The sequence below is a fragment of the Musa acuminata genome, chromosome BXJ2-2, assembly GCF_036884655.1.
Source record: "Musa acuminata AAA Group cultivar baxijiao chromosome BXJ2-2, Cavendish_Baxijiao_AAA, whole genome shotgun sequence".
NCBI lineage: Eukaryota > Viridiplantae > Streptophyta > Magnoliopsida > Zingiberales > Musaceae > Musa > Musa acuminata.
In genome coordinates this window covers 19,107,382-19,179,470 of record NC_088339.1, presented here as the reverse complement: position 1 = coordinate 19,179,470, position 72,089 = coordinate 19,107,382, and the positions used below count along the sequence as shown (strand labels likewise).

At 37.0% G+C, this 72,089-nt stretch overlaps 3 protein-coding genes across 5 annotated transcripts; 2 read left to right on the top strand and 1 right to left on the bottom strand.

Moving 5' to 3' along the window:
- The first annotated feature begins 14,772 nt into the window (after positions 1 to 14,772).
- On the top strand, positions 14,773 to 39,889 carry LOC135605226 (probable serine/threonine-protein kinase At1g54610). The gene is made up of 8 exons (XM_065095061.1): positions 14,773 to 16,267; positions 25,330 to 25,614; positions 25,712 to 26,029; positions 33,709 to 33,936; positions 34,678 to 34,778; positions 34,965 to 35,052; positions 38,094 to 38,537; positions 39,237 to 39,889. Exons 1-8 carry the CDS (start codon positions 15,755 to 15,757, stop codon positions 39,447 to 39,449), a joined length of 2,190 nt encoding a protein of 729 aa, XP_064951133.1. The 5' UTR covers positions 14,773 to 15,754; the 3' UTR covers positions 39,450 to 39,889.
- A 1,511-nt stretch (positions 39,890 to 41,400) lies between these two features.
- On the bottom strand, positions 41,401 to 60,871 carry LOC104000219 (probable tRNA N6-adenosine threonylcarbamoyltransferase, mitochondrial). Of its 3 annotated transcripts, XM_018819275.2 has the most exons (14): positions 60,484 to 60,871; positions 60,320 to 60,364; positions 56,626 to 56,700; positions 56,443 to 56,539; positions 55,887 to 55,977; positions 54,459 to 54,508; positions 53,619 to 53,809; positions 53,389 to 53,474; positions 44,752 to 44,830; positions 44,590 to 44,673; positions 44,386 to 44,500; positions 43,833 to 43,921; positions 41,816 to 41,961; positions 41,401 to 41,725 (listed from the first exon to the last, which is right to left on the bottom strand). In XM_018819275.2, the coding sequence occupies exons 1-13, from the start codon at positions 60,742 to 60,744 to the stop codon at positions 41,833 to 41,835; spliced, it is 1,392 nt and encodes a 463-aa protein (XP_018674820.2). In that variant the 5' UTR covers positions 60,745 to 60,871; the 3' UTR covers positions 41,401 to 41,725; positions 41,816 to 41,832. The 3 variants fall into 3 exon arrangements, with proteins under 3 accessions (XP_018674820.2, XP_009420480.2, XP_064951132.1); XM_009422205.3 differs by having other exon boundaries at positions 41,401 to 41,961; XM_065095060.1 differs by having other exon boundaries at positions 41,401 to 41,961; positions 56,626 to 56,696; positions 60,484 to 60,577.
- Positions 60,872 to 67,347: 6,476 nt separating this feature from the next.
- LOC104000218 (NAC domain-containing protein 35-like) lies at positions 67,348 to 69,663 on the top strand. Its single transcript, XM_009422203.3, has 3 exons — positions 67,348 to 67,742; positions 67,811 to 68,082; positions 69,009 to 69,663. The coding sequence occupies exons 1-3, from the start codon at positions 67,556 to 67,558 to the stop codon at positions 69,531 to 69,533; spliced, it is 984 nt and encodes a 327-aa protein (XP_009420478.2). The 5' UTR covers positions 67,348 to 67,555; the 3' UTR covers positions 69,534 to 69,663.
- Positions 69,664 to 72,089: the final 2,426 nt, after the last annotated feature.

The window sequence follows — 72,089 nt, the reverse complement described above, 5'->3', positions numbered from 1 at the left end:
CATGTGATATCGCCCCTAGAATTCCTTACACAATGGGCCCCTAATTGAATTAGCATGGTTACACCCCAAAACTAACTCAATTACAACCTAACTTCGATTAAGACACGATCGATTACAAGACAAGAATATTATGTTGTCTAGCATGTTATTGGTTCATCCGATACTTCGTCCGAACCTTCAGCGCATCGTCCTCTCCTTCGACATATTACCCGATCGGCATATTAACCTCCTGTAGCATCCGATCTCCTTGATACAATATCTGATCCTTCTATTCTAATGCTCAAACTCATGGCACGAAGTCCTTCTACCAACACACCAATCGATCCTCCAACCCGATGTCCAATCTTCTGACATGGTCTATTCCAACCCAATGTTTGATTCTCCTACTTCAATCAATTTGTCTTTCTATGATCGAAGTTAGTCTTGCATCACTCAAATACTTATTAGATTATAACTTTACCAATTGATTTCATCATCAAAATCTGAGATTCAACAATCTCCCCTTTTTTTATGAATATAACTAATTAATGATAGAGTTTAATTAAACTCTTCCTATCTTTATGTCATATTGAAATAAACTTTGAATGCAAAAAATGATAACCTTATAATTTCAATATCGAAATAATTTTAATGATTTTGCAAAGGTCATATGCAACACATTATAATTAAACTATCATTGTATGCATAATTTCAAATCATCATTAAAGTACATCATACCATATATGATTATCATAGCTTCTCCCCCTTTGTCATTAATAAAAAGAAGAAAAGTGCAACTAGTAAGTTTTTGAAATATGCAAGTTGGTAATTTTTTGAGATGTGCCGGTTTATAATTTTGCTTCTCTTAAGATAAGCAAGCTAGCAATTCTTACTTCTTCTTGAAATATACAAGTTAACAAATTTTGCTTCTCTTTTAAGATGTGCAAGCTAGCAAGTTTTGCTTCTCTTGAGATGTGCAAGCTAGCAATTATTGCTTCTCTTTTGAGATATATAAGTTTAGTAATTTTTGCTTCTTCTTGAAGTGTGCAAGCCGATAATTCTTTCTCCCCCTTTGTCATTGTCAAAAAGAAGGAAATACTATAATATTATAATTATTTTCCTTTTATATTAATTTTTAAATCATGATAAAGATAAATTTACATCAAGAGTGATCAATTTGATAATGGGGTATAAATATCATAAGCACAAAAGAGTCATACAAAATAAACAAATCTCAAGTTGTGAATATCGAAAAGTCAAGTATCATGATTTATTTGGATAAATTTTCTCTTTAGTAAATAGTAAAAAGAATCAAAGGAGAATAAATAATAAAAGATCTTAATTCATATAAAATAAATCTAAAGTTATAAATATCAAGATCATTGTTTGTTTGCATAAGTCTTCTTTTTAGTAAATGGTAAAAAAAAGAAATTATAGAAGATAAAAAAGATTTTGATTCCCATAAAAGATACCTCAAGTCGAGAAATCAAGAGAAAATTCATGATTTGGTTAGAAAAATCTTATTCGAATTAAATTTGTCAAATCCAAAGTCATCATCAAAATCACTTTTCTTATATTTAAAAAAGTCATTGAAAGCAACATAGATAAATTCCTATGAGATTAAAAATAGCTAAAATTCTATGTGATTGATTTTATACTAGTATGCTCTAATTTTTCATACAAAAGCCATGCATTATCGTTTAAAAATAAAAAATAATATTTATCATAAAAATCATCAAGATCAACCATAAACCATCTTCAATCAAAAGATTTATTACCGATAATTCTAATTCAAAAGATCTTTCCTTTATTATTATTGTTTCGGCTAGTGAGTTTTGTGAAGTATTTTGGATCTCTGGTCATATAATTTGAGCATCTATTATCAAGGTTTTATTTTTTCTCCTAGCTTTCGATTGTAAATATATTTCTAAGAATATAGATTTGTTTAAGATACGTATTTAACTTTGGGTCCCTCGTGGTTAGATCTATCGATCTTAATTTTTGGCATTAAGTCATTCATGGTTCTTTTAGAAACTCAAACTAATTTATATGAGTCATAAATTTTGAATAAATATTTATAAGTAAAATAATCATGTCTACCATAAAAATTACACTTAACCTTAGGGGGAACATGTAATGTTGGTCCTTTAACAAAAGTAGTTAGTTTTTGTTGAATGTTACTCACAAAGTTGACTCATTCCTTTCTACGTACGTGACCTTTATTTGTAAACGTGACCTTTATTTGTAAGAATTATATTTAATAACTTGCTATCAATTTTAAATTTTTTTAATATTCGTTGTAGTAATATATTTTCTTTCTTAAGTGAATCTAACTCTTCACACTTAATGCAAGGAGTTAATAAGTATTTATCATACTTATTTTTTAAAATTTTAAATTCATTAGAGAGAGATGCATGATCTTTTTTAACAATTTATATTTCTTACTAACTACTTTAAGCTCATCATACAAATTATGAAATGTATCAAGTAATTCATTATAAGATAAAAAATATCCGTTTGAGTCACTTACATTGTCATTGAGAGCCATTAAGGTATAGTTTGCTATCTTGCCTTCATTGGTTTGTTCTTCATCTTCTGGTGCACTTGATTCATCCCAAGTCATCTTAAGTACTTTCTTCTTCTTTTATGCGAGTATCTTCTTCTTCAATTGCAGACATTCGCTTTTGAAGTACACCGGCTTTTTGCATTCATAGCACATTATTGTGTCCTTTTCAAGTTTATTTTTGTTCTTAATTTCTTGTTTTATGATTTTTTTAAATTTTCTTATGAGGAGTTCAAAGTCATCATCATCACTTGAGCTTTTACTTGAGTGATCTTCTTTTGTTCTAAGTGTCATATCCTTCATATTCTTTGGAAGGTTGTTCTTATATTCGCCATGTGTCATATAATTCATTTCATAGGTTATTAATTACCCTATGAGTTCTTTAAGAGGAAAACATTTTAAGTCATTTGCTTCTTGAATAACAATTACTTTTGGATCCCAATTTTTAGGAAGATATCATAAAATTTTATTAATAAGTTTAAGTTTAGAAAAAATTTTATTAAGTGCTTTCAAACCAGTGACAACATCCATAAAACGGGTGTACATATCACCAATGGTTTTATTTGGTTTCATTCGAAACAATTCAAAACTATCCATCAAAATATTTATCTTAGATTTTTTTACTCTACTTGTATCTTCATGAGTAACTTCAAGTATGTGTCAAATTTTGTGTGTAGTTTCACAAGTTGAAATACGATTAAACTCATTTTTGTCCAAAGCACAAAACAAAGCATTCATAGTTTTAACATTTAATGAAAATAAATTTTTCTCAATCTCTCTTAAGTATTAAACTAATCGAGAAAAACTTGGTTCTGATACCAATTGTTAGGACCATAAACGACACTAAGAGGGGTTGGGGGGGTGGAATGGGGGGTGGGGTGAATTATTACTTTCGATAATATGTCGATTTGAAAATTTCAAACTATGAAGTCATATTGAAAATACGTTTAATTTAAAATATAAGTGAGAGTAGTAGATAATTAAAGTAATAAATAATGACAATAAATAGCATTACAAAAATGCAAATCGATTTTATAGTGGTTCGGTCATCCCAACCTACGTCTACTCCCGATTCCTTTTTACTAACGATTTTCTTTCAATGGGTGAAGATCAACTACTCTTTTACCATTCTTTCTCTTTTTTACAGGCTCGTGAGAGAATCTTTACACCTTTCTTTTAGAATGGACCTCACTCCTCCCTTAGAAAACTTCTAACTCTAGGAGAAAAAGAAACTTCTTTCCCCTTTCGACTCTTATTCTTGCTTACCCAAACAAGAATTAGTGGGGTATTTATAGACACTAAATGATTTAAAAAATAGAGTAAAAAAAAGTCTCATCTTAGGTTTTTGGGATACTAGTGGTACCACCACCTATGTTAGCAGTACTATCGCCTGTATCAATGACATTGGCGGTGCCACCACCTAGTTTGGGTAGTACCACCACATGACACTTGCAATACATCATCGGGTCTTCCGAAAGAAGTAAATTTCATACTTTTCTAGCTCACAAGTGGTTCCACCACCTATTCTAATAGTGTCATCGCTTGACCCAACTTTAAGTCACTGAATAAGTCCAACTCAGCCTAGACAGGCCCAAAGGGCTCCTAATTGAGTTAGCATAGTTACACACCCAAAACTTTCTCAATTATGACCTAACCTATTTTGATCAAGACACGACCGATTACAAGACAAGAATATTATGTTGTCTAGTATGTCATTGGTTTATCTGGTGCTTCGTTTGAACTTTTGGCATATTGCTCGATCAGTATGTTAACCTCCTCTAACATCCAATCTCCTTTGTGTAATATCTGATCTTTCTGGCCGAATGCCCGAACTCATGGCACGAAGTCCTTCTACTGGCACATCAATCGATCCTATGGCTCGATGTCCAATCTTCTGACATGATCCATTCCGGCCCAATGTCTGATTCTCCTGTTTCAATCGATTTATCTTTCTATGATCGAAGTTAGTCCTGCATCACTCAAACACTCATTAGATCATAACTGTTAGGACCGAAATTGGACAATAAGAGGGGGAGTGAATTAGTGCTTATAATAAAATCATATCAGTTTAAAAATTCTCATTTGATAAAAACCGATCAGAAAGATGTTAACTTGAAAATATGTATGAAAGAATAATAAGCATAGTGAGAGTAAAAAATCAGTTTGCAATATAAATGAAAAGCACAAAGTAAATACAAGCTAAATTTTATAGTGGTTTGGTCATCGTGACCTACATCCACTCTCGATTCCTCTTCACTTGAGGCTACCGGCTTCCATTACCAATCTTCTTTCAACGGACGGAGATCAACTACCCTTACAACTCTTTTCTCCTTTTCATAAGCTTAGGAGATAACATTTACACCTCTCTTTTGAACCTCATTCCTCCCTTAGAAACCTTCTAACTCTAGGAGGAAGAGACTCACTAATCTAGAGAGATTATAATTTTTACTCAAGTATTCTTTCCCCCTCATTTGCTCAAATTTGTGCTATACCAAGTAGGAAAGAGTTAGGTATTTATAGGCCACAAATTAATTCAAATTTAGAGCAAAAAAGTGGATCATCTCCAGTTTTTAGGGTACTATCAGTACCACCATCAATACTGGGTGATATTACCACCTAACACTTTGACACTGGGTGGTACCACCGCCTAGTCTGACGGTATTATTGTTTGATAGAGCCTTGGAGATTAGGCTTTAGCGGTACCACTACTTAACAAGACAGTACCACCACCTAGTAGCATTAATTATCAACGGTACCATTATCTAGTCTGGGCAGTACCACTATCTAATCTGGGCGATACCACCACCCAAACCTCCTAAGAGGCTGAGCCTCAGGCAGTTCCATCACCCACCTTTGGTGGTGCCACTGCCTAACATGGCTCCAAGTGGTCGAGTGGGCCATCCATTCGGCCCAACTCAGCCCTAACTTAGGCCAAATGGCTTAGCCTAATTCTAACCTAATTATAACTTAAAACTACTTCGATCTAGACAATTATTACAAAGCATTAATCATATGTTTTATGGCATGTTATTGGTTCATCGGTGTTTTGTCCAATCCGTCGGTGCATTGTCCTCTTTTGTAGCTTTTTGACTAATTGGTATGTTGACCTTTGCAACTCCGATCTCCTTAGCGCAATGTCCACTCTTCTAGGCCCGATGCTTGAATTCATGGCACGAAGCCTTCTATTGATATGTTGACCAATCCTTTGGCTCGACGTCCAATCTTTTGATATATTCCACTCTAGCCAAAACTGATTCTTCCTGCTTTAATTGTATCTTTTGATCGAAGCTAGTCCGTATCACTCAAAACACAGATTAAATCATAAACTCTATCAATTGATTTTATCATCAAAATCCGAGATTCAACCATCTCCCCTTTTTTTATGATGACAACTAATCGATGATGGAGTTTAAACCAAACTCCCCCTATCAATATGGTATAATTGAGATGAATCTTGAATTCAAATTGAATCTAAGTCAAAGCAATTTTAATTATGAATATTTCATTATTACATGCACCATTATCATAAGTTATAGTATTGTATCTATAATACCAAATCATTATGTATATTTTTAAAATATAAAATCATCATTACATACATAATTCTAAATCATAATTTATAATTTCAAATTACATCATACCATACATAATCATCATCATACCTTCTCCCCCTTTGTCATCAACAAAAAAGAGAAATGCAACTAATAAGTTTTTGAGGTATAATTTCAAATCATTGCATTTATTATTATGAAAGCTAGCAAGTTTTTCATATATGAAAGTTAGCAAAATTTTTGCATCTTTTGAGATATACAAGCTAGCACATTTTACCTATCTTTCAAATATGCAAGCTAACAAGTTTTACCTTCTTTTGCAATGTGCAAGCTAGCAAATTTAGCAAGTTTTACATCATTTTAGGATATGCAAGTTAGCAAATTTTACATCGTTTAGAACATGCAGGCTAGCAATTTTGCTTTTCTTTATGACATGCAAGCTAGCATAATTTGCTTCTTCTTGAATTGTGCAAGCTAGCAAATTTTGGTTGTCTTTTGAGATGTGCATTATAGCAATTCTTTCTCCCTTTTGTCAGTGACAAAACAAGGGGAATAATATAAAGGTATGAACATTCAAGTTATCACATGAAGAATATCAAGAAAAAATAATTTGTGATGAGGAATATAATTTATGAATATAAGAGAGTCTTTTGAAATAAATCTCGAAGTTGTGAATATCGAAAAAAAATTATAACTCATTTTAATAAGTGTCCTCTTTAGTAAAAAGAGAGAATTATATAAGAATAAATAATAAGATATGTTGATTCAAAAAAATTTTCTTAAGTTATACATATCGAGAAATCAAGATCATGATTAGGATAAAAACTACTCTATGGTAAATAACAAAATGAGGCATAGGAGAACAAATCAAAGATCTCGATTCGTACTTAAGAATTCTAATTCATTAAGATCATGATTCATAAATAAAATCTCAAGTTATAATTGAGAAATCAAAAGAAAATATGAAATAAAAGATCTTGATTCTTATAGAATAAATCTCAAGTTATAATTATCAAGGAATCAAGATCATAATTTGAATAAAAAATTATTCAAATTTAAATCACTTTCAAGAGATTCAAAATAGCATAAATAGAACTATCAATCTCTTATTAAAAAATTCGATAAGATAGAGAATGAGAAATTTTTAAGAAAAATAATGTATTATTTTATATGATTGATTTTATGCCATTGTTTTCTAAGCCAAAACCATAAATCATCGTTTAAACCCCGGAAAATAACATGTTAACCTCCTATAACATCCAATCTCCTTTGTGTAATATATGATCTTTCTGGCCAAATGCCCGAACTCATGGCACGAAGTCCTTTTACTGGCACATCAATCGATCCTATGGCTCGATGTCCAATCTTCTGACATGATCCATTTCGGCCCAATGTCTGATTCTCCTATTTCAATCGATTTATCTTTCTATGATCGAAGTTAGTCCTGCATCACTCAAACACTCATTAGATCATAACTGTTAGGACCGAAATTGGACAATAAGAGGGGGAGTGCATTAGTGCTTACAATAAAATCACATCAGTTTAAAAATTCTCATTTGATAAAAACCGATCGGAAAGATGTTAACTTGAAAATATATATGAAAGAATAATAAGCATAGTGAGAGTGAAAAATCAGTTTGCAATATAAATGAAAAGCATAAAGTAAATACAAGCTAAATTTTATAGTGGTTCGGTCGTCGTGACCTACATCCACTCTCGATTCCTCTTCACTTGAGGCCATCGGCTTCCATTACCAATCTTCTTTCAACGGACGGAGATCAACTACCCTTACAACTCTTTTCTCCTTTTCATAAGCTTAGGAGATAACATTTACACCTCTCTTTTGAACCTCATTCTTCCCTTAGAAACCTTCTAACTCTAGGAGGAAGAGACTCACTAATCTAGAGAGATTATAATTTTTACTCAAGTATTCTTTCCCCCTCATTTGCTCAAATTTGTGCTATACCAAGTAGGAAAGAGTTAGGTATTTATAGGCCACAAATTAATTCAAATTTAGAGCAAAAAAGTGGATCATCTCCCGTTTTTGGGGTACTATCAGTACCACCATCAATACTGGGTGATATTACCACCTAACACTTTGACACTGGGTGGTACCACCGCCCAGTCTGACGGTACTATTGTTTGATAGAGCCTTGGAGATTGGGCTTTAGCGGTATCACTACTTAACAATGCAGTACCACCACCTAGTAGCATTAATTATTAACGGTACCATTATCTAGTCTGGGCAGTATCACTATCTAATCTGGGCGATACCACCACCCAAACCTCCTAGGAGGCTGAGCCTCAGGCAGTTCCATCACCCACCTTTGGTGGTGCCACTGCCTAACATGGCTCCAAGTGGTCAAGTGGGCCATCCATTCGGCCCAACTCAACCCTAACTTAGGCCAAATGGCTTAGCCTAATTCTAACCTAATTATAACTTAAAACTACTTCGATCTAGACAATTATTACAAAGCATTAATCATATGTTTTATGGTATGTTATTGGTTCATCGGTGTTTTGTCCAATCCGTCGGTGCATTGTCCTCTTTTGTAGCTTTTTGACTAATTGGTATGTTGACCTTTGCAACTCTGATCTCCTTAGCGCAATATCCACTCTTCTAGGCATGATGCTTGAATTCATGGCACGAAGCCTTCTACTGATATGTTGACCAATCCTTTGGCTCGACGTCCAATCTTTTGATATATTCCACTCTGGCCAAAACTGATTCTTCCTGCTTTAATTGTATCTTTATGATCGAAGCTAGTCCGTATCACTCAAAACACAGATTAAATCATAAACTCTATCAATTGATTTTATCATTAAAATCCGAGATTTAACAATCTCCCCTTTTTTTATGATGACAACTAATCGATGATGGAGTTTAAACCAAACTCCCCTATCAATATGGTATAATTGAGATGAATCTTGAATTCAAATTGAATCTAAGTCAAAGCAATTTTAATTATGAATATTTTATTATTACATGCACCATTATCATAAGTTATAGTATTGTATCTATAATACCAAATCATTATGTATATTTTTAAAATATAAAATCATCATTACATACATAATTCTAAATCATAATTTATAATTTCAAATTACATCATACCATACATAATCATCATCATACCTTCTCCCCCTTTGTCATCAACAAAAAAGAGAAATGCAACTAATAAGTTTTTGAGGTATAATTTCAAATCATTGCATTTATTATTATGAAAGCTAGCAAGTTTTTCATATATGAAAGTTAGCAAAATTTTTGCATCTTTTGAGATATGTAAGCTAGCACATTTTACCTATCTTTCAAATATGCAAGCTAACAAGTTTTACCTTCTTTTGCAATGTGCAAGCTAGCAAATTTAGCAAGTTTTACATCATTTTAGGACATGCAAGTTAGCAAATTTTACATCGTTTAGAACATGCAGGCTAGCAATTTTGCTTTTCTTTATGACATGCAAGCTAGCATAATTTGCTTCTTCTTGAATTGTGCAAGCTAGCAAATTTTGGTTGTCTTTTGAGATGTGCATTATAGCAATTCTTTCTCCCTTTTGTCAGTGACAAAACAAGGGGAATAATATAAAGGTATGAACATTCAAGTTATCACATGAAGAATATCAAGAAAAAATAATTTGTGATGAGGAATATAATTTATGAATATAAGAGAGTCTTTTGAAATAAATCTCGAAGTTGTGAATATCGAAAAAAAATTATAACTCATTTTAATAAGTGTCCTCTTTAGTAAAAAGAGAGAATTATATAAGAATAAATAATAAGATATGTTGATTCAAAAAAATTTTCTTAAGTTATACATATCGAGAAATCAAGATCATGATTAGGATAAAAACTTCTCTATCGTAAATAACAAAATGAGGCATAGGAGAACAAATCAAAGATCTCGATTCGTACTTAAGAATTCTAATTCATTAAGATCATGATTCATAAATAAAATCTCAAGTTATAATTGAGAAATCAAAAGAAACATATGAGATAAACGATCTTGATTCTTATAGAATAAATCTCAAGTTATAATTATCAAGGAATCAAGATCATGATTTGAATAAAAATATATTCAAATTTAAATCACTTTCAAGAGATTCAAAATAGCATAAATAGAACTATCAATCTCTTATTAAAAAATTTGATAATATAGAGAATGAGAAATTTTTAAGAAAAATAATGTATTCTTTTATATGATTGATTTTATGTCATTGTTTTCTAAGCCAAAACCATACATCATCATTTAAACCCCGGAAAATAACCATCATTGTGAAAAATCATCATGATCAAAAGTGTAACATATAATTCTAAAACATAAGATTTTAAATCACCATTACTTTAAATCCTCATGTATAATATAAAATCATTAAGCATCATACCAAAACTTTTAATATTTTTATTACATCATTAAATCATCAAGCATGATTTCATTGAACATAAAGCACCTTTAATTAAAATCATTTTGTTTGTTATAGTAATACATTTTTCTTCTTAAGTGAATCAAACTCTTCATACTTAGTGTTAGGAGTTAACATGTAATTGTCATGCTCAAAATTTTTAATTTTTCAAAATCACTAGAAAGAGAAGCATGGTCCCCTTTTTTTTTATTTTATATACTAATTTAAAAACTACTCATGAAATGCATCATGTAATTTCATAGTAAAGTAAAGAGGTTTTGGTTGAGTCACTTACCTCATTGTCGAAAGCCACCAAAGCATAGTTCGCCACCTCTTCTTTGTCGGTTTGCTCCTCATCTTCGAATGCACTTGAATCATCCCAAGTTACCTTAAGTGCTTTCTTATTCTTTTTTTATAGCTTCTTCACTTGCATACAATTGCTTTTGAGGTGCCCCAGCCGATTACATTCGTAGCAAGTTATTTGTTCTTTTTTAAGTTCATTTTTGTTCTTAGTTTCTTATTTTATAAATTTTTTGAATTTTCTCGTCAAAAATTCTCTATCATCATCATCATCACTTGAGTAATCACTCAAGTGGTATTCTTTGGCTCTTAGTGTTATATCCTTCTTGTTCTTTGAAAGGTTGTTCTCATGTTTATCTTATATTATACAACTCATTTTATAGGTTATTAAAGACCCAATAAGTTCTTTAAATGAAAACTTATTTAAGTCTTTTGTCTCTTGTATTGCAGTTATTTTCGAATCCAAATTTTTAGAAAGAGATCGTAAAACTTTATTAACGAGTTCAATATTCGAAAATTATTTTTCAAGAGCTTCTAAACCATTGACGACATCCATAAAACGGGTGTACATATTTCCAATGCTTTCGCTTGGTTTCATATGAAACAACTCAAAATCATGCATCAAAAGATTTATCATAGAATCTTTAACTATACTAGTGCCTTCATATGTGATTTTAAGAGTGTGCCAAATATCATACACAGTTTCGCAAATAGAAACCCGATTAAATTCATTTTTATCTAGAGCACAAAACAAAGCGTTTATCGCTTTAGTGTTCAAAGAAAAAGTCTTTTTCCCCAAATCATTTCATTCGTTCATTGGTTTGAAAGACTTTTTAAAACCGCTTTCAGTAATATTCCATAAATCAAAATTCATAGAAAGCAAAAAAAAATTCATTCAAGTTTTCTAATATGTATAGTTCGTCACATTGAACATAGGAGGACGAATGATAGAGTGATCCTCTTGAAATCCAATAAAAGTCACTTCTCTTTAGTGTTAAATCAAACAAGAAAAACTAGCTCTGAAATCACCTGTTATAACCGAAATCGGATACTAAGAGGGGGAGTGAATTAGTGCTTACAATAAAATCATGTCGGTTTGAAAATTCGTGTTCAATGAAAACCGATCGAAAAGATGTTAACTTGAAAACACATACTATGTCGATCTATACGAAGAACTAGACTCGTTTTCTCATCTCTTTCGATTATTCACAAAACTATTATAGTTGAGAGCAAAGGATAGAACTGTAATCTTAATTACTAGTATTTCGTTATCTAAAATGGTAATTAAGAAAGTCGCTCTCGTTAAAATCATTTCATAAGGAATCTTATTATAATTAAATTTATTATTAATTATTAATTATAATTAGAATCTAATCAAATATATCATATATCTTATTTAGATAGAATCATATAATCTAATAATTGGATCACGACGAAATAAGTCCACGAGGTGATAAACGGCGAAATGATCGCCAAAACCTCACGCATCAAGCGAATCACCGGTCACCACCACCACTTTCTTGAACGCAAAGGTTAACAGCCAAAGATGGTGGAGAAGAGATGTGTGCTTGTGTTCGAGGAGCTCTTCTACCGTGTTCACTGCATGTGATTCCTAAGAATTGACTTCAGATACTTGTGATGCATTCTCACACAAAGAACTCAGTGGAGTAAACTCAACTCATGCCTTGTTTTCTTGAATGTATATCAGGATCATTGAGCTGAACCGAGATCAAAAGAGTAATATTACAACATTAGTTTAGATTAGCCTCATTTGTTAGTGAAAGGGAGTGTTTCAGTTAGCTTCAAGCAATCATGGAGACTTCTAGTTTGGGCAATCTAACATAGCATTATGTAGTTATTTATATAAAAAAAATAATGATTATGAATATTTTACTTTAATGATGCTCTAAAAAACACAAGTATAATGTGTTATTATTATCTAAAACTATAAAAAAATTGTTATATTGATTCTTGGCTATTGTATGTTTGTGCAAAATTTATGATGATTGTAAGACACGTTATTAAAGAAATAATGTATCAACCTGGTAAGTTAAATATTGGTTGCCGACTTAGGTGGCAATTTGGAGCTAACCGAAACCCTTTTCTAAGGAGGTCTAAGTTTAAGTTGACTTTTGAAAGTGCAAAACTGAAAGAATTATGTAATGTTGTTTTGATAAAAAATAAAGTTTTTTTTTTACGCTTAAGTTAGTTTGAGGTTTGGATGATGGAAAAAAAAATTAGTGAGAATTTTTGAGAAAAATTAGGTCCATATCTAAATCTCCAACTCCTCATTGCAGTATGAAGGACATGTATGAATTTGAAGGATGCGTTATCACTTGCATGCCTGGATTTTAGCTATCTTGTGTTACCATTTCCATTGTCGTTGAAGCTGATTGCTTCCTGGTTGGTATGTTTATATCTTATGAGTTCTACATTAGAGGAAAAAAAAGGAGCAGGAATAGTTTATTGATCTTAAATGCCCATTTGATCGCAGAAGAAAAAAAAGAAAATATAAATAGCTGCTTGGTTTGCCATCACATCAGAGTGCCTTCATTTTTGATGTAACGTTCCAAGAGAAAATAGTTATTGAGTTCACTTTTCTCTTAAATGGATTAAAGCTGAGTGTAATGTGAGTGTAGGCTTTATTTACCTTGTTATCTTTACTTTTGGGCTTTCCTTTCTTTTAAGGTGCATAAGAAAAATCTCTTCAATTTGGTACCTAAGCATAAGGAATTAGAATGACATGAATCACTTTTTGTATTTGTTCTTACTTTTTATCTTAACAATTCTTAACTTCTTCCCATTTTATGTTATTTCAGTATATTCTTGTTTTATCAAAAATTTATTATATTTTTTATACAATATTATATTGCAATGCATTATTAACTTACTTTTGGGTTTCAGGAAAATCTTTTTTTTCCTAAAAAGTAAAATTAAATGACCCTAAGAACTACCAACACAACTTTGACTAATCTCATAATAATAAATTTTAAAAAACACTGATAAGACCTGATGAAACACAACATAAGATAAACCAACATCAGTGTTTAAATATTTTGGGAATTCTTCCTATATATATAAGAAGAAAAGTCAAAATCAGTGACTTTTTTTTTGTTCGCTCCATTTCTTTATTTTCTTTATTTTTTTTCTCGCATAGCATATATGAAACCAACATTAATATTTCTTCTTATAGTTTATATTTGTCATTAATATTTTTTCATGCTCACACACACACATATATGTGTCAATGTATTAATTTTATAATTACTTTAAAGTTACCTGATATTTAATTAATTTTATAATCTTAAAAGTCAATCATTTCAGGTAATTCATTTTTTTGATAAATAAGCTATAATAAAATTGATATGGTAAATACCTAATTTTAGGCAATCCATGGAAGTGGAAGAATTAGTTAGGCTTTTCCACCTTTCTAATCTTGACATAATTTTATGTTTCCATATGTCTCGATTCCGCATGTTGATTTATGAGTTTGGAGGCCCAATCCCAAAGTAAAGTGTCTATTGATTCGGAACACTCGACCTAATTTCGACTCTTTCATTCATTTCTCTTTTGAATCTTCTTATGATTTTAATTAGTAGAATTTGATTAAGAATGACTTCAAGTTGTCTTCAAATTCTTGAGTGATCGACTAACAAGTGCTTGCCTTCAAGAACAAAATCTCAACACAATAGGTATGAGGTGCTACGTTACCAATTCGTTCCTTCGGGTCAAATAACAAGCATCCAATTCTGGGTATTATTATTAATTTAAATTTAAATATTTAAATATTGTTTTTTATTTATATATCTGTTTTTTTTCACGAGAATATTATTTTTTTCCATTTACATGTTGAATAATAGATGCTTTATTTCCACACAAAAAATATTAGGGTGAATCCGTTATTTTCAAACCTAGTAAGGGTAGATATGTCAAAATGCTTAAATATCTAGGTAGAACACCTACGGCCAGAAATAGTGGAAGCAGCGAATACGGCGTACGGGGAGACGCTGATGCGGTCGTGGCGATCGCATCTCCACCGTCGGTTCGCCGCCCTTCGGCGCTGCTCCCACGGGAATGCCGTGCTCGCTCCCTCGCCTTGACGCTTCTTTTACTCTCCCTCCCCACTCCGCGCCCCAATCCGTCACTTTCGCATCGATCTCCGTTTTAATCCCTCTCCCAAAACCGCGTCTTTTGATCCGTCTTATTCTGCCCTCCGTTTGATCTCCTTGTTCTCTTCGATCTCTGCGTATCTTGATCTTCAAGCTTCTCCCCTCGGTGTGCTTTCTGTGTTCTTCCCATTTGGATCCCTAAACCACTCTTTCTAACCCTTGGTTTCCTTTTTCTCTCCCTTATTTTTTATATCGTTCTTTTCGTGGAAGGAATATACTGATTGTTTCTCCTTTGCTTTGCGGGTTTTTGTTCGTCGTTTTCTGTTTTGTTTCTTCGTTTCGGTGGAGGAGAGAGAAGCCGAAGCAATTGGAGGTTTTGACGCGAAAATTTGTGTAAGAAGCGGGAGATCGCCGATTGGGGTTCTGATTTCGCGGAGTGCGGCGCCAAGATTGGATCTTGATCGGAGTTCCGGTGATTCTCCTTTCTGGAGTTCCTCTCCGCCTGCAGCTCGGCGGTTTGCTGGTCTCCGACTGCGTGGCGAAAGGAAATCAAGATTCGGGGACTGTTGATTTCTCGATACAATTGTCTTTTGGGGAGAATTTCTGGATTTGGGGATTTGATTCTGTCTTATTGGGTTTAAGTGACGGCAGTGACTTGTGATCCGATCTGGATTTGGTTCTTCGGTAGTTTGGAAGGAATATATTGGATATTTCGTTTTGTTTCTTTACCGTTCGTTAGTTTTTGGATCCCTAGTTGCCTCCAAGAAGGTCTCAGGAGGGTTTTCGGTGAGGTTTGATGCTTCAGTAGCTACGCACGTGTGCTTGTGGTGAGGGAAGGAGTCGAAGATTCTTATGGGCTGCGTTTCCTCCAAAGGAACCAATGAAGACGATGACGTGCAGTTTCAGCGCCCGCGCCCTAAGACCTCCAAAAAGTCTTTGAAGAGATTGGTTTCTTCTTCAAGAAGGGAGGAGGCAGGGGTGGCAGATACGGACGCAAGTGTTGGCAATGATGGGAGCACGGCGAGGCTTATATCGAAGACACGAGACAATATGGTCCCTTCACCACCTTCTTTGGTGCGTGACGCTGGGAAGAAAGTGTTACCAGAGGTTGAGAGGACTGGAAAGGGGGCTGGGCACCAGAGAAGGGCCACAGTTGATGCTCGGGCAAACGGAGTAGAGCCTACATCAATGGTTATTGGTGCAGGGACAGTGGAGGGAAACAGTAAGGTGATATCTCATGTACCAAATGGGTTCAAGTTGGAGCATGTCGCAGCAGGTTGGCCTTCTTGGCTTACAAATGTTGCTGGGGAAGCGGTAAAAGGGTGGCTGCCTCGAAGAGCAGATTCCTTTGAGAAATTACACAAGGTAGGTGTTGGTCTCAGCAGTATCATTTTCTTTTTCATGTCGTGATGATATGTTTATCGAGCAGTTTGGCTAGCATAGGTTACTTTTTTCTTGTTGAATGTTTGTTGTAATATGTTTGTATATTTTTTTAGATGCTATTTTATACTTTACAAATTTAGTGCCTCCTTTATTTGTTTGTTTATTTTCCTGTTATATTTATCTTTCTACAGAATATATTTGAAACATATAGTTAGACCTAGTACGAACACAAGCTGAATCTCTAACAGATACTCTAAGCCCCATGCTCATTCTTTTTAACTAATAACCATTTTTCTATATCTCTTAGCATGTTGGTATCATCATTAAGGAAAAAGAAGTGGTTTTTTTTACTTCATTTTGAACTAAACAATCCTCCAATTTGTAGTTTCCTGTAGAGTTAACAATTAGGGCTGGTACTGGTTGGGATGGCTGGTTTGGTGACAAAATCGACCCATTTAATATGAATCCAGTCCACAAACGATGGGAGTATGAGAGTTCAGTTTACTCCTTGCCCTTTGTTTTGTACTAGTGTTGGGAAATAGAAAGACATATTATTGTATTTTGAAGTTTTAATATTATTCCAAGTTTCCAACAAAGACTAAATCAATGATATTGAGATGTAGCATTGACTGCCCTGTCTTTGTTGCATGTACCAGCTGGCACATATATATATGCATGTGTATATATATGTATATATGTGTATATGTGTATATGTGTGTGTATGTGTGTGTGTGTGTGTGTGTGTGTGTGTGAAAGGAAAAGGTTTCTATTCGGCCTTAATTTAAACTTTTGCATGAGATAAGACACAGCATTGCATCAACGAGACTTTCAACAAAAAATATTTCTGACACTAGTGTTTTGAAGCATCACATAAATATACTTCATTTCTCTTTGAGCAATGATATTTCTATTGAGATCCCTTTAGGTAACTAGGGGTTGCATTTCTTCACCTAACCCGCAAACATATCCAAAATAAGTATGGTCTTCATGAAAGATTGAGGCTTGTGTTTGGTTTAAATTATCAAAGTTAGAATATCTTAATTCTGTATCTCAAGCTCTGTTGTCTATCGGTCTACTGTTTCAGTAACCTACATGTCTTTTCTTCTTTATATTTTTTGGGAGGGAAAATTTATTTCAGAACAAAATCTTTTGATGGCAATGGTTTATCGAAGGTTACATAAACAAAATTCAGTCATGTCAAATCTCTCTTTCATTGTCATTACCTGGATTATTCTTATTCTTCCATTAGTATCTTCTAGACCTGAGTAAACTACAATTGCTTTAACCACCTTCTTCTCTCCCGTCCCTTAATTACAACCCTTCCCTCAGTTTGATTTCATGCTAGAATTAACATGCATCCAGTCAATTTGCATTGATACACAAATTTACTTTCTGCAGTTGGCTTGTATCAGTTGCCCCTTAGGCCAATTTGGTATACCATCTGATATCCCTCCAATGAGGGAATTTTTTCTTTTAAATCTAGTATGCCTCCTTTGCGAGGAAAATGAACCATTATCTTTTCAGGGAAATGAAATAAAGAGATGGTAACCATAAATGATAAGAAAAAATTATACTAACTTATTACTTATTGTCTTCTTTTGTCTGACCCATTTTCTTCTTCCTCTGCCTTGACCTTTTATTTCTCTCGTGTTATTCTTTCTCCTGAGCGATGGCAAAAGGGTTTCTTTAATTAATACAAATTGAGAATCATGAAAAAAGATCCTAGCTAGAATATTTCAAGGCTATAATGGTGGACTATTTTTAAGTTACAACCTATTTGAAGCTTATTCTAAAGTAAATTTAACCAGTTTGACTCTAATATGAAGTCTCTTACAGTGATTTAAAAAGTGCTAGGCGTTAAAAGGCGTTAAGCTCAAAAAATGTCTGAGGCGCTCGATGCTCGCCCGAGCGAAGCGAGACACTAAAATATAAAAATATATAATATAAATAATAAATATAATTATTTAAATAAAAAATATGTTATTAAATTAAGAAAATCTAAAGTACAATGTCACATTAACAAAAAGTCTCAAAATTCAAAATAATAAAATTTTATATCAAAGTCATTTATCATAATCAATATTATCGTCATTTATAAACAAATAATCTTCATTGAATTCTTCCACTTCCTCGTGTCTTTCCTCTTTATCAAAATATGTTTCATTCTCTATGTCTTCAACAATAGCAGGAGTTAAGCTTGATATTGTTGCACTCATTTTTCTCTTCATCATCTATCTTGTATATATTTGTAATTCTTCAGCACCTGAAGCTTTTGCCACATCTCCCTATTGTCACGAACTTAGCTGGTTTTGCCTAAGTCGTGCGGCACCCTTGTATGTCCGTCCGCAAAGGTCAGCCTCCCCGAAACCTCCCATGGTCCCTTAGGACCTACAAAAGAGAAAACGGGTTAGAGAAAGCGTCTCACTCGGGATCCACAAGCAAACATTTTCGAAAACACTTCACAGACAATGCAAATTACAAACAAACTTTACAAGCTCTGAACGGTTGCACAACAAAGGGTCAAAATGGTCCACTACAAACCGAGTATCTCTCACAAGTGTCCACATGACACAACCTTTATTTACAAAGCCTAAGAAGGCCACCAAACCCAACTAAAATGGGGCTGTTAAGCCTTCGATCGTTCCTCTACATGCTGTGCAAAGCATGAACAAACAGAAAAACACGGACATACATAAGTATTACATTAAACATCCTATTTAGAACTTTGTCTATGACATTCTCCCCCACTTATTCCTTTGACGTTCTCGTCGAAGCCTTTGCCGACACTACAACTCCTCACCTTTGCTGAGTCTTCAATCTTCTGCTCCAACTGCAATACGCCACTTGGCTCCCAACTGCTCTCCGTTACTGTTTTTGAGTAATCGAACTTTTGATCCGCCATGCTGCTTCAACTCGCCAATGACTCTGACTCTAATGTGGGGTTGGCTGAGTTGTGTTGATCCTTGTTGGTTCCTGCGGATCCTCCAGATGAAGGAAAAGACCATCCTTACTATGCGTCAGTCTCTCAAATTCCTCATGCTACTTGAACTGGGTGGATGCTTGTTGGAGCTTTAACGAGCATCGCCTCACAAACTTCTGAAGTTTTAGGTCCTTCCTCCACAAAATTTTTTCATTAACTCTTCTTTCACTTAGTTGTCACTTCCAAGTAGATTCGTATCACTTCCGCTTTCGATTGACATTCTGTTGGGAAATGAAGTGGATAATCTATTCACAGTAGCACCGATCACCATTGGTGAGGATTTGACAACTATTGTCTTCTAATATCTTCGAAGGGTCTTTGAACCTATGCAGAGCTCCTCTGCTGGATAGATAAGAGAATTGGGGTACTCGGTTTCGCCCATTCTCTTAAGAGTTGAGAAGACAATGGTTACTTGACTTCGCCCACCTCTTCAAGAGTTGTACTCCATGCATCGAGTTGGTTACTGACCTTTGCCTACTCTTTGCTCATACTTCTGAAGCACTCAAAGTGTTTGCACTCGTTGCATTGAGTTAGCTACTGTGATTCACCTTCTCAATGCCATCGAACTTCTGGAATGCAGGAAGTTTTCACCCCAACTTGGAGTAAGTCTCTAATAGTTTTGGTCGCCTCTGGGATTGTACCGTCTTCTCCATCAACCCAGCCGCCTACTCCACTGAGTAGCAAAGGTACAACACCGCGTACTGCCTGCTTCGTTCCTTGGTTGTGTACTCTTGCATGATCCAAAGGCCTTCACTTTCGGCTATCTTAATGAGAAGCTCGTTGACACCGGTCTTACGAAGTTCCTTGGCCTCTGCCCTTCAGCCTTGTCTTGGTACTTGGAGTTTGTCTCTGCATGCTTTACCTCCTCGGTCCCTTTCACGACCAAGCACTTTCCCTCCATGAGAGCAAGGGATCAATGATTTTCATAGAAGTCCCGCCTCTGCGGTATCATGACTCTGCATGCCCATGGCCCTACTATCCGTCGCCTCGCATCTGCATCCCTTTTCTTCATGATTAGTAGATATGTCTTTGTGGCACTCCTCTGAGTCCACCTCCATTCTAATTGATGCTTGATTTTGGGTAGCTAAGTCCCTCTGGACTTGTCGTCGCTTCCTCGCCTCTTTCGACCCCCCTGCTTCAACACCTCTGTGTTCTCCAAGCAACTCCCTTTGGTCGATGGAAAGACAAACAGGCTGCAACTCCAATGCATGGCCAATGCCATCATGTTGTAGAATTTGCACCGCTTCTGTTCTCCTTAGCTTCCTTGGTAGCGACGTTCGCTTACTCGACCTTGTCCTCTGACTTGCCAGGCTCCCTTAAGCGAATATGGGCTCTAGAGCAGTCCAACTCTCCAGCTTCTTCGATCATATCTCTGCATGATCAAGTCCCTCCCATGGGACTCACTGGTACTTGCATTCGAACTTTTTCCTTGGTGGTACACAGCCCCTATATGCTGATGACCAAAGTTTTTATTCGATGCAAAATTCGATGCACGCACGGAAGACCCGCTTCTACGGTACCATGACCTTCACTCCATAAATCCATAGCCCATATTACCGTCGTTTTATTCACCGAAGTGGAGCTCCCAATAGCTCCCGATCATACCTCCGTATGATATAGTCCCGTAAGGGACTATGTCATGTGTATCGTATTGCCACGAACTGTTCCACCATAATCCGCTGCACCATGTCGCCTCCTGGTGACATCTCCATTGTATTCTGATCCTTGTGGGATGAACTTGAATTGTGATCCCTCCATGTGTGGCCTCGGCCAATACATCACATGATCTCTTCCACCTTAGATTTTGTTCTCTCCATTGACAATCGACCTTCATCCACCCGCTCTTGGGTCACACCTAGATGAAGCACCGCTCTAGGACAGTCCGTTGCCTAGTAGCTCCCGAAGTCCACCAACTTCGTTGAAAATGGTGCACTGTTGTCGGGATCCTGGGCCTCTACCCCTACCAGCATAATCTCCGCTGCGCACCGCTTCCTTCATGGCAACTTGAATGGAAACACTGTGACATATTCTTCAAGAGTACCCGCCTCCACGTCCTCTTGCCCCGTGCCAAGGCCTTCTGAACCCAACTTCGCCTCCGCAAGTTGAGTCGCCTTAGTTCCTCCATCAAATGCTTCTTCGAGATAATGTGCATGTGCCCAGAAGCTCCCTTCGTCTTTGGCATTATGCAAGATAAGTCCGCTCCATCAGAATGGACCCATGGAACAACATGATCCTGCTCTTGCCTCTGTAAGAGTTTATATCCTTGACCTCTGTCCAAGGAAAGCTCTGTGCCTCTGCTCCATGTTCCATCTTCTATGCTGGCTCCCTTCATGCGGCTTGGGTACTTCGCCAAGTTACACCCAAGTTGCTCCGCTCCTCTTTTTTGCATTAAGTTGATGGTGGCCCTCGTGCCCACCATTCCACGGGTCAGCCCTCTCTTGAGTCTGATCTCCATATCGACTCCAAGTGTGCCTTCAATTGTATTGCTTTGGGTCGCTCCCCCACTTGATCTCGCAATGCATCCACCAATGCATTCTCTCAAGCGAGATCTCGCCGCTCACTTGGTCCATTGAGCTTCATGGAGTTGTTGTTTTTGAGGTACTCCTCCTTAATGTGTGCGGTTTGTTGCACATGATTCTCCCTCTATAAAGCCGGGACTTATCCCTCCTGGATATCTATCCCGTTGGAGCAACATCTCTCTTCGTTTCGGAGACCACCATCCCCTTGGACTACTCCGATTTGCTGAACAAACTGTGCATTGTTCTGCCTTCTGCAAACGCACATGCTAGATTGCGACTCCACGTAAAGACAACCCCCATTGCATCACTCAAGGCCTAGCAACATGTTGAACTCGCTGCACACTTCAACCTCCTGCGGACGTATCCTTCTCATGTCGAAGAGAAAGTTCCAATGCTCCCTGACACCGAGTTCCGGTCGCCTTGGGATGGCCGCGAACATTCCATCGTCCACATACAAGCCCTTGCATGAGTATCGAATTCTTCGAGTTAGCAATTCCCCTCACCTTTGTGAGCTTTGCACAACTCTTTCGGTCGCTGAGCAACTCATTTCACATTGCATGGTCTCATCCTTTACGAAGCGCCTCGCTTGCCTTGAGCACCATCAAGTTTAATTGTCAACGTCAAGCCGTAGCTTGAACTCAGCCATCCCAACCTTTGTGCGCTACGCATTCTTCCAAGCTAGCTTGTTCTCGTGGTGCCTTTTGCGCGAAGGGTTGGCCATTCCTCTTAATGCCAATCTCAGATGCCCGCTCCTCCGAGCGACTCCTTCTCCCTGCATCTCTATGCCCGTTTTCCCCCAAACGGTCGTGCGTGCTGACTGCCATCAACGCAGCTCCGCTAGGTCTCCCACATTTGCATGTCAAGTGTTTCTATGAGTGCTTGTCCTGCTCTGATACCATCTGTCATGGACTTAGCTGGTTTTGCTTAAGTCGTGCGGCACCCTTACGTGTCCGTCCGCAAAGGTCAGCCTTCTCGAAACCTCCCATGGTCCCTTAGGACCTACAAAAGAGAAAACGGGTTAGAGAAAACGCCTCACTCGGGATCCACAAGCAAACATTTTCGAAAACACTTCATAGACAATGCAAATTACAAACATACTTTACAAGCTCTGAACGGTTACACAACAAAGGGTCAAAATGGTCCATTACAGATCGAGTATCTCTCACAAGTGTCCACATGACACAACCTTTATTTACAAGCCTAAGAAGGCCACCAAACCCAACTAAAATGGGGCTGTTAAGCCTTCGACTGTTCCTCTACATGCTGTGCAAAGCATGAATAAACAGAAAAACACGGGCATACATAAGTATTACATTAAACATCCTGTTTAGAACTTTGTCCGTGACACCATGTCAATCTATCATCTTCAAATACAAGCTCGTCTTCCGCATCTTGCAAGTTGGCACCCATGTCTCTCACCAACCAGTCATTTGAATCATCAATATCTTATAATGAGATTGAATCAATTCTATTTCGTAAATCATGACGAGTCTTTAAAATTTGATTATACTTTATGTAAATAAGATCATGTAATCGTTGATGTTCTAATCGATTTCTTCTCTTTGAGTGAATCTGTCATGTCATATAATTTAAAAATATATTAATACATCTATCTAAATAAATTAATTAATTGAAATAAAAATATTTAGTGATTCTTACATGCTCAAAACACTTCATCTTCGCTCACAACTCGAAGCACTACATGTCAAGCTAAGTATTTTGATTGCAAATTGCTGTAAGTTTAAGGTGGAATTTCTAAATAGACTCCACCATTCTACTATAAAATTTATATTATTATTAGCAATAATATAGTAATATACTATAGATGAAATTAATTATATCAAATTATTAATACCTGGAGATGTTGTTGTTGTGGATTGAACTGTCATTGAAATTCCAAAAAGACCTTTAACATTTTTATATAAAGATAATTCATAAATAATCTTATCTTGCACCTCAAGGCTTGGAACTAATCTTGCAATGTACTGATATAACCATTCAAAACTTCTGCATCAAATCCAACAGATTTAATTTTATAAAAAAATTCAGGGTTCAAATAATTTCCTGCTGCATGTAAGGGACGATGAAGTTGATAATTTTATCTTTCGTCAATGATTATAAAAATTTTCTCATATTTTTTATTTTTATTAAATTTTTTTTTAATTGTCTTCTTTGCTCTATCTATAGCCTCATAAATATATCCCATTGTAGGTTTATTTTCATTATTCACCAATCGAAGGACTCGAACAAAAGGGCCCATTACCTTTAATATATAAACTACATGATTCTAAAATGATGACACTAAGATGATATCAGTGGCCCACTTGCCTTTTGCTTCTTTTGTCAATTTGCTTGTCACTCATTTCTTAGAGGTAAACGTGTTTTTAAATATATTTCTTATATTATGTTTTTGACGATACACGTTCTATAATGTCAAGAATGAAGTAGCAAATCGGGTGACACTATATCTCACCAATTCTTTGTTGCCTGTGAATTTTCTCATTATATTCAAAATCCCAATATGATTATAGAGAAATCCAACAACAAAGATTGCTCTTTCTAAAGTTTTCTTGATGTCAATGATTTTTTCAATATCTTTCAACATTAAATCAATATAATGTGCCACATATGGAGTCCAATATAAGTGGCATTTTTGTTTAAGTAATTTACCTAAGGCAAAGGAGATCGAACCAGACCTAAAACACTGGTGCGGTCGCCTGGTTTAACCCGGGCGCTCACCCAAAGCGCCCAGCGCTTGGGCTCGGGCGAGTGCCCAAGCGGCGCCTCTTTGAAGCGCGCCGCCTGGACATTAAATGAGGTGCTCGGGCCTCGCCTCGCCTCGCCCGAGCGCCTATTGAAATCGCTGGTCTCCTATCAATATTTATCATATTTTTCATGAGATTTGTCCAAATCAGAGCAGCAATGACCTATGCAGTTGGCTTTTGCCACAGTACAGAACAAATAGCGTAAGTATGCTTTGAATCAAAGTGTATCCTTTGGTTTTGTGTGATATATGTCTATGTTTTTGCTCAGAACTGTATGACGGGCCATATAGCATGGCATTCCTTGCATGTATGTATCAAATTTTGACGTGTATTTCATGTGTTGCTACCAGTGAATTTGTAGGTTCTGGATTGAACTATCATATCTCTTACTATATGTTTCTGTTGATTAGGTGCATATAATACTTAATTTCTTTAATGTCTCTTTACTCTTATTTCCTTTGATTTTCGCTTGTTCCATCTTAGGCCTATATTTGTTACTTTAAGAATTAAAAATTATCTCTTATTCATTGGCTTGAAAACCTTACAATTGTAGCCCAAGGGATATATCAGAACAACAGTATGATAGTCCCTCACTAAGTAGTGGTAGTAAAATGTGAAATTCTGTATCTCTTTGTTACTTCTCAGACCTTTTTAAATGGATTTTTCATTGACAAACTTTACTGGATTTGAGCTATGCTTCTACATGCTACCTTGAATTCATTCAAATCCTTGGAACTAAATTTCTTGTACTACTGCTGATAATTTGTATTATCTCTGCAGATTGGGCAAGGAACTTATAGTAGTGTATACAAAGCCCGTGATCTTGAAACTGGCAAAACTGTGGCACTTAAGAAAGTGCGATTTGTTAATGTAGATCCTGAAAGTGTACGGTTTATGGCAAGGGAAATACATATTCTTCGTAGACTTGATCATCCAAATGTTGTTAAACTCGAAGCTCTTGTTACATCAAAAATGTCATGTAGCTTGTATCTTGTTTTTGAATATATGGAGCACGATCTTGCTGGACTTGTAGCAATCCCTGGCATCAAGTTTACTGAGCCACAGGTGTTTCATTACTTGAATATACAAAAAAATTAATGATGTATCTTTACTGAGGTTCTCTTGGTATTTTGCATACTCATTGTGGACCAATGACATCCAGGTTAAATGCTATATGCAGCAGCTGCTCCATGGGCTTGAGCATTGCCATATGAAGGGTGTCCTTCATCGAGATATCAAGGGCGCAAATCTTTTGATTGACAATAATGGGATCCTGAAAATAGCAGACTTTGGACTAGCTACAATTTATAATCCTGACAACAAGCAGCACTTAACAAGTCGTGTGGTAACACTGTGGTATCGTCCTCCTGAGCTCTTGTTGGGTGCTACAGAGTATGGTGTTTCTGTTGATTTGTGGAGTACTGGTTGCATTCTTGCAGAATTGCTTTCTGGGAGGCCTATTATGCCAGGAAGAACTGAGGTACCATTTGTTACTTTTGTTGCTTTTGTCACTTTAATTAGGTGTACATGCTAATGATGCTTAGAAACTGTGGGAAAATTGTTAGTACAATCAACTAATTTGGGGTGGCAGTTTGCCATCATTTATGCTGGTAGTAAGTCACGTACCTTCAAATAGTCATTTGTGAAGAGCAGAATTAAATAAATAAATTTAAAGCCTCTTGAATGGATAGGTGCTGCAGCTGTAGGTTATGGAGATAGATTAGTTCTGAAGAGTAACTGCCTGTCAGATTTTCTCCAAGGATTAGATGCTAATAATCCAATTGATTGATGTTTTAGTTGCTTAATATTCTGTACAGAAAATATCATGCATGACAAGGGAACAGGAGAGTAGGGGCTTCTGTCTAGGTAAAACAACAATGTTTAGCAAATTAATTTGTTAATTTGGCAAAACAATGTTTAGCACTCCAATGGAACAGCAGAGAATCAATTGTGTCTTTTGTCTTCTTGCAGACCCCTGTCTTAAATTAATTTTCACAATACATCTTATTTGTGTCTTTTTTAGTTATACAAAAATATGAAAATAAATTTAGGCACTTTATGTTTAAAAATACAAAAGAATATGGAATATTACATCTTATTTTGTCATATGAAAAATAATATGACAAAAATACAAAAGAATTTTTGCTAAGTTGTTGGATTTTATAAAAGTTTAGGTACCAAGTATGTTCAATCTTACTCACAAGGTGTGAGGTCAGGTGTGACCCTCATAGAAGCAAGGCTTATAATTACTCATGAAAAATAATTTTAAAAATAAAAAAAACCTGTCATTGAAAATTGAAATATGGTTACCATATAACTATTTCTAGATTATTAAAAGATATTTTTGAGTTATTAGCCTAGATTAAAATGTTAAAAAGCAAACTTTGACATCATGATAAGGTTTCTTTTTTGTTATCTAAATGGTTGAATTTCAAGTCACAAATAATCTCCTTGCTTGGAAGGGGTAATGTTGTGTGTTTGACCATCTCAACTTGCATTAGTAGGGTCTTATGCATTGGGCTGTTTTTCTGCTTAAAGATAAAAATGGTATATCAATTGTTATTTATGTTACTGTAAGTGGTTAAGAAAAAATAAGAGAAAGCAGTAGAGTTAGAACAATGTTAGTAACAGGGGTGAGTAACTACATAGGGAGAGTATGAGGAGGAGGAGAGATAGGAGCATCGGGTGTGTGGCATGAGCAGCGGTTGTCCATTGTGAGAAGTTGTGCAAGCAGCAGTGGCTGTCATGAGAGGCTGTGTGGTGGGTGGTGTGTGCAGAGGGGTCAACCTAAAGAAAAATGAACTTAAATCCTGGCTCACATCCAGACCAGTAAATCCTGGCTGTCATGTATTGCAACAGGCAAAATGGCATTCCTTGCTTTATAATGTATGCAATAAAGCTATTCCCTTAGCTAATTTACTTTGTTGGATCAACAATAACTTATGTATATACTTGGTATGCTTTAATTTTCATATATCATTTTACTATTTTCTTTTCTATGATGCAATTATGTATATTAATAAAGTTTCCAATTTAGAAATAACTGTGGTTTTGTTTCCAGGGGTTGGGATTTCACACATTATGCATCTTTGACAAGATTTGTTTTAGCATTTCCATATTCTTACCTTTGTCATTTTTTTTGTTTGAAAATTCCTCAATTGATTGGTGTTGTTTGTACGCTGATGCTTGGTAAATTTTAATGGTTTCGCTCAGTGATTGAAAAAGGCGCTCGGGCGCTCTCCTAGGCGCTCGGGCGAGGCGAGGCGAGGCCCGAGCGCCTCGCTAATGTCCCAGGTGGCGCGCTTCAAACAAGCGCCGCCTGGGCGCTCGCCCGAGCCCAGGCGCTGGGCGCTTCGGGCGAGCGCCTGGGTAAACCAAGGCGACCGAACCAGAATTTTAGGTCTGGTTCGGTCCTGGTTCGGTTGTTAGTTGGTTCAATCGAACCAACTAAACCGATATAACCCCAACCCTAACCGTTACCCAACCCTAACCTGTTGCCGCTGCCGATCCCGATCCCGATCGCGATCTCGCTGCTCGTCGCTCCTGCTCCCGCTGCCGCTGCTCGCGCCTCCCGCGAGCCCTCTCGCTGCTCGCGCCTCCCGCGAGCCCTCTCGCTGCTCGCGCCTCCCGCGAGCCCTCCCGCAAGCCTTCCCGTTGCTCGCGCCTCCCTCGAGCCCTCCCGCTGCTTGCGCCTCCCGCGAGCCCTCCCGCTGCTCGTGCCTTTCGCTCCCTTTCCCGCTGCCGCTGCCGCCGCTCGCCGCTGCTGTTGCCGTCGCTCGCCGCTGTTGCTGCCGCCGCTCTGTCACGGACAAACTTCGAAACAGGGTGTTTGATGTAATGCTTATGTATGTCCGTGTCGTTCGGCATGTTCTTGCCTTGTACAGAATGTAGAGGGGCGGCCGAAGGCTTAATAGTCCCATTTTAGTTGGGTTGGTGGCCTCTTTAGGCTTGTAAATAAAGGTTGTGTCATGTGGACACGCTCGAGAGCTTTTCGGTCTGTAATGGACCATTTTACCCTTTGTTGTGCCACTGTTCAGAGCTTGTAAAGTCTGTTTGTAATTTGCATTGTCTATGAAGTGTTTTTCGGACATGTTTGCTTGTGGATCCCGTTTGAGGCGTTCTCTTTAACCCGTTCTCTCTTTTGTTGGTCCTAAGGGACAATGGGAGGCTTCGGGGAGGCTGACCTTTGCGGACGGACGCGCAAGGGTGCCGCACGACTTAGGCAAAACCAGCTAAGTCCGTGTCATATGGTATCAGAGCGGGACAAGCACTCATAGAAACACTTGACATGCAAACGTGGGGGACCTAGTGGGGCTGCATGGAGGGCAGTCAGCAACGCGCGATCGTTTGAGGGAAAACGGGCATGGAGATGTAGGGAAAAGAGTCGCTCAGAGGAGCGGGCATCTGACATTGGCATTCAGAGGAATGGCCAACCCTTCGCGCAAGAGGCACCACGAGAACAGGCAAGCTTGGAAGAATGCGGAGCGCACAAAGGTTGGGATGGCTGAGTTTGAGCTACGGCTCAACGTTGACAACTTTACTTGATGGTGCTCAAGGCAAGCGAGGGGCTTGGCAAAAGGACGAGACCATGCAAAGTGGAATGAGTTGCTCAGCGACCGAAAGAGTTGTGCAAAGCTCACAGAGGTGAGGGGAATTGCTAACTCGAAGAATTCGGTACTCATGCATGGGCTTGTATGCGGACGATGGATTGTTCGTGGCCATCCCAAGGCGACCGAGACTCGGCGCCATGGAGCATTGAAACTTTCTCTTCGGCATGCGAAGGATACGTCCGGAGGAGGCTGAAGTGTGCAATGAGTTCAGCATGTTGCTAGGCCTCGAGGGGTGCAGCGGTGGCTGTATTGACGTGGAGGCGCAATCTAGCATGTGCGTTTGCAAGAGGCAGAACAATGCATAATTTGTTCAGCAGATCGGAGTAGTCCAAGGGGATGGTGATCTCCGAAACGACGAGAGATGTTGCTCCAACGGGACAGTTATCCAGGAGGGATAAGTCTCGGCTCTCCAGAGGGAGAATCATGTGAGATGGACTTCACATGTTGAGGAGGAGTACCTCAACAAACAACAACTCCACGAAGCTCGATGGACTGAGCAAGCGACGAGGAGTCGTCGCATGATCTCGCTCGAGAGAATGCATTGGTGGATGCATTGCGAGATCAAGTGGGGGAGCGACCTAAAGCAACTTAAATGAAGGCACACTTGGAGTCGATGTGGAGATCGGACTCAAGGGAGGGCTGACCCGTGGAATGGTGGGCGTGAGGGCCACCATCAACTCAATGCAAAAAACGAGGAGCGGAGCAACTTGGGGGTAACTTGGCGAAATACTCAAGCCGCTTGAAGGGAGCCAGCATAGAAGTTGGAACATGGAGCAGAGGCACAGTGCTTTCCTTAGACAGAGGTCAAGGACATGAACTCTTGCAGAGGCAAGAGTAAGATCATGTTGTTCCATGGGTCCTTCATTCTGACGGAGCAGACTCATCTTGCATGGTGCCAAAGACGAAGGGAGCTTCGGGGCACATGCACCTTATCTCGGAGGAGCATTTGATGGAGGAACTAAGGCGACTCAATTTGCGGAGGCGAAGTTGAGTTCAGAAGGCCTTAGCACGGGGCAAGAGGACGCAGAGGCGGGTACTCTTGAAGAATATGCCACAGTGTTGCCATTCGAGTTGCTATGAAGGAAGCGGTGCGCAGCGGAGATTGTGCTGGTAGGGGCAGAGGCCCAGGATCCAGGCAATGGTGCACAATTTACAGCGAAGTCGGTGGACTTCGGGAGCTACTAGGCGACGGACTGTCCTAGAGCGGTGCTTCATCTAGGTGTGACCCAAGAGTGGGTGGATGAAGGTCGATTGCCAAAGGAGCGAACAAAATCGAAGGTGGAGGAGACCCTGCGATGTATTGGCAGAGGCCACACATGGAGGGTTCATAATTCGAGTTTATTCCACAAGGATCAGAATGCAATGGAGATGTCACCAGGAGGCGACATGGTGCAGCGGATCGTGGTGGAACAGTTCGTGGCAATGCGACACACACGACATAGTCCCGGGAGGGACTGGATCATATGGAGGTATGATCGGGAGCTACTGGAAGCTCCACTTCGGTGAACAACACGACGACAAGAAGGGCTATGGATTCAAGGAGTGAAGGCCATGGTACCGCAGAGGCGGGTCTTCCGGGCGTGCATCGAATTTTGCATCGGATGGAAACCTTAGTCATCAGCATATGGGGGCTGTGTTCCACTAAGGGAAAAGTTCGAATGCAAGTACCAGTGAGTCCCATGGGAGGGACTTGATCATGCAGAGGTATGATCGAAGTAGCTGGAGAGTTGGACTGCTCCAGAGCTCATATTCGCTTAAGGGAGCCCGGCAAGTCAGAGGACAAGGTCGAGTAAGCGAACGTTGCTACCAAGGAAGCTAAGGAGAACAGAATCGGTGCAGACCCTTTAATGCGATGGCAGAGGCCATGCATGGGAGTTGCAGTCTGTCTTTCCATCGACCAAACAGTCTGCTTAGAGAACACAGAGGTGTTGAAGCAGGGGGTCGAAAGGGGCGAGGAAGCGACGACGAGTCCAGAGGGACTTAGCTACCCAAAATCAAGCAATCAGTTAGAATGGAGGTGGACTCGGAGGAGTGTCACGGAGGCATATCTACTGATTGTGAAGAAAAGGGATGGAGATGCGAGGCGACGGATAGTAGTGCCATGGGCATGGCAGCGCCATGGTACCGCAGAGGCGGGACTTCCGTGAAGGTCATTGATCCCTTACTCTCATGGAGGGAGAGTGTTTGGTCGTGAAAGGGGCCGAGGAGGTGGAGCATGCAGAGGCAATCTCCAAGTACCGAGACAAGGCTGAAGGGCAGAGGCCGAGGAACTTCGTAAGACCGGTGTCAACAAGTTTCTCATCAAGATAGCCGTAAGTGAAGGACTTCGGGTCATGCAAGAGTGCACGACCAAGGAACGAAGCAAGCAGTACGCGGTGCTGTACCTTTGCTACTCAGTGGAGTAGGCGGCAGGGTTGATGGAGAAGACGGTACAATCCCAGAGGCGACCTCATCTATCAGAGAATTACTCCAAGTTGGGGTGAAAACTTCCTGCATTCCAGAAGTTCAATGGCATTGAGAAGGTGAATCACAATAACTAACTCAACGCAAGGAGTGCAAACACTTCAAGTGCTTCAGAAGTGTGAAGAGGAGCTCTGCACAAGTTCAAAGACCCTTCGAAGAGAATGGAAGACAACAGTTGTCAAATCCTCACCAACGGTGATCAGTGCTACTGAGAGTAGATTGTCCGCTTCATTTCCCAACGAAATGCCAATCGAAAGCGGAAGTGATGCGAACCTACTTGGATGTGACAACTAACTGAAAGAAGAGTCAATGAGCAGATGTTGTGGAGGAAGGACCCAAAACTTCAGAAGTTTGCGAGACGATGCTCGTTAAAGCTCCAACAAGCATCCACCCAGTTCGAGCAGCATGTGGAATTTATGAGAGACTGGCGCAGTAAGGATGGTCTTTTCCTTCATCTGGGAGATCCGCAGGAATCAATGAGGATCAACACAACTCAGCCAACCCCACACCAGAGTCAGAGTCATTGGCGAGTTGAAGCAGCATGGCGGATCAAAGGTTCGACTACTCAGAAACAGCAGCGGAGAGCAGTTGGGAGCCAGGAGGCGCATTGCAGCTGGAGCAGAAGATTGAAGACTCAACAAAGGCGAAGAGTTGCAGTGTTCACAAAGGCTTCGACGAGGACGTCGAAGGGATAAGTGGGGGAGAATGTCACGGACAAACTTCGAAACAGGGTGTTTGATGTAATGCTTATGTATGTCCGTGTCGTTCGGCATGTTCTTGCCTTGTACAGAATGTAGAGGGGCGGCCGAAGGCTTAATAGTCCCATTTTAGTTGGGTTGGTGGCCTCTTTAGGCTTGTAAATAAAGGTTGTGTCATGTGGACACGCTCGAGAGCTTTTCGGTCTGTAATGGACCATTTTACCCTTTGTTGTGCCACTGTTCAGAGCTTGTAAAGTCTGTTTGTAATTTGCATTGTCTATGAAGTGTTTTTCGGACATGTTTGCTTGTGGATCCCGTTTGAGGCGTTCTCTTTAACCCGTTCTCTCTTTTGTTGGTCCTAAGGGACAATGGGAGGCTTCGGGGAGGCTGACCTTTGCGGACGGACGCGCAAGGGTGCCGCACGACTTAGGCAAAACCAGCTAAGTCCGTGTCAGCTCGCCGCTGCTGTTGCCGCCGCTCGCCGCCGCTCGCCGCTGCTTCCTCGTTTCTCCATCAGGCTCAGTATACAGTATACTCTTAATATTAAGTTTATTTGAATTTTGAAATGATTAATTTTCTGTTAATAGATTAATAATATATTATTTTGATTTTAATGTTGTTAATTTTTATTTATTTGAAATTATTAATTATATTATATATTTTTATATTTTAGCACCTCGCTTTGCTCGGGCGAGCGCCTGGGCGAGCGCCTAGCGCCTCGGGCGTTTGTGGACCTTGGCGCCTTTTGGCGCCTAGCGCTTTTTAAATCACTGGTTTCGCTGTAATTTATTTCGATTTTGCTGCTGATATTTTGTCTCTTTGAGATACTGCTTCCATGTAAATTTATTTTAATGTGCAACAGAGATGAACTGTTGTAGTGCTATTAAAAATGTTTATGCTTTAATTTAGGATCATAATTGATCTTGCACATAGATACTTCCACTTTTTGATGACTTGTGCAGATTAATGTTCTCTTATACTATGTTGAGATAAATGGTTATTTCAACTTTCTGAAATGTCCAGTTATGTTCTGAAATTTTCTTTGACCAGTTTTTGGCACACTCCACAATTGGTCTGTATGCCAAGTGCCAACTTTGTCATATAGAAAATGGTGATCCAGAGTATGAGGATTTTGCCAATTAAGGATTTAGAGGGGGTCAATTTATGTAGTTCATCTTAGCAAATAAAGAGTGTTTTTCCATGGTTCTTAACCTGTGTCACTCCAGATTAGCAACTTTACAATGGTTCTGAGACTTGCACTTTATTATATCATTGAAATAATTATGGAAAGTTTACATTTCCTTTGAGTGACTTGGGACTACACTAGTTCATACATTAACATGTAATAGTATTTGCAATATTATTTACGGTTGTTCACTCACATTTAGGTGGAGCAATTGCATAAGATATTCAAGTTATGTGGTTCACCCTCAGAGGAGTTTTGGAGGACATCAAAGTTACCCCATGCTACCTCCTTTAAACCACAACAACCATACCTACGCCGTGTTAGAGAGACATTCAAGGATTTTCCTCCTCCAGCTCTAGCTCTTCTGGATCATTTACTGTCAGTAGATCCAGCAAACCGTGGAACAGCAACATCTGCTCTCGAGAGTGAGGTAAGATTTGACCTCTTCCTAGGTTCACTTCTAAATCATTTTTGTACTGTAGATCAAGTTTCTTTTATATGCTTATCTATATTGTTGCCTCTTGATTCTGTGTATTTGCTGCTTGTGCATATTGCTACATTTGAATTTTTGTTGTCTTATGTTCCTTATTTACTTTTCATTGAAGGGTGATCAACATGAAATATTGTTTTCTCGGCTGATTTTTATCATTTATCATCAGCTACATTTATAAAGCATCTTATTAAATCAAATACTTATCGAGCCTGTTTAGAAATTCAGTTGGAGTTGAAACTTAAATGAAGTGTATCAGATAATTCATTTACATGGTCTGGGGCATTATTGATTGTTGGATACATTGAATTATGGTGACTATTCTTATACTTGGTTTGACTTATATTCCACATATCCTCAAGTTGCTCGAACTCGAGTCAGCGATTCGTTAAGGGGTGAATTTGTGCTGCATGACTTTATATAATGAAAATGAAGCATGTAAAACTATATGGTTGGTGACTATGATGCACATGTCCTGCTGAGTTAGCCTTGTTTGGATGTACCCTCTCAGGCTAAGAGCTAGATGCCATATTCTAGTAATTTTACTGTAAGAAAAATGATGCATCAATCATCTACCATTGTCGTTATGTTTTTTGTTCTTCTTGTTTATCTGTAAAACAATTTTCCATTAATTTCTCAGATATCCTAGTTTCATCAATTCTAATCATTAGTTCCTTTCAGTTCTTCACTACAAAGCCTTTTGCTTGTGACCCCTCAAGTTTGCCGAAATTTCCTCCAAGCAAGGAATATGATGCTAAACTTCGGAATGAGGAAGCTAGAAGGTGCTTTGCTATTTACGAAAGCATGTTCTTTGAAATTTCTTTGTTTCCTTGTAACGTTGCAGTAAACTAATTGAAAATTTGGTTTAGACAAAGTAGAATAAAATGATCCATTTTATATTTCTTTTAGTAAAAGAAGTTGCTACCTGCCATCAAATATATATTAAACACTGTGATCTTTGTTAGCAGGCAAAGAGCAGCAGCTATGAAGGGCCATGGAGTTGAAAACGGAAATAGAAAAGAAATGCCTGTTCCTGATGGAAACATGGAGCCACAGGTATACTTTCTAGTATATTTATTTGCAGCTTTTCAGTTTAGTTAGAATCATTATTAAATTAAAAGGAGATGGTTCATTATAGAAAAGCTAACTGGTGGCTTGCATCATCTGGAACAAGGGATTTGCGGATTGACATATGTTGTGTATTGTGCCAGAAATTCATTGGCACGACACCATGTCACAAAATGGCAACAGTTGTTCGCAACATATAGCAATGCCCATTCACAATATTCAGAAGTTAGTGGTTGTTACCATCATATATTGACTTGGGTCAAAGTGGAACTTTGGAAGTCGGCATGAAAAACAAGGGACTATTAGAAATAAGGTGGCTGTCTCTATCAATAAAAAATGCCACTACATATTCCCCTGCCCCCTCATCCCATCTAGTCTAGTTATAATGCAAGTTAGTATTAACTAAAAACCTTAGAATTGTCACAACCTATGCAGCAAATTGATGGAGTTAATTTACAAGAATCATCTACCTAATTTTGTTTAATACTCAACCATTTGTACACTTCAAACTTGTTATTATCATTCATGTGGACCTGGGAAGTGTCGACATTGTTAGGTGGTGTGGCTGCACCCATGGTTCGCCGTGTCGACCTGTACTAGTGGACGGGTGGTACATATCGGTCCAATAGGGGATTGACATACGAATTGCCCTATACTAGGCAGTCCATAACCAGGGACCCCATATCGCTCGATTCGTGGTTGGCGGAATAGTTGAAATCGTAATGGTCGGATTTCGATCGATACCAATCAATGGTTGGGATTTGTTGAATTCAAATGGTCCATTTGATCGTTTGAACTAGATCTAAGGGTTTTTAAATCTATTCTACCCTATCATTATGTTCGCTTTCAATCTCTCAAACTCATCTACACTCTCAATCACTTTCTCACTCACATATTTCTCTCATTCTCTTATTTGTACTCTCTCGAACTCCATAAAGCTACGATTTGTGGATTGGATTAAATTTGGGAGGCTAATTAGCGAGGATTAACATCAAGTTAGAGGAAGAACTCTTTAATCAAAGATATATAGACAACTTCTCAATCGCATTTAGCAACCTGCTCAGTTGAAAGGCATGATAGCAACGTTGACAACAGTGCCTTGATCACCATTGACGGCGACGCCAAGGAGCCGATGGTCCCATCTACACAGTTTGTGGGTGGTGTATGGACCAAGGAGTAGTATTTTACGCATGCCACCTAAGAAATTCTGATCATGGAGCTCGACGTGATAGTTGGTCATTCTTCTCTGAGCAATAGTACGATGATTAATCTTATGAAATGGAGCAACACATCAGTGGTGAAAGCAGAAGTTTTGACATTTTCTATGCTCTGCGCCAATACATGCCACAATCATACTTACCTCATAAGTTGCCTCAGACATGTGGGGTTCACAACGATTAGACTACGACCATCACCGCTTTGATGCATAAGATTAATTTTGGGATTGGGTCTAACAAACATATCAAATTGATATATAGATACATAGGCTCGAGGACCCTATTCCATCGCCTGTGGAGCCCCATCGTTCTTTTTGGTGGTATAATCAGTCGATCGATTATTTGATTTATTTGAATCTTAAAATTTAAGTTGTTTAACAAATAATCTAACAACTCAAATCATTTCTTTGTAAACAATTCAATCAATAGAAGGATGGTCTAGAACATACTACAAAGCTACTCCTTAGAGCTAGAAAAATATATGTGCCACTATTCTTTCCTAATTTAGATTTTTTTTGCTAAAATTATACTAAATTTATATTTATTTCTAACTTAAAAATCCTAATTTAACTTTTTTCTTCTATTTTTAGAAATTTTTTGAGCTATTTTCAGTCATTTTTTTATGTCGTCAATATGCCCCATCATACTGACATATGGTATGTCAGTATGGAGTTGCACGTACTATACCACTAGTCGGTCGATACATCGGTATGGATTGGTAAGGAGAACCTTGCCTGCACCTATCATTTCCAATGTGCAAAATTTTTGTGATATTCTAATGATGCTCGCACATGCATTTTATGATCTAATGGCTGTTTCTTAGTGATGATGTCAATTCAAAAGTAATGTTTATGCACATCAATTGAAACAGCTGTTGAGTGTGAATCATCTGAACATTTTATTTTCAGTAAGCCCCATTATTTTGTCTGTAAACAGGCAGGGAGTGGTCCTGTGTGCTAAAATTTCACATTGGAGTCCGAAGCCTTCAGAATGAGGTACCCAACTTTTTGAATCAACACTGGATAAGCTTAAAGGAAATAAAGAAGAAGGGGGAGTGGTAGTGGATAGAGGAATGACAAATTGGAGTAGTTGAGGCTGGAACTCCTGTCCAGTCTTTCTTCTTTTTTGTTAAAAGAAAAAGGAATCTGCCTTCACATTTTAATGTGAACAAATATACTGCTAGTGGAGTAATCGAGTTTTGGTTCTTGTAAGGAGATGGACAGAAATGCAAATTAACTAAAACCATGGAAAAAAATGAAAGGAAAACTAGTGGCCTTATTGAACATTCTTGTTATAGCAAGTGATGCTTTGAAGAAGGCAATTTCTTTTTAATGGCTTTATATGGGCCAGGATGAACCCCTGAGTTTGTACTTCCTTCTTTGACCTACATTTCTCAGACAGTTGCATCCCTATAATGGGGTTTTCTTTGATAAGGTTTAGGTATGTTAATGAAGGGACAAAGACTGTACTTTTCTTTCACCTTGCAATAAAAGCTAGGTGGTTTTCTTTGTTTTCTATAATGCATTCGTGATGCTTAAAAATGCTTCATTCATTTGAATTTTTGCAGATTTTTAATAACTAAAATTACTTTAGCACATCTGTACCTTAGTTTCTTATTGATGAAGATAAAGATAATTATAATTTGCGTACTTGTTAGAAATCTATGCATGTCCATTAGTTACTGAGAAGCCATCATTTGAAGTTCAGCAGCTGTAAGTACTGAATTTGAAGATTAGTATTATAGCAAGTCCATGGTTGTGAACTCCATGAGTTCTTTTAATTAAATTGTTTTGGGTTCTTTTGTTGGTGCAGACACGGAAGATACATGGAAGTCACAGAATTGGCAGTGACAAATACAAATCAAGAGAGGAGGTCTCGTCAGGTCTCCAAATGGATCTCTCTAGAGGAACAGCAGAGAATGGTTTCCTTCATAGTGGTCCTTTGATGCACTCTGGTCGTTTGTCTACTACGGGACTACCCATTGGCCCAGAAATGAAAACACATGTATTACCTCACGGCAGGACAGCAGACTTGCCCATCACATCAGGTCCAGTGGTTGCAAGAAGCAATACTGCAAGGTTGGACCGTAGGCAGAGCGCGAAGCACATGCATATGCCAGGGAATCAAGCAAGCTCCAAATACTTCCATCGTGATATTGCTGATTCATCTAAGCAAGAGTGGACTCACCACTTGCTGGATGGCCCTTCTGCTTCTCATAGGAAGGATGACAGAACGGGAGACAAGGAATCAACAATTGTAAGTGCTGATAATACAACAGAAGAATTGGCTGAATGACAAACTTTTCATTAGATGGTTTTCTTAAATTAAAATAGATGTCATGCAGGCATTCTCGTTTAATTATAGCTTTTATAATAAGGCAGTTAGTTTCTCAACTACCATAGAGCACTTGTTTGTTTACGTTACCTTCTGAAGATCCTGTAAAATCAATTTTCTTTTCTTAAGCTGTATAAAAAGTCAAAATTAGAAATGTATAGGAGCTTTCTAGGGTAGAGAACTTGGAACATAAGATTGATGAGAGGCCAAGTTTTTTTTTCTTAAACTTAACTATTCTTGTGATTAAAATTTCAGCTCGTGGATTTACAGATTTTATGTTTGTAGTGATAAATGTTATATTTAACTGTGGTTTCTTTTTGGCCTTTCTAGGGTATTTATCTCATCATTCTGTCTCTGATCATGTAGGACATGCTTGAACCTCCCCTTCAAATTTTCTTAATTTTCTGGTTATGAAAATATCATAGCTATAGTAGAAACTAGAAACTACACTGCTGGACTCTTGAAGCTGATGATACTATACCATCTTAAACCATTGCAATATTGTCTGCTATTTTCAGTGTTTTATACATTTCTCCCTGTAGTTAAACATTGATTTCAATCATCATATATTTTGCCGCATGATTCTTCTCTCACATAATTGTGTTTGCCAATTCTTTTCAGGGGCATGGACCTAAGAAGAACCGTATTCATTATTCTGGACCTTTGATGCCTCCAGGGGGCAACATAGAAGAGATGCTCAAAGAGCATGAGCAACAAATCCAGCAGGTTGTACGCAGAGCACGCCACGACAGAACCAAGCCCAGGAACCATGGAGACCGAGCTCAGCTCGAAGCCTTACTGTGCGCTAGCAGGAACGGCAGGTCAGATCACTAGGCGACTTCGAACTTATGTTTTATTTTATCTTGAGGGGAGGACACGATTGGACCAAGTGGTGAAGCACATGATTGCCAAAGCGTTGTGTAAAGATCTGACGATGCGGACCAATTGTTAACATGTGACTGGTTTGGAAGCATGGGTTCCTGATTGTTTTGATATCTGATGGCCTCTCAGAAGGAGATTGTGTTTTAGCATCAGTTTTAGATGGATTCAACACTGGTGGCTTTAGCTGCTCAGTCTGTAGGTGAAACCCATCGGATGACCATCAACTGTATATATGATCAAGGAGCTATATTTATGGTTTTCTTGGGCAACTTTTCCCCCCATCCTACACAAAAACAAAAAAAACAAAAACAAAAAGAAAACCATCCTATCTGTAAGTCTTTGTACTGAATTTATATTTGAGCACAGAAATTTGAATCTCAGATTTGAGACCAGTTTCAACTATCAATCACATCAGTTTGGTGCTGGTACTAACTGGTATCATAAAATCGATAAAAGTCTAATTATCCATCAGTATCGGTTCTCGGTTGGAACATGTCGTCTGACCGGTACGTATAAATATTTGGGAAGCTGGAATGTCTTATAACATGTGTGGTACATTTGTGCTCCACTGAAAGTGAATGAACGTGTGGCAAAATCTGAGTCTGGTATTTTTGATTCTGTGATTGGATTGCGATTTTTGCTTAACCTTGTGATTGCTTATACTAATATCCTTCATATGGATTGTGTAACAGATTGGAGCAGTATCACAAGTAGGATTAAGACTATGAACATTTTGACTTTAAAATGTCAATCTTGAGGACTCCAAAATCAAAATTACTTCTACTGGACATGATTTAGAATTTAGAAACCAAAATAAAAAATGTCAAGCTTTTTATCCTCATTTTCATTAGGAAAATTAAAAAAAAAATGAGAGATTTTATTGACAAACCATATTGCTTGGTAACACGAATTTAAAGGAACATAATAGTGTTCAAAGAGGATTGGAAAAGGAAAAACACCTCCTCCTTCCTCTCTTGATTAAAAAATAATTTATGTTGCGAACAAAATCATCATATTTTTGTTTCGACAAAATAAAGTGAGATGATGAATCCATTGCTTGTCAAGATATTTTATGTTTTATTCTCAAAATATATTCATATAGATATTTGGGTGATCTTTTTATACAATATTTCTTTTTTGGGTATTTCCCAATGGATATCTCCCATTTTATTCTTTTTTTAAAACTATATCCCTTAATTTTTAAAATATCCAAATTATCCCTTAAGAATTTTTCCACCATTATAATGTTTTGATCTATTACAATGTTTTGACCATCACAACAAACAAACTGTAAGGTCTACTTGAAAACACTATTGATGATCTAAATAAATTCATAATCTCAATGAAACTAACTATAAACTTGAAAAAAAATGATATTATAATGACATATGAACAATGATAAATAAGGAGACATGATATGATGTTACTTATAATATTTTTCAATAAATTTTTGACACATCAATAAAACACTGAAAACGTTATTGAAAAACACCATAAACAAATCAAATGAAAATACTATAACAATTAAAAATAATAAGAAAAGATAAATTTTACCGAAAACACTTTTGAGTGATATTTTAATTTTTTAATTAAAGATATTATTTGACAAAAAAACAAAGAAGGGGAGACCTTTTGAGAAATATCCAAAATATGAATATTTTCTAAAAAAATCACTCTAAATATTTTCTCATAGAAAACCAACACAGTAATATAAGCCAGTCAATTATATAATTATAGCATATTTCTAGCTTTTAATATACACTCAGAACAAAAGAATGTGACTATCAGCCCATCACTTTGCTAGTGTTATTAAAGTCATCAAGTTGCCAATACCACATACTGAAATTATATAACCAATGCAATCGATCAAAAATTTCAATCTTTCCACTCTACCAACCAGATATTGAAAGGAACTTTGGAACATTTTTCTCTATATACAACAAAAATTTTAATCATGAACACATACATCATTAACAGAAACCCTGACCAACTTGACAGTGGAAAAGAAAATTTTGGGTTTAATAAATTAGTGTGGTTGCACAGACAGCTTATATGAAACTTGCTGCTATTTAATTTTGTCTCCGATGCAAACCTCCCTAAATAAAAACATAAATTACATCTCCAACCTCCTCTTTGTTTTCTACATGTTCAGTGAGAGCTTTGCCGCCACAAGATTTTGGATTTCGAATATTGTTGGCTTCACAAGCTAATAGGATGATCAGCTGATACTGCCAACAAATGCCAAAATGTAAGCAAGTTTAACGAGAGCTCTTGTAAAGTATTTTTCTTCCAAGCTCTGGTATGTGGTGTCGGCTTACGGATCACAAAGCTACAACTAATTCTGAACTGAGCCTTGAATCATTGATGTGAGGGATGGGAACACACGGGCTCTTTTCAGTGAACGGGCTTCACTTTTTCCCTGCGAGTACTCCTCACCCAATGGCCACCTTGGACGCAACTCAAACTGTCAATGAAAGTCAAACAGTTAAAAGAATAATTTAAATGTCGCATTGGCTACATGCAGAATACTTATTGGATCAAAAGGTTAGCAGATAAATATGAAGCATGGGCACGTTATAGATACCTATACAATATGATACAAAATATATATGACAATGCAACAAACCAAACAGTAGATTTCGACTAAACATAGAGCTTTCGTATTCTATACATACACCAAATAGCATGTCCTTAAAAATATTCATGCTTTTTAGATTGATTATAAACAATGATATAAGACAAGCTCATGATGGCAACAAATTGTATTACAGGTACAGCTAAATGATTTTATATGGGATAGCCAGTCTGAACTCACTCACCAAAAAATTACTTGCACAAAGCTTGGAAGTCATCATGTAAACGCAATCGACAACAAATGCTTTACTTCTGGATCATCAACAGAAGCATAATTCTTTCTCTAGGATAAGTTACATTACCAAGTAAACAACTCACAATAAAGAATATATCTGCCAAGTAAACAAAATCATACCTACGCCAATTAAGAAATGAACAAGGAGATTCAGTGCAGCTACAAATCTAATGCTAGGAAGTCACAATTGTGACTTACTCATCTTTATATTGCTCTTCATAAGTCATAATTATATCAGATATTCTTGAACCGCTACAACAAACCTGATGGATTCTTCCTCCCTTGATACATAGTATTGATAGTTTTTCTAGGCCAAGAAAAACCATTCTTGCAGAACCTTCTAACTTTATAAAAAAAGAATTTATCTTCACTCTTCATGGCATCCTCATATCAAATTTTAATATGCATCATCTCAATACGTTTCCATGATCATACTCCCCCAAACTTTAACATAACAATTTCTATGTATGAAGATGGCAAACTCTGGTGTAAACTTCTAAGAGTTGGATTGATCAGATTGACCTCGCTTGGCTGATCAAACAAAACATGTCCAAACTATTGAAAGGGTCTCATTTCAGTCAAATGAGTTTTCCAGCTCTCCTTCCTTTAATTTTGTCAGATCGCTCTCCGCAATTTTGCATCAATGTTGATTTAGTAAGATACCATCCTCCTGAGAGGTGCTAAGCAAGGATCACTGTGTTGATTGACACATGCTGATACAAGTCAAAATGTACCATGGAGACATCGACTCAACATATTGACTTGTGCTAGAGCTGTGGACTTTATGACTAGGCTAAATTTTGACAATTTCACACCCAGAAAAGTGGCATGCCCACAGGAACGATACCAAATGGTACTGTGGCAAAAAGGTATTGGTACTTTGGTACATCTTCATGCCACCAAGCTGCAATCCTTGGTTCCAAACATGTCAAGAATGAAGATGATGCTCTTATCTGTTGCTGACCAATTTCATCTTTCTCCTTTCCTATGGAATCAAAAGTCTATGTTGCAATTAATGGTGTCAAGGAGAGAGAACCTGGAAAGAGTAATGCCGTCTTTTGGCTGAAAGCTAGCAAGAAAGGGACTGATAAAGCCTTCCTAATCACTGAACAAACACAACCTTTAGCAGCTTATTCACCTCCACCCTAGTGGAGATCTCCCATATCTGCAGAGAAGCTAATGCAGCAGCAGACTAGCCATTAAAGCAACCTATTCACTCAAGTAGATGTCACATGGGAATTTACATTCACAAGAAATGCTACAAATTGCTGAAGAACTGCACTTATATCTTTTATAACTGATATAATATGTAAATGGCCGGAACTGCCTTAATTAAAACTAATAATGAAAAACCTAACAAGTGTGCATAAAGTAAACTAAAAAAGAAAAACTATACCTACAGACGAAAACAACCACTAGATGATTTAAGCATGTTCCTCATAATTAAAAAGAATCATAGGACAAACCATAGCATCTTCAGGCTCGTCAGCAGGTGGTGGAGGATCAAATCTTCCTAAAAGAAAGTGCTCTATCCCAGTCCAAGCAACCATAACACCTATTATGATCATCAAATTGATTTTGTCAAAATTAGATGTTCAAAGCAGATAAAACAACATTGAAAACCAAATGTTCTTTGCTCCTAAACTTCATAACTTGAAAAAAAAAGCAAACATCATGAGCCCAAACATGTCAAAAAAATTGGAACATGCACATAACTATTCTTTTGGAACCATCCTAAATTACCTAGATATGAACATACTGCCATTACAAACATATGTTGTATCATACTTCATGTTCCACAATAAGGAATGGGCATATTACAGTAAATCTATTACATGTACTAGTGCAAGTTTCATAGTAATTGAAGTGTCTAGGCAGGCGACTTTGGCCACTCAAGCAGTTCATTTGGGCAGTAGGAAGAACAGCACTTTCAAAAGCATTAGCATCTCAGCTATGGTATATCATACTAAAGTCATGTCAATTACCCAAATTATGAAAGAAATCATGAAGCTTCCATACCATTGTCAGTGCAAAGACTTGGAGGAGGGCATACAAGCTCTAAGCCACTATTCTCTACAACATGACTCAGACGAGCTCTGACGTACTTATTTGATGCAACACCTCCTGAAACAACCTACAAGATACAAGGGAAGTAAACTATGCATGTATTATGAACAAAAAATGGGCACGTTTCAGTTCAAAACAAAGTAACAATTCAGGTACCAAATATTTAATAGAAGGTTCAATCTTCAATGCCCATTCAATTGCTCGCTGACATCTCTCCTCTAGATGTAATACAGCAACCCTCTAGATAAAGCATTTAGCTTGAAGCTACATTATACAATTTAGCAAATAATTTAACTTCTCAAGGAAGTGTGTACCAACCTGGAAAGAGGCAGCAATATCTGCTCGAGATCTTCTATCATCCAAATTTGCCAAAGAAATGGGATTATGCTCCATGCTTCTGCAGATAACATACAAAGAATTACCTTTTAAAGGATAAGATTATAAAACGTAAAGAGGGTTGCTTAAAGAATGAATGTATAAAATCCTCTCTAGATTCTGAATTAACTTGGCGATATGTCTATACCATATTACAAAAAGGCTACGAACACCTCACCAACTCATTTCAAAGAGATTTTTGTCTCAATTTCTGATGTCATGCATATCCAGATACAACGGACATTGGTCTTATGCCTCTGAATCAGCAATAGTGCTTTTATCTTAGAGGTATTTATGAAAGAATGAAAAAAAATGATGTTGCAGTGTTACTGTATCTGACCAGCACTTAATATTCATCTGAGATTGTCTAATTTTAAATGCCTTGTAAGCCATCAAAAATATGTCAGTGTTCTATGCATTACATTTACAAGAACCAAAGGGGTTCCATGAATCATATGAATGCAGTATTCCACAAGTGGACTAAGCATGTTTTTAAATGGATTTTCACAACATCACCATCATTGACTTGATGGATTTCTAAAAGTACTTACATTCTGCATTATTTTTACAAAATTGAAGAATGCTTGAGATCTTTTCTTGTTGACAAAATTGAAATAGAAAGGGTGAAGAATTCTGATGAGAAGTCAACTTCAATATCATGGCTCATAAACATAAAATTCACCACATGTGGTACAGAACCATAGATCATTTTTTTCCTCTCTGTATGCTTCTTCTATGTCTCAAATTACATATCAAATGCAAGTGCCATACAGACAAGGCAGTTCCTTGCAGATCCTTTTGGATTAACAAATTATTTCAAAATGATTCTGTCAGGTCCTTTTTTATAATGTAGATTTCACAACAATATTGTGGCACCTTCAAGTAGACAACCACAGATCTCCATTGTCAGGGCCACGTATAACTAATTTCTCATCCTACCATGACTTGGTGCCATGGTTTAAATTGGAGTGAGTATCATGTGCACTGACCAGTATTTACCAGTCCAAGCTGGGCCCTTTATGCAGGCTGCCTCATACTGAAAGCATACACCACATGCCACTTCAGAGTTCAGACTGGGCAGATCTTAGCGTTTTAGCATTGGAGACCAGCCAATACCAAAATACAATACCACCCCCTTTCACTCTCTCAAACTCTCCTACTTTTAATCTCTTTTTCACTCCTTTCTCTTATTCTCACATTTGTACTCTTAAAACTATACAAAGCTGCAATTTGTGGTTTGGATCAAGCTTTGAAGGCTAATTAGGAAGGATTAACACCTAAGTTAGAGGAAGAACTCTCAAATCACATGTATGCATTTTCCCAATTTTTTTATGATTTATGAGATGATTAAACCTATTCTATGTTCTCAATGTCTAATATGTTGTTTAAGATCTTTACGATGATATAATAGTATTAATTAGGAAGTAATTAAGACTTTTAATGTTGTGATTAGTATGTTTAATACTGATTTTTTCGAAATTAAAGACTTAATGGGTCAAATCTTTATATTTTATGCATACTAAGGTGATTTACATGTTTGTGATGGTTTAATTAGATTTTAATTAAGTTTTTTAATGTTGCGATTATTGATTAGTGGCTTTAATGATGATTTAATCAAAATTTGATCCATATTGGGTCAATTCAATGGATTACATGTTAATAATAGTGAAAGATGAGTAATTAGGGATTAATTAACTATGTTAATTCTGTGAATAGTGAATTTAATATTGATTTGATTATTATTTGACCCATATTTGATCAATTAAATGTTTTTAATACTTATTAGAGTGTTTGACATATTTATAGTGGTGATAGAGGAACAATTACGGAGTAATTAACCATGTTAATCTTGTGATTAGCGTATTTAATGATAATTTTATTATAATTTAATCTATATTGGATCAAAATTATATATTTATTGTCTCTTAGGGTGTTTAATATATTTATAGTTGTAAAATAAAGCTAATTAGGGTTTAATTAATTTTTTTAATACTGTAATTAGTGTATTTAATGATAAATTTATCATTATTTGACCCTTTATTAGGTAAATTTTATATATTTAATAATTATTAGAGTGTTTAACATATTTATTATGGCAAAAGAGAGCTAATTAAGGAATAATTAGTGTTTTTAATTTTGTGATTAGTGTATTTAATTATAAATTCATCATAATTTGATCTATACTGAGTCAATTCTGTGTTTAATGTCAAATAGATTGATTGACATGTTTATAGTGACAAAGTAAGGTTCATTACGTATAATTATTTCAAATTAAGGCTAATCGTAGCTTGCTTATTTGATTTAATTTTGGTGAAAACATGACACCAAAGAAATAGACATATGATAACGCTTAGAATTATGCCCGAAAGATAGACAATAATCATCATCATTGGCAGTACATTTATTATGATTACATCGACAAAGGTGGAGGAATCACTCGGGTGAAGATGCATTTGGATGGCGGGTATTCCTATATTACAAAATGCAAGAAAATTCTAACAAAGGTCCATAAATCATTTTAAGGTAAGTTACAATAGGCAAGAGCAGATATAATTAAAAAAAAGGCAAGAGCTAACTAAGAATACTACAGAGCTACGTATGAGTCGGTTTATGATGACTATAAGGGTCATAGCGATGATATCGACTCGAATCTCAGAGTTGGTATTCGTGCATCACTAGAGCATCAATACATGTATAAGGAAGCAATGAGGCATCAACAACCTGACTCACAATGGGAGTGGCGGTGGTAGTGGGTTTGCACCACAAGGATTCTAGACGTCGGCCAACATGTGGCATCCAACTACCCCTCCTCAGTTAAGTCAGATTGGTAGCATGAGGTAGGGTAGAATCTAAAGTTTTATTAGAAGACTTGGCAGGAGGTCACCACTAGATATTATTGATATGATCCGCAAACCTATCCTTCATAAACAACAAAGCAAACACGGATTGATGATGCATATACAAAAGAAAAAAAACGGGATATTAAGAAGGCAATAGCTATTGTTCAATTTCCACAAGATTCCAGCAAACACAGCCTAAGGTCTATATTATCAAAGCATGGTCTCTTTTATTCAAAAGATTGACACAGGGATCCAACCTCCAACATCGAAGGAGATCCACAAGATGTACTTAGATGAGGAGGTGATAGAATTAAAGGATTGAATCAAATCCTTAAGTAGCGGGACGAATATGAGGTGACACTGATGTATAAAAATTGGACAGGGCCAACAAGAATGAGTATCATCAATTTTCTTATGTATTGCAACAAACAGATATTTCTTCATAAGTCAATTATTACTTCCAACAAGATTCGAGATGCAAACTATATTGAGAACCTAATTAACACCGTGGTAAAGGAAATCAGACCATAGTACATTATCTAGAGAGTCGTCGCTAATGGAGCCAATTTTGAAAATTTTGGTTTACAGTTGATGAAAAAGGAAAATATTGTTTTGGACTCCATGTATAGCTCATTGCATGGATCTAATGTTGAAGGATATTGACGAGCTACTATAAGTCAACAAGTGTGTAGCTTAGGCACAATCGATCACAAAGTTTATATATAATCATCTTTGGGTATACTCTCTGATGGAAAAGTATACAGATGATAAGATACTCCGACCTAGAGTCGCTCGATTTGCTACAAATTTCATTGACTTCAAATCAATACAGCAAAAGAAGTAGGGTCTCAAGACAGTAGTCACCTTACAAGAATGGTCTGATTCTAAGTCTTCAAGATCGAGCGATAGAAAAAAGGTGGAAAAGACTTCTATATTTTAGAATACTATGAATAAAATTATAATAGGAGTGGAACCACTTTACGGTGTCCTCCGTAAGGTCAATATGGACAAGCATCCCCAAATGCCTTATTTTAGGCATATACTGATTACAGCAAAAGATGTGGTTAAGAAAGCATTCACAAATGATCTTAAGGCCGAACAATACTTAGATATCATTGATCGCAAGATCGAAATTCATATGAACCAAGACATCCATAATGCAAGTAAATTCATATTCAGTGTAATTTAATCAATAAATTTTAATATTTAAAAAATTCTTACTAACAAAATTATTTGTCTTGTAACGTATTATCTAAATCCAATCATTCAATTTCAATATAATCTTGGAATGCGATCAAATTTATTGTCAACATTAAGAAATATTATATATCGACTCTTGTCAAACTTTGTCAATACAATCGATGCTATTATGGAGGGTCAATTATTTCGGAAAACAATCGATTCATTCTCCAACGGTGTAGCAGTACCATGTCGTTACAATATGGATCCTAGTAACGGAAAGTTACACACATGTTGATTATAAACTATACTTGACATTAATTATTTGTTATGCTAATAAAGTCATATTTATATCTTTTTGCAGTCAAGTGGTGGCTATAATTTGGAGGGGATGTACCAAATTTAAATAAAGTAATCATCCGTGTACTTTTGTTGACGATGACATCGAGTGGTTACGAACGTAACTAGTCAACATTCACATTGATTCACACGGAGGTCTGCAACAAATTATCATATAGACGATTAGAAAAACTGATATATGCCCACTACAACATACGACTGAGGTTGTGGTGTATTGAGCTGCACAAAAAGATAGAGGAACTAGATATTGATCCCATAGACCTCCAATACTACAACGTATATTTACAGCTGATATTAGAGTAGGTCATAGCAACGGAGAACCAAAAGGATCCTTTACTTAATGAGGTGAGAGATCCTTCACGTCCTTAAAGTTTTATAACCGAGGCAATAGAAGAAGACAAAGCATATCCCTAGCAAGAGGAAGATCCCCCTCAGTCCGAATGTAGCTAAAGGAGTCAAACAACATCGAGTCAAACTACTTGAGGAACTAAAGAAACCAAACCGTAAAAATCATCCGCCTAGCATGCAAAGACAAAGGCAAAGGAGAAGGCAGTAGCATTAGTAGCACCGTTGGAAAAAATCGAGTCAAATGACGAGACACCTTCTCAATCATATTTAGCAATTGGCTCGACCCGGAGACATGGTAACGACGTGGACAGTAGTGCCCTAACTAATAATGATGGCAACGCCGACTCAATAGTCCCGTCTACATAGTTTAAGGGTGGTGCATGGACCTAAGAACAATTATTTTACACACGCCACCTATGATTCAAATCATGAAGCTCGACGAGGTACTGGTCAAGTTTATACACGGAAAAAGGGGAAGGCAATGGATGCTTTTAAGCAAATGCGATAGAGCCTACATAACGTAAACAGAGAGCGAAGCTCGTCATATTCAAAGCTATCATATTATGAAGAGTCTTACAACCAATAATAATACGGTGATAGTTGGTCATTCTTCTTCGAGCAGCTGTACAATATCGATCTCATGATACAAAGTAACAGATCAATGGCGAAAGTAGAAATTCTAGTATTCTCCAACCTCCGCACTAATACATGCTACAATCATGCTTGCCTCAGGAGATGCCTCGGACACGTATGGTTTATGACGATCAGACTACGACCATCACCACATTAATGCACTAATAGCATACAATGTATTAGTATACTATGTCATGGGATTTATTTTTGGATTAGGTCCAACACACATATCAAATTGATATACGAATACATAGGATCGAGGACCCCGATTCACCGCCCGTGGAGTCCCGTCATTCTTTTTGGTGGTAGAACTAGGTAAATCCATCGATCGATTACTTGATTCATTTGAATCTTAAAGTTTAAGTTGTTTAACAAATAATCTAACAATTCAAATTATTTCTTTGTCGATAATTCAATACTAATAAAAAGATAGTCTGAAATATACCACAAAGCTACTTAAAACTTGGAAAAGATATATGCCACTATTCTTTTATAATTTATATTATTTTTGCTAAAATTATACTAAATTTATATTTATCTTTAACTTAAAAACCCTAATCTAACTTTTGTTCTATTTTTTAGGAATTTTTTAGCTATTTTTAACCATTTTTCTGTGTTGTCAGTATGCCCCACCATACCGACAAATGGTATGTCAGTACGAAGTAGTACGTACCGTACCAAGTGATTTAAAAAGAGCTAGGCGCCAAAAGGCACCAAGGTCCAAAAACGCCTAAGGCGCTAGGCGCTCGGCCAGGCACTCGCCCGAGCGAAGCGAGGCGCTAAAATATAAAAATATATAATATAATTAATAAATATAATTATTTAAATAAAAATATGATATTAAATTAAAAAATCTTACAAAATCACAATATCACATTAACAAAAAAAACTCAAAATTCAAAACAATGATAATAATTTCAAATAAATAAAAATTAGAAGTATTAAAATCAAAATAATATATTATTAATCTAATAAATAAAAAAATATTGTTACTAGTATACAGTTAACAGTATATTGTTAATATACTGTTAACAGTATCCTATCGAGTCGATGTCAAAAGAGGTAGCAACGAGCAGTGGAAGCGGGAGCGGGAGCGAGAGAGGCGAGTGGCGACAGTGGCAACGATAGCGGTAGCAGCGAGCAGCGGGAGCGGGAGCGACGAGCGGTGACAGTGGCAGTGGCAGCGGTAGCAACGAGCAACGATAGTGGCAGCGGTAGCAGCGAGCAGCTACAGCAGTAGTAGTAGAAGCGAGCAGCGGGAGCGACAGTGGTAGCAACGAGCAGCGGCAGCAGGAGCGGCGAGCGACGGCAGCAGGAGCGACGACAGTGGCAGCGGTAACGACGAGCAAGGTTAGGGTTGGGGAAGTCGCGAGAGGGATGTTGGGAAGTTGATATCGGTGCTTTAGTTAGTTCAATCGAACCAACTGAAGCACCGGAGATCGAACCAAACGTAAAACACTGGTTCAGTCGCCTGGTTTAACCCGGGCGCTCACCCGAAGCGCCCGGCTCTTGGACTCGGGCGAGCGCCTAGGCTCTTTGAAGCGAGGCGCTCGGGCCCCGCCTCGCCCGAGCGCCTAGGCGAGCACCCGAGCACCTATTGAAATCGCTAACCATACCATCGACTGGTCGGTAAATCGATTTGGATTGCTAAGGCGAACTTAATCGCTACATTGAATTTGTGAAGCGTAATAGTCAATACGCTTCACATACCGCCTGATAAGGTTGAGATCTAACCATTACCAATGGTACGATCAGATTTCGACTAGTACCAAGATAAATTGACCATTTCAACCGTTGAGGGTCAATTTGACCGTTGGGAGCTGTTTTGAGCTTATCAAAGCCCCACCCTACCCCTATTTCATTGGCTCACACTCACTCATTCTCACTCATTAAAATGTGTTTAATCTCCCCAATTGGTGATAGTGGCAATTAATTTAGATAAATGAGGGAATTCAAACCCAAGATATAATAAAACTCAAACTCCAAGATCCACACATCTTGTTTATGATCAGCATGGAGGAAAGGAGAAGGCAGCCAGTGACTTTGAGCAATAGAGCCTCTACAATTTCAATTATGATAGGAGCTCATTATATTCATAGTCCATATTACGAAGGATCTCATAGCCAATTGATGCTTGATCATAGCTAACAGATGTTTGGTGATAGTTGGTCATGTTTTGGGGTCTGATTGTCCTGACACCACAGAGAAACATGTTCTACATGATCTTACTTACCTTAGGAGGCTCCTAGGACAAGTGTTGTGATGACGATGAGGCAACAACTATTACCATAATGATGCATCAATGACGCATGATTTTCCAATATAATATATTGTGGGATCAGTTCCAAGATTTGGTCAAACAAACCAACCATATTGAGATATTACTTCAAAGGATCAAGGATCCCGATCCATCAGCCATGGAGTTTCATCATTCAATTTCAGTTGGTGTTAGCAGCAGGTATATATTAATGGCATCTCGAAAGTTTATCTTGTTCAAATCTTGGAGTTTTGACACCTAATCCAACATCACATCTTCTTTTTAGGTAATTCAAGATCAAAAGAAGCAACTTACAACTTTCTTCGATGAAGGAATGTGTAACAAAGTTCTTCCTCGATGGATCCGAAAAGATAAATTTCAATTTTCGATCCATATAGCCTATAATTTCCATTCAATTATGACTTATATATAATATACTGGCCCGATAAGGAGTCGATGCTGGTACAAGACGACAAACGTTGCTTAATGCCAATGTGCCACACATCTTTTCAAACCTTGTTTGGCGCTATCTATATCTTTCCATGAGCATGATGACATCTTTGTACATCTCTACCAATGATGTCTTCCAATTCAACATTCATACAGTACTTCTAGACACCTTCCCTTCATTGCTCAAATAGTTTAAACCATCCAACATTTCTTTTCCTGTAAGTTTCCCCTTTCCTTTTTCTTTTGCCGCAAAGGCATCAACTAATCAACAGTGAAAGGCCATCCGATTCTACTTGCAATCCCTCAATTCAAGAGATGACAAAATTACTGCTCTAACTTTTCTTGAAGAATTACACACACATACCTCTTTTGCCCTCAGCACAGTTCGATTTGAGTATCTAATTCTTTGTTTGTTCCAAACCTTCAAACAGAGTTCCACTTCTCATGTGCTTGGCTTTGTGCTTTAAGTTTAAATGCAAAAACATAACCATGGTAAAGTGACAATTTCCTTACATCTTTCTTGATTCAATAGCCAGTCTAACTTGTGTCTTTAGACCAGCATATGAGAAATTGCAGTCCTTGTGTTGCCTCATAGGAATCTGAGAAAAGAGCAAGATAAGGACAATAAGTTATTCACCTCTCCTGATAATATAGTACTAAACTAAAATAAATGACTACTTATGACGGTTGCCCTATGTTATATATGGTACTTAAGAACTAAAAGTTATCAACATCAAACTTACCGAGAAATTAATCGAGTTCGCATCACCTTCAAGAGCAAGCTCTTCTAGAGCAGGGCCACCGCCTTTCCTCATGTCAAGGCCAAGCCATCTCGCTGTCTTGTCATATGCCTCACCAATTGCATCATCTATTGTTGTTCCAAGTTGAAGATAATGACCTAATTTGTGAGCAAGAATAAGAAGATTGTGCCCTCCTGACAAATAAATAACAAGAATATATGGCTTAGGCCTGCATTCCATTGGTAAAATAATTAACATGGTAAAAGAATCCTAATCAAAGGGTTCTGATGCTTCTCATTCCTGATTGATTGAATCAGATATGAAACTGTGCATTTTTTCTTCTGCTTCTGGTGTAGGCTTGAGTTTGAGATACTTAGACATTCAACCATCAGTAGAATATGATCAGGGCGCTAGAAAATACAAGGTGTTGGTTGACTATGGAAAGCATTCAAGTAAACCACACATATGGCAGTGATCTGTTAAAAAAAATAAACAAAGACTCAGAAGAATGCTTTTGCTGTTTTCCCTCCTGTCATTATGTCTACACACTACATGTAACTTACAGATTCGAAATATAAACATAACAACAAATTAAGATAACAGTCACCAACAAAGACATGCAGAAGTGCATGCCTTCCCCACTGTAGTGGAAAAAATAATCTACACAAGTGTGAAGCTCGATCATCTGCCAATTCCAACAACAAAATAGAAAATACTTGTTACAGTAAAAGATCTGCAACTGGATGAAAGCAGCCAGTATACTTATGGATGGTACTTCTTATGAAAAAACATAAATTACATGTTGTAAGTTCAGTCGCAAAAGTGTCAGCATAAGTGATTTACCTGAAATAAGAAGTGCTAAAAAAGGAAACTGAAGGTTCCTCTCAATCAGCCTGGAAAGAGATAGTTTACCATTAGAGAAATATAATTCCAGTAAATGCAAAAGATAAGAATAATTCTCAACAGATTCAGAAAATTGTTACATAATCAAATCCATCTAGTCTGTCATAGATTCATAATCATTTATTTTTGCTTCTTGTAACACATGTAAGAAACAAACTAAATTTAATGTTCATTATAAAATGCCAACCAATGATAAAGCTTGTTTCACTTACTAGTAGTTTTCTTTAAAACACCTAACTCACTTGTGTTTCTTTTGTCAGACTGTCTGGTACACACCTGATACTGAAGAAGCTGAAGGAAATCCCAGCATTCACTCATCCATAGACCAATGGGATTTGATAAGAAGCTAACATGGCACTTCCATAGCTAATTATGCTATCGTGAATATGGTGTGCATGTGATTCCTAAGACTATTATCTGCACGGCAGTAAGCATCAATAGCCACCACATATATTGATGCCTATCTTGTGTTAACGAAGGTGACAGTAGCCATGTGGCATATGGGACTCGCATTGAACCCTGTTACGAAACATTATGCCATGTACCTATCTGCATCAGCAGTAACATGTACCTATCTGCATCGGGTCATTAAGGCCTTCAATCCATTTCATATTTTAGTAATTTTCAAGTATTCTTTATGCCTATATTAACTTTCTCCTTACACGATGTACAATCATCATGTACTAATTGTGAGATGGTTGATGAAACCAAATTGTGCATGAAGCAGGTGAGTTGTGTGACAAAGTGAGTGATGGGTGGGCAAAATGAAATTATGCTATACCATAAATGGCCACACTATTCTATAATAAAGGCTTTGGTTTAATATCTTCAACATAAGGACTAAAAGGATGTGGATAACATGATTTTTTTTGTCATTTATATTAATCTTTCTAGGATTATAATCAGTGAAGTCATCGGCCGCTCACCTAGGCCCCCAGGCAAGGCAAGGCCCAACTAGTAGGCTGAGCAGGTGAGTTCAACCAAGCGTGGCCCAGGCAAGCACTGGGTGAGCCTGAAAAATGGATTGAGGACCTGAGAAATGTAAACCTTACACAAGAAAGAATGTTACATGAATGGCTTAAGATATTAATTGAAATAAATATATCAAATACTACTAACAGTTCTGAGTCTTTGGACCAAGACAATGCTACATATAGTTTCAAACCATTCTAAATTTTTTATTATTCATTTTTTCAGTGGTACTTGGTGATACAGGTCAGGATGCTACCCGGTGTCCCAGTTGCATCAACTATTACCTAGCAACCAGTTGATACAGGTCAGGATGTTACTGAAACCAATATTAGATGAGTATTTAAATCCATGGGTAAATGTTTCTTAAAAAATATATTAAATGGCCTTGACATTTACCTAGCAACCAGAGCATGAGCCTCCATATGATGGACACCAACTATAGGCAAATTGAAGACTCCAGCTAATCTTCGAGCTTTCTGCACACCAACTGTAATGCAGTTCAATAAAATCAATAAATTAAACTTTCACATGTCCGCATTCTATCATATGTTACATGATGGATATAACTAATTCTTTTCATGAAACCAAGATCTTTAAACACATAAAAATAACATCACAATATCAAAACTTGAGACCCATTTAAAATAACAAGAAATAGTATAACTTAGTGATGATGAAAACCGACACATGTTACAAGGACAAAATGCTTTTTGTTGACTCTAATTTCACAGTATATCTTTTGCAATATCTAGGAAATTTTAGCAGAACTGTTGCCACATGCCTATAAGCAATAGTTCATAAAGTTCTATTGGTGCCTAGTGTTTCAGTGTTCTTGTTTTCTGAGATGAGAAGAAAAATAGTATGGCATTTGCTTTCTTTCTTAGCAACCCATTGATCTAAAAAAGTGATATGGAACAGACCAATTACACTAAACAGTACATGCCATACATACCCCTCAAGCAAAGACTTAAGCCTGGTCCAATAGTTACAGCAACTGCTGAAAGATCATTTCCAGTCAATTTTGCATCATCAAGTGCCCGTTGAACAACCTGTTAAACTAACTCATAAGTGGCATGAAACCTAATGTAACTTCAAACAAGCACCATCAAGTGCTTAAACTAACTAAAAGTCAAACCTGGTCAATAACTAGTGAATGTGCTTCTTCAGCCATTTTGGGAGCAACTCCTCCATAACGTGAAAGTAGATCTGCCTTCATTAGATTAAATACAAAGCCAAGGTTAAATGTTCAATTTTTTCTTGTGAAACAATTTACTATAAAATTAACATATATGTAATTATCATACTTAACGCACTGCTTGATTATCAGTGTAAAAGAACCTTACACTAATAACTAAGCATGTATATACCACCATACACAATAATCTGAGATCTGAGAAAGAAATGGTCTTGAAAATCTTTAAAGATCAAATACGAAGTAGACTTTTTGACAAATAAAGGTCACATATCTATAAAAATTACATTGACAACAAGTACAATAAGATGGTGCAGAGGAGAAACCAGAAACCAATATGTTCTGGTTTATTTGCCAGGATATAGATTCTATTAAAAAGGTGTTATTCTACATGATGTATGACTCAAGGTTCTCAATTTCGATGTGTACCGCTCGGTATGGGCGGTACATATCGGTCCAAGAGGATACCGATACACGGACCGTCCTCTACCGGACAGTACCAGTGTTTTGATCGGTACTGAGGCGTACCGACCGATACCGCCCCGGATTTCAACCATTACCGAGGCATTCCGATAGGTACGCCCTGGCATGATAGGTGAAAGTATTTTTAAGGTTTTAGGGTATACCATCGGTACGCTAGGGCGTACCAATGGTATATACCGATATGTATCATACCGAGCCGAGCTCAATACGTCGATACGGACCGGTATTCAAAATCCTGGTATGACTTATCCCAAATACAGAAAGCTTTTTGCTTTTTGTTCATAATATACTATGAATTTATATTGCAAGCAACATACTTTGCCAATGGAACCTTTTAAATTATTCTAATCAGGGTCCTACAGATTTTCCCTTGTGTATAATAGTACCCTCAGAAGAATATTACTGTAAATGTGCACAACTTGAGAAAGATTTGTCCTTCAATCCATAAAACATATATTGTCGCTGATGTGTTAAAAGTTTGTTTCTATTTTCAATCATAACTTCTGGACAGTGACATACATCCTTCCATTTGAGAAAAATCCTCAACTCACTTGTTATCCCTGACTAGATCTATTTCTAGGCCAAAAAAAAGATTAACTTGTAACTTGTAACACAATCGTTGGTGAAGACTAGCGTTTGATGTGGAGAGGTTAGCAAATCCAGCATATTGTCCCTACTTATATCTATCATCAAACTTTCATAGTGCTGAACATATTGGGCTAATCAAATCAAATAGCAAATGATCCACTTATTTGAAAATCAGAATAATTTGCAAGGAGGCTAAAAATATTGTTTAAGGAAATTTATGCTTATAACTTATGTATAGCTTGCTTTGTGCATGCCTTCATTGCCTGTTATCACTCAAAATTCATTACTTTGAAAAGAGAAATGTGATGAGGGACATGAATCTGACCACGAACCTTATGTGATGTATATTTGAATCCACAAATAGATCATTGTTATCAGTCAATAAAGCATAAGAAAAATTCTGAAAAATAGAATGGTTCTCAAAATATAATTGACAAAGTTTGTGTGATACTTAAATGCCAATACTTGAAAGATGGTAGAATCAACTTGAGCATGTTGATGGATCTTGATTATAAAGTTCCACCTGACAAGCTTAAGTAATGGCATTTGATAAGCATGTATGACATGACAATCATGACTCTAGCTGTTAAAAGGTTGAAAACAGGCATGCTATTTCTGTAGTAGACTATACACAGTACAGTGGTGGAAAATGAATACTTCAACCACAACAAGATTGTGGAGATTTTAAACAACACACTCATACAATATGCACTCAGTGCAATATATCAATTTATTGACCAATCTCACGACAAAGGGAGAAGGAGATAGAGCATGCAACAATGTGTACAGCCTCAACCACCATCTATTGGCTCAATAACATAAAAGAGACATTCTATTTCTAACAAAGTCGATTAATTATCCTAACAGCACATGTTTTTATTATAGCAGAAATAGTTGTCTTTCCCACATTGACAGTCTAACTTACCTACTTCTTTAATCTATACTTGGTGCATCTCCTAATCACAATTGCAAGAATTGTAAACCAATGCATATATACATATAGTAGTGTAAAAGTTTGCCTCTCCAATTCTTAGTATCTTTAAATGAAATTATAAGAAGGAAATAATGTCATATGAATTGAATGCTTGATTCATTGTTGCCCCAGGATATAAGGGACTATATGGCCTACAGGATAAAGTATAAGATATAAAAAAGTTGTAGTAAGACAATGAAGCAAGAAGACATACAATCCACCAAAAAATAGAATTCTATTTAAAACTTCATCATGAATTGGTAACTCCCCTTAATTCTGTTTATTCTTAGTACCTTCCAATGAATTTTATTAAAAGGAATTAGTGTCACATGAATTCAATACTTGATTTATTACTGATGTTGACTCAATATATAACAGTATGTGTCTACCAGATAAAGTCAAAGAGGAAAGGAGAGTCTAAGATGATGACATCAAGGCACATGAAATCCACCAAAAGCAAGATTTATATTCAAATTCCATTCTGAATTGGTAACTCATTTTAACTCTGTTTATAGACAATAAAAACCACAAAGAATCTATTAAAATGCTAGCAGGACACATAATCATAGTTGCCACAAATACGATAGAAAACCGTATGAGTTAAATTGTTGAACTAGTTTCAAAATATATCTTGCCAAGAAGACCATATAAAAGAAGCTGATCAAAATCAACTAAAAACCAAACCATACAAGTCAAATTGATTAAAGCATTTTCAAAACTAACCTAGTATAAATCTATCTGATCCTAAACCAACTACATGCTAATAATAGGCTCCAGCGAACTGTGTTGCCAAAGCATCTCATAGCACTGAAATACTGAATGTTCTTAATGTATATTCAAAGTATTTCTTTGTACTATTATGTTTAACAGCCCTATATTTTCTAACTTAAAGCAATGAGAGTAACAAAAGCTGAAATATGAAGGTCTCAAGTGGCCTCTCACAAACAATGGTCACATAACAAGTCACAATCTCAAGCCTTTTGTTCCTCCACCCTGTTGGAGTGCGAAATATGAAGGTTGCATAATGCTAGCTTGAGAATTCCTACTATGAGCTAATTTGCTACCTTATTGCAACAGGAAGCTTTCCCACATATTTTACAAAGTAGGATAAATATAATTTTGATGAAAAATAAATATTGATTACTATGGAGTATCACTCACACTATTCTTCTCCTCCAGTTAAAATTCATCCTCTTGTCTTTATGTGTTTGAAACAGTGATTAATGCAAACCATGTGCCTTCCATCGGTAAATCACACAAAGCTTGTTAATATTGCAATTAGAAAATTGTAATCATTGATTACTAAGTAGTTTAGCTAACTGTTTGTACCTGTTGATACCCCAATAAAAAATCTGAACAAATCCAGAAAGACAAAAGATACACGCACATATAAGCTTATCATCGACTCCAGGTTAAAGTTCACAAAATTAATCCCAATATCCACACGTTTGCTATATTAAACTAAATAGGACATCAAAACAACATCTTTGCAATGAAATTGCTAATCATCAAACTCCACCGACCTCATGGCCCACATAATTTATAATATTATATTGAGAGAAAAAAGGGAATTTGAGACTTTTGAGTACGTACCTGGGAAGATACAACCTGGCTAAGGATATCTCCATTACCTCTAACCTAAGACGACATAAAACAACTCACACATCCGAAACGTAATATAGAAACGAAAAGCATCTACTCCAAAGCAACTATTACCAAGAGCTAAAACAAAGAACACAGAAGTTCAGAGAACTTACCACGGCGGCCGCAGTGTCATCGCAGCTCGTCTCGATACCGAGCATGATAACATCGTCGTACGCAGGTGGAGGCGACGACAGAGCAGAGAACAATTTGGAAGAGGACCTGGTCCAGAGATGGGCCCAAGATTTGGCGGTGTGCCTAAGCCTTGTGAAACGGGGAGCGGAAGATTTGATGCCAAAGAATGGGAGAGAGGATCCGAGAAGAAGGGAGAAGCGAGAAACTGAACAAGGCGAAGAGGCGAATAGATAGGACGACATATTCTTGGAGTCGCCGGCGGCGGAATCGGCGGCCAATTGGGTTTAGCGGGTTGGAGACTGACGGATGCGAGGGATCGGAACTGAAAGGGCGAAACACGTGGCTTGAGAGAGAAGCCCGATAGGGTCTGTTGTCCACGTAAATTACCAGCGATATATATATATATATATATATATATATATATATATATATATAAACTTTTGAAAAAAATTCATAAGTTAGCGAAAATAACCAAATAAGATAGTAGAAAATAACGAAAATAGCCACAACAAACGACAGAGGCTATGGGCGAGGGCGAGCCACCCCCTTCTTTTCTTACCTAGATCGATAACGAGAGAGGTTTGCGAGCGACAATAACAACCATAAAGAATCTTTTGTTGTTGAGTCTAGTGGACGGAGATGATGATGGGTCTAATGGAGCTAGAGATAAAATGATCTTTTTATGTTATTAAGAAAGTTCTGTGAGAATTTTTTTAAGTTTAAGAGCTATTTTGAAAAAATTTTAAATTTTAGATTATGTGTGTGTGGAGCATCCCAGGTCAGCAAACGTTCGTCGCAAGCAAATGAGCTATGGAAACTATGCTTCCATCATTGGGTCCAACGAGGACCATTGCACCCTTGTCGCTAGGCAAGTTGGACAAAGGCCTTGCTCTTATTGTTATGCTTTCATGGAAGAAGGCATCACCCTTGTCGAGAAAGAAGAGTTACGAAGTTATAGCAGTGGCAACAACCCCTTCCATAATATGTCTAATCGTGGTAGAGTGGATGAAAGGTAATGAGATGGAAGGTAATGGTGCTGCAGAGCGACGAAGCAAGGTGAAGACCACTTTAGTAGGGGTCCAGGGGCAAAAAAGTTATTAGAAAAAAATACTCTATGAAAAATTTTTACAAATACTCTACAGGAAATTTTCAAATATAAGAGCATTATTCTAAAATTTTACCAATATATATAAAGTGCTATGGAAATATTTGATAAAGTTAAAAATATATTCCTACAAAGTAATACATAATTATGCAGCAATTTATTTACAAATAACATATTAACTTATCTTAATTAATCTAAGGATTCATAAGTTATATTTTTTAAAGGATTTTAATATTAATCCCTTAAATTTTGAGTTAAAATTTAACTATTAGTGATTTAAATTAATATTTGAAAAACCTATTACGTATATATTTTTTTTGCTGGAGGAATCCTAATGAACAATGGTGTGTGTGTGTATATATATATATATATATATATATATATATATATATATATATATATATATATATATATATATATATATATATATATATATATATATATATATAAACTCCAAAACTTTTATATGATTTTAATATTAATTCCTTTTATCTTCACCATATATCTTTAAACATAAATTTTGAAAACTTATTATTATGCTATATTATGGTGTTTGAATAGAAGATTATTCAAATCTAGACCTTTTCCTAAATATGCTATACGTTGACAAGGAGTGAGAATTTCGAATTTATATATCTAGACCCTACAAGATGATCATGATGTTATGGACCAATACAATCAAGATGTTTTATGGATGTCTTTAATGCTTTTTAGTTCTTTTTTTCTTTTTTTCTTTATGTTTTCAAGTGTTTTCTCGTAGACAGCATATAGCATATATGAGATAGAAAGTACTCTCGTCAACCCTATTTTGATTTATTATAAATGTTTTTATTTTATGCTTCTATCACGTAAAACTTGAAAATATTTTTGATTATCCATGCATAAAAGAAAAAATAGTTAAAATAGTTCTAGTTGATAGCAGTGAAACATTAGTTATCTTAATACATTAAAACCTCTTGGATGACATAGGAGTAAATTATGCTCTAGTTTTATGTCTAAGCGGTGATACAACGTCTTTAGTATTCTTATTTTCTATTCGACAAAAATACTAGATGAACATTGCATCTTCATCTATCTTCGGAATCCTTATCATTTTTGTGCATAAAGACAACATATTACTCAAACGTTTTGATTTCAAGCATTTTCTTTGAATTGTATGTCAACCCCGTGCAGATGAATATTGCTTGAGTACCTCACGTCTTAAGCAATCCTAAGCTTACTCCAATGTGGAAATGAGAAGATTACATCATAGCATGTCCAACAAAATTCCTATAATAACTTAGCAAATAGGCTCAGATTATTTAGTTTACTGTGTAAACCTTAGGAGAGTCTGATTAGATGCTAACGATGTACCTGGAGGCTTTATAGTATGATAGATAGTATGACGGATGATAGTGATAATAAAAAACACATCACTAAGAATCAAGATTAGAGATTTGAGATGATTATACAAGTTATTCGGATATAATGAAGCCATTAATGATTCATATGATGTTGTAGGTATAAAGTCGACTAAGATTTCATTTGGCATTACAGATATTTTTTTTATATAAAATTGGGTACATAAACAGGAAACGAAGTTCTTCAAAAGAAGCAAATGGAAGGCGAGAATTTTATTTTTGTGAAAAATCGCCTTACTGTTGAATTATATTTTACTGTTGTAAAAAAAGAAATAACTAAAAAGAAATTATTGAACTTGTAGGAGTTCCACTTCCATAAATAATTATATTTTTTGCTTAATATCTTTTTCTTCGATCCCAAGATTTACTTCAAAAATTCAATGGGCAATTTATCTTTCATTTTTCCAAAAAACAAATATATGGCATGAAGATATATATATATATATATATATATATATATATATATATATATATATATATATATATATATATATATATATATATATATATATATATATCAAAGGAATAATGTATGGTCTTTGCTGATCCATATTCAATTTTACAAAAGTCCAACGATCCATCGATTCAATTAATGATCCAAAATTTTTCTGATCCTATTCCCATAAATAAATATGGAGCCTATTTGGGTTTAGATCCTACAAGTCCTTATTGGATACGGGTTTAGATAGTGGGTCCAACACAAAAACAAAACGTGGTCAGCACGCTGTCAACCGTCAAACACTGAAACCAACTCCTGGGGCCCACGCGACCACTCTCCCACCGCCATTAATGATGCCTTCGGCGGCTTCACCGACTCCACCCCCGCCAACCCTTCTTACTTCCCTCCACCGAGCTGTCAGCGGCGGAGCTCCTCATCTCCACCGCGCTGATTGAATGCCTCACCGAGCCCTACTTGATTTCATCTTCAACGTGAATGCGAGGTCGCCATTACTGCACACGTCCGGTGGCGTTTGCTTCGGTCACACATTCTCCACAAGTTACAGTGGAGAACCAATAAATGCATGAAAAGGTACGCACGTAAGGCTTGTGCATGCAAGCTCTCTGAGTTCTTCTGTGGCCATGCTGAGTCGAGATTTTGCTTGGTGAGTGTACTGATGATAGCTTGCAGTAGCTGCAAAATTTGCATATTCTTATCTGATTCATTTCATGGTGAACTCATCAGAGCTGACAGTGTTTAGGTGAAGGTGTTCTTCGATTAATTCCGGATCTTTTAGCAATCAATTCATCATTGACATCGGCGTGGATGCCGGTCGTAATACCGTGTGTGTCATGGATGTTTGATGCATAGTTTAGTATATAAAATAAAGAAGCTACTGGTGGGGAGATGGGGTTGAATTTAATGATGATAGGCGAGGATGTATGTTGTGTCGATGTTTCTTTTGTTTACTAACCATAGGATTTTGGTGGAGATCAGAAGATTTGGCAATTGATTGTTGTCTGAATTGAACGTGTTGAAGAGGGGAAACTGAGGACTAACAGCAAGTGGGAGGAGAGGAGATGAGATGACAACCATGCATGCATGCATGGTGATGACAAAAAAGATGTTTCCATCACTTTGCTGTAGGTTGACTTGTGATAACATGAAGTTAACTTTAACGCTATCCACAAAGCATGAAGAACATTACAATCATAAAAAAGATTTCCTAAATACTAACAAAAACGATGCTAGGTTTGGTATCTTAGTTCTTGTAGAATTAATCATCAATGATCAAACAAGATGTTTCTTTCTCTTTTGTGTGTGATCTTGTTATCCACTATCAATAGTAAAGGATTAAACTAAGTGTCCTTAATCTGTTCACCATACAGAAAAGAAGGCCAACATCCATCAAAGATCAATGCAGACAGATGAAATAGTGTGTTTCCAGAGAGAGAGAGAGAGGGAGAGAGATCGATTACCCTCCTAAATTGTCTAGATCAATATTGATGCTACATCTCATCCAACAAATCAAATGACAACACTATTTTATATACACTTATACCCAACATTTGACGCAAAGCATAGACCCTTACATATACAAGTATTGTTGATATGCTAGTGTTTCGGTATATGCCGTCTTCTTCTTTATGCTTCTGTACACAGACAGTCGAAATGAATGCTGCCAACAGTGCATGCAGATACATTGTAAGATCACTTGGAATCATGCTAAGCAAAATCTAAGACGACTTTGTGACAGAAGCTTATAGCAACAATTTTCCTGCAGTGGTCACCTCCTAAACAAGTAGAGTGAAAGCCATCAACTCGAGGGGACCAATCTATCTTTGAAACATTCCACAGCGGTGAGCTACTAAACCCCTCATCTCATTACCATCCTGCATGTATCCTCGTCATTCCGATACCGATATCATGCACGCGTAGAGGTCACCCTAGTCACCGAAGTCACTAAATTTCGTTCTGCCAGTCACCACATACAAGAAATGCACGCTTCTTCTCTCTCTCTCTCTCTCTCTCTCTCTCTCTCTCTCTCTCTCTCTCTCTTCTTGAGAACTACTAGATAAACCAATCCTATCTCAAAGCTTAAACTGCTATCCAATCTTTAGGTCTTGGCAATGTAGGACTAATCCTTAGTACAACATCACACATGTACATCTCTTCGAACAATTTAACCCATCAAGATTGTCATATGCTTAAGAACTGAAGCATCAAGATTGTGGTTGATGCTTTGCCAACCTTGCTTGAAGATTTTAGGATCACATCTTTAATATCGGCCGACATGCCGCAAGTCTTCCATACCATGAGTTATGGAAGGTTCAAGTAGAAATTGACATGACACTGTGCTATGGAATTTACCTTCCATTAATTCTTCAACAAACTTTTAGCTTCTTCATAGATATGATTCACTCATGTTCATAGAAGAAACATCTTACATAGTTCATGCCCTCTATTTTATGAACTATGTTTCTACTTGAAGTGCTCTGGAACCCTAGAAATGTCCAATATAACTAGGCATTTGGTCTTGATAATAGTGAAAATGGAACCAAGTCTTTTACCTTTTCTTGTCTATCTTCCTTCATCTTTGCTTGAGAGAAAATATTCATATTTTTTTTCCACTAATCCAACAATCATTTTTTCATATCTTCTTTTAGTAGCATCATTTCAAATGTTGACTTCCAAAACATTGGTTTGTGCTTCTTAGCTCTCGGTTTACTGTGCATACTGATGATCACAAGTCTCATGTGTTTCAAACATTTATAGACCAGAAAGAAATGACTCCTACCTTGATTCATCAATGATTACATGTTAATTTAGCTTGCTGCAGTCTAGTAAAAGTAAAAGTACATTTCCATTGAAACCCTCAACCAGCCAGCATCATCTTTTCCTGCAATATATGTATACATGACATCCATCAAGCAATTATGTCATGGAGAAACTTGCAAAGTTCTTCTTTCTGTTTCCTCTTAATCCAAGAAAAAGGAGATTACTATTGACAATCCTAATTCATTGAATACAGTATATATCAAAATTTCTTATAGCATTCCTAACCTGGTCAAGTTTGGATTCTAAAAGTCTTATGAGCAATGAAAAGATAAAATGGTGAAGAAATCTCTCTCTGGCACTCCTTGTGCGCAACTTGTTTTTAGGTCCATTTACTGCAGAAAATGTTGTTTCAAGAAACATACTGAATGCATCAGTAATATGATTCTGAATCGTTGTAACACTTGTGATTTTTAGCTTGTTTTCCAAATGATATTTGTGATAAAAATGATTGATAATAGTCATCAATTATGATGCAATAGTGCTACTTCTGCTGCTCCCTTAATCCAATTTTCCATATAGAATGTACAAATTATACTAACACATTGAATGTTTCACTATGACTGCATCTTTCTTGAAAAATGACATCCAATCTTTTTCCCAAACTTTTGCCAGATCTGTCAAATGTTTTCTGTACTCCAAACGTTTATCTTTTCTTAGATTATTTTGGTGTGATGAACCTGTGATTTACCACCAGAGGTCAAAAAACCAAAACAAAGACAAAAGGATGTGAGAAGAACAATAAAGTCAAAGGACTACAGGTAACACTGTCTGGAGATATGTGAAAACTAGTCACGGTCTTCACTTGATCTCATACATATTCTCCCGACAACAACAACTTAATCCACTTGCTATCAGATGAGATCTTGAAAGTGATTCTTTGAGATCTTGTACAGTCTCACGCATGCATGTATACATGGAGTTGAAATCCTTGAGAGCTCAAACCAGCAGCAAAACTTGAGGGTGAGAAGACAGTAGAAGGTTTGAGAGAACTGGAGAAGACGAGGAAACCAATCACCTACCTCAATGTAGCTACCTGCAAGCTGTCATCTTCTTGACATGTCTCCTTCTGATCTTTCACTCCTAAATGCTCCCTCCTTTCTTTTCCTACCCCTTGAGACGTCTACAGAAAAAGACGGTGATTGGTTTGGCAGATTCTAGTGGTAGTGTATAGTAGCAACCATCAGCTTCCCTCCTCTTCCTGCAACTTGCACTCATTTAAGGGGTTGAGCTGAGCGGTGAAGGGGTTTGGTGGTTCCAGATTGAAGCCGGCCATGAGTGGAGATGACGATGGTAAGGATGGGCACGAGCATGATCTCGTCATGCCCGGATTCCGCTTCCATCCCACCGAGGAGGAGCTGTTCGAGTTCTACCTCCGGCGTAAGGTCGAGGGGAAGCGGTTCAACGTGGAGCTCATACCATTCCTCGATCTGTACCGCTACGACCCATGGGAGCTTCCTGGTTCGTCTTCTACCTCGCTATAGCATTCGATCTCTGTGTTCTCCATTTGATCTGATGAACTGATACAGCGTTAGCTGCAATCGGCGAGAAGGAATGGTTCTTCTACGTTCCACGAGATCGCAAGTACCGAAACGGAGATCGGCCGAACCGGGTGACCAGATCAGGATACTGGAAGGCAACCGGTGCGGATCGGATAATCCGAGGCGAGAACCACCGTGGCTCCATCGGATTGAAGAAGACGCTTGTGTTCTACTCCGGGAAGGCTCCCAAGGGCATCAGAACAAGCTGGATCATGAACGAGTACCGGCTGCCGCATGGCGAGACAGTGCAGTGCCTGAGAGTAAGTCTGAGAAGCTCTCTCCTTTGTCGTTGTCTGTTGTGTGTCTTCAAAACAAGATCTATATTTCCCCGTACTGTCGACTCAAACCATGCAGGAATATGGATTTCCTTTTTGACATTCGTCAGTAAAGCACAGCTCTATTTATCAAATATAGCTACTAAAAATGATTTAATGATTATGATTTTGGAAGGAAAAACTGCCTCATTTGCTTCTCCTCTCTTCTCTTTACTTAGTTTTCTATCTGCTTCCTAAAACTCGTATTTTCCTTTGAAAGAAAATAATCCTCGAGCTCAATTCTTCTTTTGTTTCTGTCTTCCTTCTTTATCTGTTCAGGCCTATTTCTTGTCGCCCCCGCCTACTCCATCTCCTCTTTAATTCTATCGTATTCCAAGTGTAACAAGATCTTAACTCTCTTGAAATGATATATACAATATAATTTCTTTTTTTTCCTGTTTATCTTGAATTAATCCTTCTATGAAATGATTCATCTAATACCTATTTCTCTGCCATGTGGCCTTCCTTTTTTCTCAACAACAGATTGTCCTCTGAATCAAGTTCTTCTTTTTGAGGAACAGTAATTCAAAACTAGAAAGTCTATCTCACTTTCTAACCCTTGTAACGCTATCAACCAAAACCTAGGCTTTGTCAGCCATGGAAGCAGTGGGATGAAGAGGAACAAATAGACCTTCTTTAGATTCTGTTAGAAATGTATTTACGATGTGTATGAGTCAAACTAGTCAGAATTAACATATATCAGATCAGACACCGATCCAATCCAAAAACTCAAGTTCTTATATTGTGAGCCAAACTCAATATCTTCGTTTAAATCTCTCGTGACACACGAATATTTTCTAACCATATCGCTTCTTGTATCAAATTCTTCTCTTCTTGATGTCAAACATGCCAAGCTCAATTTTCTTGTGCAGACTGAGATTTCGCTGTGCCGCGTCTACAAGAGAACTGGTGTAGTAGATCACCTCCAGCTCCCCGGACCACTGGCATCTCGGCCGTCATCCTCTCGAGGGATGGCAAAGCTCTCCTGCCCTCGCCGGCAACTCCCGGGAGTTGATCCTTCACTGACGCTGGTCATGGAGAAGGTGCCGATGCTGCAGGGTGCAACTCCAACCAACTTGTCCTCTCCCATACTATCTACCGTATCCACTGCATCCATGGAAGAAGACAGTGCTCCACTTCACCATTCCAAGAACTCCCTCCTTTCCTCCACAAACTACTCCATGACCACTCCTGAGATCGAGGAGCTCAACAGGTTTGTGAGTTACGACCACAGCTTCATGAGCCCGCCAAATATTCTATCAGTCACGGTGCCTCCACAGCCCCAGTTGGCTCCCCTCAACCAGCACACCATGTCTTTGTCCATGATCTCGGATAAGCTGTGGGAATGGTGGAATCCTCTTCCCGAGATTGGTAAGGATTATTCTGGCTTTAAGTGATTGCTTGCAGGTATATATATATATATATGTGTGTGTACGTAAAATTGTAGAAACACTATGCATGGTATGGGTGAAAACTGGCTGTAGATTTGAGTGTGTACGTAAAAGTATCGACGTGCTTATTGTTTTATGATTGACTCTTGTTTCTTCTGATATGTATCCTCCAGTCAATGAAATATAACTTTTAGATAAAGGTACAAGAACAACAAGACTAAGGATGGAGTCAAGAGCTTCTTGGACTAGTAAATTTAGGTTACTCTTCTTTGACTTGTTGCACATGAAATGAACATGACATGATTTGTGGAGATGAAAAGAGTCTACTGATCATTCTATAAAGGATTACAAAATGTATATTTCATGAAGAAGGCCATATAGATTGAGTTAGGTGCTATTAACACTATGATATTGAATTAAGCAAGAGGACCTAAGTATAGTTGAGAGATATGCTTGTCATTTGATGATGTGCAAATGATCCATAAATCCAAGTAGCTGAGCCTACTACACTTGCATACAGTTCTTGAATTGATTGGTCGGAGTCTTATTTGAAGCTGTGTGTGTGTGTGTGCGTGTGTTCATGATGAGGACCATTTCTCAAACTTCTTTTGATGACTTTGCTTGAATAATAATCTCCAACATTTTATCATCAGACCCTTGATAAATTTTGAATAAATCATTTGTTTTCAATTTTTTTTTCCTTTGATATTTTGAGTTGTTTCTTACTTCTCTATGTGTTGGTTCAATGGATCATCTTCAAAATCTCTCAAACTTTCATTTGAACACATTACATATATCTTAGTTCTCTTTCGTTGGTGTAAGCACTTGATCTTAAGAAGGCCATAGTGGCTTTGATATTAAAATTTGAAGGGATCAAGAGATATGGAGTTATAAAACTAAGGGAAATGTATGGACAAGACTACCTTTCTTTATGTCACTCACATGTTCTCACTACAACTCAAATGTTGCATACAACACAGGTTGCATAATATAGCTAAATATCTTAATCAAAAGATCCATCGTATTCATCTCCTAGGATAGGATCATTAGGCTGTTCATCGTTTGACCATAGTGGTTTTCATTCTTCTTTACTCAAACTGTCATAATGTATAATCAATAATAGCAAAGAATGAAGGTGCTGAGCAGTTTAGCTCGTAAAGATCTTGATAGATTATCGTAAGATCCTAATAAATGAATATATATATATATATATATATATATATATATATATATATATATATATATATATATATATATATATATATAAGAAACATATCCATATTATTTGAATCATTCCTTTGCCCTTCTAGCCAATTACTCTTATACCATTCATCAAAATCATTGTAATTAAACGAGAAACAATCAAACAGCATATCGAAAAGTAGTTTTACAAACTTATACTAGAAAAAAATATGCCTAGCAGATTTATTATAACGATTAGTATTTCATCTCAAGAAATGGTGTTCAATGCTATGTCATTTGGAGTTGAGGTCCAGACCCGTCGATTATCATCGAGTTACCTAATAAGCTTATGAATCTGATGAAAAGAAAAGCATATAGAATTTAGAAACATAAGTGTAAGAATAATAGCATGCATCAAATATATTGAATGAGATGTGAATGTCTCATTTTCTAAGACATTTTTCATCTCTGGTTTTATTTCTCATGAGATTTCTCATCTTTCTAAGTATGGCTTTTAACAATGGTAAAGGAAAATGGAATAAGTTTAATTTCTAAGAAAAATTAAGCATGCCTTCGTGATACATTTTATCCTTACCAATAAAGTCTATCACATTAATCAAGATTGCTACTAAAAAAATTATGATTCATACGAAGGAGCAGCTCCCAACACCACATAAAGTTGCTAAAAGAATGTCTGTGAGCCAAACCACATTAGTGTTGATATAATTGTTTTGAATTGGGAACCACAATTAAATATCTCTTAATATTTCTCAATTGTTAATCAAACAAAATCATGTGTTACATGATTGAAATTGCTTTGTCTTATATTTAATTGATACACAGGTTAGAAAGTTGAAAGTTTTTTCTTCTTTTGTGTCAAGCTTCATGTAACTTAATATTATTTTCTCCTCATGAATGCATCTGCTTCATGTAACTTAAAACTATATTGTAATCTGTTTAGAAATATATAAACAAGTCAAACATATTTGAAGTTTCAAATCCATAGAGGTCGACAGTCTTTTTAGACATCTCTACAAAAAACTTATTGTCGACGAGAACTATTGTTTATCGATCTTGAAGCTACGCATTACAAATGGAAAACTGAATCCAAGTTTTATTATCACGATAAATTCAAATGGAATAATTAATCTATTAACTTGATGTATCAACCAACAGACTCAAAATACTCAATTATTGTACACCTCCTGAAATCCTTATAAACCAATTCAATTATTCTACTTCTGATGTGAGTCTAAGCTTTAAGTATTACCGATCTTTCCGACTTAAAAATTAGCCTAACTAGGGGTGTTGTAATTTTTCTACTGAAGGGCTCGCCAAAAATCAAACCCCGCTCACTTGGTAAGGTTTGATGAACTCGTC

Coding starts and splice junctions, on each gene's coding strand:
- LOC135605226 (XM_065095061.1), top strand. CDS start 15,755: ATGGGCTGCGTTTCCTCCAAAGGAACCAATGAAGACGATGACGTGCAG. Junction 26,030..33,708: donor TTATGCCAGGAAGAACTGAG/GTACCATTTGTT, acceptor ACTCACATTTAG/GTGGAGCAATTGCATAAGAT. Junction 34,779..34,964: donor CGGAATGAGGAAGCTAGAAG/GTGCTTTGCTAT, acceptor CTTTGTTAGCAG/GCAAAGAGCAGCAGCTATGA.
- LOC104000219 (XM_009422205.3), bottom strand. CDS start 60,744: ATGTCGTCCTATCTATTCGCCTCTTCGCCTTGTTCAGTTTCTCGCTTC. Junction 60,365..60,483: donor ATGACACTGCGGCCGCCGTG/GTAAGTTCTCTG, acceptor ATGTCGTCTTAG/GTTAGAGGTAATGGAGATAT. Junction 53,810..54,458: donor TTTAGCACTTCTTATTTCAG/GTAAATCACTTA, acceptor TTTATTTGTCAG/GAGGGCACAATCTTCTTATT.
- LOC104000218 (XM_009422203.3), top strand. CDS start 67,556: ATGAGTGGAGATGACGATGGTAAGGATGGGCACGAGCATGATCTCGTC. Junction 67,743..67,810: donor CGACCCATGGGAGCTTCCTG/GTTCGTCTTCTA, acceptor GAACTGATACAG/CGTTAGCTGCAATCGGCGAG. Junction 68,083..69,008: donor AGACAGTGCAGTGCCTGAGA/GTAAGTCTGAGA, acceptor TTTCTTGTGCAG/ACTGAGATTTCGCTGTGCCG.